The sequence below is a fragment of the Solanum pennellii genome, chromosome 6 (genome assembly GCF_001406875.1).
Source record: "Solanum pennellii chromosome 6, SPENNV200".
Taxonomy (NCBI): domain Eukaryota; kingdom Viridiplantae; phylum Streptophyta; class Magnoliopsida; order Solanales; family Solanaceae; genus Solanum; species Solanum pennellii.
In genome coordinates, this window is record NC_028642.1 from 54,739,583 (window position 1) to 54,810,291 (window position 70,709).

Sequence of the window (70,709 nt, forward strand, 5' to 3'; positions counted from 1 at the left end):
CTCATAAGACTTTGTATATGTTACCTTAATATACAACCCACTATATACCTAACTTTAGTAATTGGTATACAACTAATAGAATATACAATTAAGAAATGTTTCATAATACTTTTTATATATTAACTTAATATACAAACCACTATATACATAACTTTGTAGTTTGTATATAAATTACACTACCTGATGTTCCCGATATTCTTCAAATTTGTCCAGTTCTGATGAGACAGATTCAATCTCTTCTGAATCAATGTTTATGACTTTTCTCTTACTTCCACCTTCAACAATCTTAATGCCGCTAGATTTCCCGTTGTTGATGACTTTATGAATTGCCATTGGGTCATTTTTTTTCATGGATCTCAATTCTTCAATAGATTGTTCAACTTAAACTTGTTTATGTTTTGCCATAGACCCTACATTAAACCAGAATCATGAGTTAACCCAATTGAAACGAAGGTGGATTATCAACAACATTCACATGCAATGACATACCTCTCGTAATCCTCATACATGGACAGAAATCATCTATTCTGATTTTGAAAGACTTGTAAATTAATAAGTAATAAAGATTTTTAAAAAAAAATATGAAAAAACTAACAATCATACTACATATACAATTGTTGTAGAAGGAATCAAGAAAAAAAATATTGAAAGCCATGAATTTGGCAGTTACCTACGAAAAGTGAAAGAACATCTGAGGGAGAAGGTCAAAATTTTCCCAATGGAAATTCAAATCAAAAGGGAAGAGTAATTTTAGGAAAAAATATGGAATGAGAATAGGAGAGATAAATTTGATTTTGAATAAAATTATATAAAAATCTTTGGATGACTATTTTTATTTTGTATACAAATAGATAGTGGGTCCCATTAATTATGACGAAAAAAATTAAAACTGTATTTACTGACCGTAAATAAATTAAACTATACCTTTATTAACTAATTACATAGGGATGTTGTCATCCCATGTAATTTTCCCATAAAAATATATGTATTTGCATGTGTGTAAACAATTTTCTCTCGCTTTATACAAACAAAAACGCAATTTATACATTTCGTTTCTTTTTGTATAAGCGAGAAAGACGAGGGTGACAACCGAGATTAAGGAGAGTGGCGAGCGAGATCTGAGAGAGGGGAACAAAAATATTTGTATTTATACAATTTCTCTCGCTTTATACAAATAGAAACAAATTTTATACACTTGTGTTCGTATAAAAGTGAGAGGAAGCGAGCAAGAGATGGAGCGAGAGAGGAGAGTGGCGAGCGAGAGTTTGAGGGAGAAAGGTGACTGACAAACAGTTTACTATGAGATACAATTAAATCAAAGGGTGGTTATAGCAATTAATTTGATTTATTAATTTGCCATTATATACAATTTTCCCTAACCATGTATGTATATTAATAAAATATATGTATATATTTGTCAGTTCAGTTTGGTTATTTATTCAATTTTTTCGAACAAAATCATAACCAACCCATATACTATCGATTTTTTTTATCAAAATCTAAAACCAAATCACACCTAACCCAAATGAAAATCGATTTGGTTCAATTTTTATCCAAATCGTGAATACCCCTAATTGTAGGTATATGGAAACCCTTTTGCCTATGTTTTATAATGGCAGATACCCAAATTGCCCTTGACACCAAGGATACCCAACATCTATAAAAGGCATCAAAAAAACCCTAATGAAACCCATCTTTTCATTGTTTGCCTCCTTTCTCTCATCTTTTCTATTTGTGGAATCGTTTAGGTTTCTTGTCAGTCATTTTCATGGCTTCTTTTAGAAAAATCACATCTTCTTTTTTTTTTCCATCATTGTATTTGATTTCGAATACTACTTTTATGAATTTAAATCAAAAAGTAGCTATAACTTTTTGTTTTTTTTAATGTTATAAAATTCGTTATTATGTGCAAAATCTTCCATCCGCTTGCCAAAATAATAATGGGCAACAGCGGCCATCTTTTGCGCAAAGTGAAAATAAATGCTCTTATGAAAAGTGAAACACTTGATGGTGTTTTGCTTATGGATCTATAAGAGATTTTAAACTTTGATAATAAGTTTAAGATTCATCCAGCACACATTGGCTATTTTCGAAATTTGGTTATTTGTTTTTTAAATTAATTTGTTATTCGTATGTATAAAATGTCCGAAATCAGAAATAACAAAATACTATTAATTTTTCAAATTATAATCTCAAAATGAGAACAGCAAATTTGTTAGAAAGTATGAATGAGATAATGTTGATCTACTTACAAATTGAATTTGACCATACAACTTGTACCTCAAATTTAATTAGAAAAACCCCAAACTTTACACAAATTCCTTTATAATAATAGGTACAGATTTTTCCAACTTATTAAGTGTAAATTTTTTGGGCATACCTTAAATAGGATCCGAAAATCTTTACCCTTCTTGGGTGGATGAGGTCCAAGCACAAGTTTACTGGGCCACATATATCAAAATGTAGGGGAATTTTGCATATAATCACTAAAAATAATTTAATTATGATTTATATTTATAGTTTGCTAATTACGATTCATAATTACATATTATAGGGAGGAGAGTGGTGAGTGAGATTGAAAGAGGGAGGAGGGAGGAGAGAGGGTAATAATTTGTATAATTTGCGATTGTGTAATTTGTGTCTTTTTGTATAATTGAGTAATACGGGATTATATAAATATGGTAAAATTTGAAATAACGAATTGATACAAACATAAACATATGAATTTTAAACAATTATACAAATTATATTATACAAAATTTAAAAATTACATGTTTATATAAAACTTTTAAAAGTTATACAAAACAAGATTGGATGTATATGGTGATAAAATTGAAAAACCAAAGAAAATCGTAATGTTACAAATACAAACTATCATATACAAGTACAAATCAAATGAAGAATCGTTTAGTTACACATTATATAACTGTGGTAAATTATACAAACTTGACTAAATATATAAATTTTAAATTAATCAATGTAATTAATAATTAATATTAACCGTAAGTGATAATTATAATAAATTATAACTGTAGTAATTAATAAAGTAGTATATAAATTTATTAATCGTGTAATTTTCCTTAAAACTTTTGTGTCAAAGGGAATGAAAGAAAAATAAATTGAAAGTTGTAGCTTATTATTTGGGTAAAGTTACCTTCTCGTGGAATTTCAATGGTACGTTGTAGTGACCAACAACAAGTGATCATTGAAATCAAGGTATATTTTGAGTTTTGACCAATCGCTTAGAAATTTGTCATGACTAATATAGTAGTGTTTAATGACTTATTTGTTTGCACTTAATAGAGGTCTGAATCTTAATCATTCAGATTCAGCTTATTAAATACGTTTGTTTTTTTATGTCTAATTCAAATTCAGCCCATGAAATTCATTTGTTTTATTTTTAGAAAAACATCTTAATGGATCTGAATAGGTCTTAATGAATCAGATGTAGGAGACTTTTAACAACATTCAGACTCATTTGATAAGTTATCAAATAATAAATCATAGATTCTCTGCTTTGGATGTGTCTTTTTATCTCATAACTAAAAATTCTCTTTCTCACTTTTCTCAATACACCATTTTTCTCAACTGATAAGTATTCATAAATCCTTTCAAGTACTTTTTTTAATATTAATAATTTTCTTGTAATTGATGTGTGTCAAAAACATTGGTTGCAATAGCATTTTTGGCGTATTGTTGTTTATCAAGGCTTTTGAATGAAAAAATAGTACTCCAAAATCACGATTATTAAAACTTTATTTATAATCAAAATTTGTATATTTTGTTGAAATGAAATTTTTATAATATTTTAATAATATAATGTTTAATTTCACTTTTACATTAAGATATTGAAAAAAAAAACATTAATTATTTAGCGTTCATATTTAGGGATCATATCTTAATATTCCAATGTGTATTCAGATCAAAACACTCAAATCTTAATGCAAATCTTAATATTTAAATATTTATTCAGATTCAGACTATCTTAATGAAAACAAATAAACCTAAGACTTTATCATATTTACAATGAAATTTGAAAGGACTAATAGAAAAAGAACACTCACTAATTTGTAGTTCTATTTTTATTTGGAAGTAGTGGCGAAATCAATATTTCTACTACTAAGAAATTCAAAGAGATTGAACGTGTATATATATATACTAGTAATTATCTGAGACCTCCTAAGGTTTATTTTTGTTTCCATCAATGCCTTATTAGTAGATCCACTAGAAAAATCTTCAGTTTTCTTCTTTCTAACCATCATTTCACCACCTTTCAAGTTTTGCAAATCAATTTCACATCTTGCTACTTCCACATCCTTCTCTTATATGGTCATTGTTTTATCATCATTTTCAGTAGATTTCTCTTTTTCATCCTGATTATTCATAAAAGGAATTTGATCATTTGAAACTTTGCGATGATTATATTCATCACCTTCAAAAAGTGGATCAAGATCATAAAAGATATCATCGTTCATATCCATCACTTTAAATTGGTTTGATAGATTGAACATCAAGATCTGAGAAGAATATAAAGAGAGAAAAAAAAAGAGTAAGAAAAAAAAAGAACTTTTTTTCGATACAATCTAAGTAAATGAAAATTTTGTTTGATATATAAGTTAAATATATTGAATAGAGATGAGATTGAAAAGAAAAAGAGAGAAAAGATTTTGGGATTTACTATAAAAGTAAAAGAGTTGTTTGTAGAGTTTCTGAATAAAAGCAGACTTAAAAGAAAAATATTCGATAAGAACGAAGTTGGTGATGAAAGTAATATTTTTTTATGGAGTGAGAGAAACAAATAAAAACAAAAAAGCGAGATTTTGTTTTTTATAATCTAAAATTATATACAAAAAAAGAGTAGGAAAAGAGAATAACTTTTTCTAATACAATCTGAGTAAATGAAAAAGTTGTTTGATTTATAAATGTGTTGAATAGAGATGAGATTGAGAAGAAAAGAAGAGAAAAGATTTCGAGACTAATTATAAAAATAAATGAGTTGTTTGTAGAGTTTCTGAATAAAAGTAGATTGAAAAGAAAAAAAATTCGATACGAACGAAGTTGGTGATGAAAGTAATATTTTATATATGGAGTGAGAGCAACAATAAAAACAAAAAAAAAAAGACATTTTTTTTACATTAATCTAAAAATGTGATCGAATTATTTTCGTGGTTATATATCAACTAGTATTTGGACACGCACGTTGCGTGTACCACTTTCTAGTGGGCATAAATATTTTTAAAAATTGCATCAATATATAATAAATATTCACAAATCAATGACATCCAATATCTAAAGTGTAATCTTGAAGATTCTTAAGTGGTATTAAATTGATTTTAATTTTAGTTTATGAGTTAAAATTTGATATGAATTTGTCAAATTTTAATAGTTTTTATATAGATATTATGTTTTGATTAAAAAAATTAAGTTAATTAAATTCATAGATTACAAACTTAATACACTCATATCATCAATTAAACCCTTGTCCTACCACACAATCAATATTACATTTCTAAACAAACTTCATTTGATATGACTCATCGCAATTATAATATATTTTTGTTAGAAAATGAATTCAACATTTTTTTTATATTTTGTGAAATATATTGTTAAAATTGTACTTGAAAAATAAAAAATATGATAAAATAATAGTATGGCATTTGAGTGATGAGTAATATAAATTCTGAATGAGAAAGGGAGGGATAAACTATGGATCAAATAACTAAAATAATCAACTAAAATTAAAGCAAAGAAAGTTAATATAATTTCATGAGTAAAATAACCAAAATATGATCTTGTATTCATTCCTTTTTTTCTTAACATGGGTTGTTATCCTCTTTTCTTTCTTTTGGATGAAAACTCCATTAAAAATAATTAAATTCAAACAAAGAAAGTAAAGGCGCATAGCCAATGAATATCACATCACTAACATACCAAAGCTCATAAATACATTTTTTACTTTTATTGAGTTATGATGATTGTTATCAAAATTCAATCATTAATTAGTTTTATACACAAATAACTCACATGAATTTGCATATGAAAATTCAATAAATTTGACCTACTATTAATAAAATATAATAATAATAATAATAATAGTAAAAAAAAAACAGACAAAGAATTGTGCTAAAAAAAATCATGTCAGAACAAAATGTGACTTACCCCGTTTGTATTGGCACAACTCAAAGTACAGTTCTATGCGATCGACACTGAAGCATCTCATCAATTGATTCTCCCTATAACAAAAAAAGTCATCTCATAAGCTATCGACAAAATTACAAATTTTATTTTTCATCAGATATTAAACTCTTAAACATCAGACAAACATCATAAATTATATTATAAGTAAGAAGTAAGAAATAAAATAAAAAATAACTTAAAATAACATGCATAATGCAGTATTCAAAAGAAAAATGTTTCAATGCTCTCTATCAAACTCATAATAAAATAAAATATAAAAAGCAAGAAGAAATACCTATATGAAATGAAAAGACAAAGATCATAGTGAGTAATGTAAAGAGACATCAGTTTCTTTAGAAGATTATTAATAAATAATTATCTTTTTAATAATATTTAAATCATGTAAAAATATATATTTTAAGTACAATATGATATGATTATTATTTAATATTTTGTTAATTAAATATTTTTATTTAATATAAGGATAAAATAGTAATTCAACATTGTACTTTGATGCTTCCCACTTATAATAATATATGATATAGTATATAAATTTAAATGAGACTCGACAATGCTGACTTGACTTTTATTTATTAAAAATGATAAATGACCACATGGTCTCCACATTCTGATTCTCCACTTAAACCTACACATGCTTAATGCTTGAACAGCTGAGGAGCCAAGTTATTTTTGCATTAGTGTCTCTAATCTTCATTTGCCAAAAAATTAGCAAGTTGATTAGTCTCGCTCCAATATGAATAATTGTTAACTTTCAGTACTTCTCTAAAATCTTCAATAATTAGCAAATTCAATTAATTAACCAAATTACTTCTACCATATTCATCCTTAACTTCGCAAGGAAATTACATTTTTCGGGCTATATATTTGACAATTTGGTTATCAAGGTGATAATAGCGTTGTGATAATTAAAGTTTGTGTACGTTATATTCTCTCTAAACTCCATAAAAATAGAAATAAAATATACGTATACTTTATTTTCTTTAAATTTCATTTGTGAAATTCTATTGGTGAGTTGTTATAGTTTGTGCAGTAACACATACTCCTTCTGTTTCAATTTATATGACATATTTTATGTTTTGACTGAAAATTTACGTATGTAATCTTTAATTTTTTTAAAATGAAATTTATATATTTGTAAACTACGTAAAAATTACTATGAATCACAACAATTGATAATTCAAAATGTTTAAAAAATTTATAAAAAATTTACGATCAAAGATAAATTTATTTAATTTTTAAAATTCGAGGAGGGAATAACTATTTATGTAAGTATATAAGTAAAGGTCGTAGCTCAATTTTTTTTTTGAAGATATAAACCACGCCCATAAAATATGATTGAGAAGATTCAAAAGAAAAACAATAAATTTATAATTTCAAGGCAGTGAGTGGGGAATCTACTTTCGAAAAAGGGAAACTTTAGTGCTCATGATAATAGTATATGAAATCATTCAAAAATAAATAATATATAATTTCTCAGCTTATAATACTGGAATTTTGAGAATTGAAACTTATGGGCAAATATTCACCTTGTAACACACATTTCATTCTTTGTACTAAAAAAACGAGATGAAATAATATATTACTACTTGTATTTTTTTATAAGAAAAAACTATAGAGGAAGTGGGAGGCAACTGTCACAAAACCTCATAAAGGTAATTAAAAAGAGAACCTAATTGCCTATGGCTATTGGCTTCTCTGAAATATACTAAAGTAAATATAGTGCAATACCATGTGCTAAGATAATTTCTAAGCTTATCTAATACTATTTATATTTTATGTGTTTGTTTTTAGGTTATCGAACAAGTGCAAATTTATCCAATGCGCATAGGAAGGATAATAATCGTGAATTTTTTTTAAAAATTTCAACGAAAAATTAATTTCAAATTCATATATTAAACTCGGTTGAAGTCGTAAAAAATTAATCTCAATCTATATATTGAATTTGATTGAACCTGTAACTTATAAAGTACTTATTCAAAAAACAAGTCCATAAATTTAGATTATGATTAATGTTGTGTAACTAATTTAAACTGAGTGAGGTTTTTGACTTAGAAGCGACGCCATGATTAGGGGTTTGGAGGTTCTAAATTTTAAGATAGTATTGGGTATGAACCCACAACACTTGTGTAAAAGACATTTGCATCGTCACTTTATTATCACTGAGTTGTCAATCAATTTTGTCAGAGGTGCACAAATAAATATACATAAATATTTAGTATATTTATTTAAAATCTAGTGAGTCCATCCGAAGCTACAAACCCCCACCTAACTCTGCCAAAACCAACACAAACACAAACACATACACAAATAATTGTTTTTGTATTTGTCTAATTAATCATCATATCATATATTCTAAAAGCATGAATAAAAAAGTTGAAAGATGAATTACGGTTTTACTCCTTCTATAAATTAAATTGTTATAAAATATTTAAATATTTGATTGTATAAATTTAATTAAATATTAATGACTTTCCTAAGATTAATTCCTAATTAAATATCTAAATTATTAATTTTTTATCATCTATAATCTATATGTATATAATAATTATATATATATTTTTAAAAAAAAAATCTCAACCTAAATTTCTTTACTTTTCCTCTTCTTATAACTTTTTTCTTAACCCCTCTCATGAATAATATAATTGATGTGGATAAAGTATTATCCTTTATGATCAATAACGAAATTTAATAATTAAAAGGGTGCAAATCTACAAAATGGAGACACATTGATAATGTCCTCTTGATTATTATTAAAGAATGACTTTAGCTTCACAAATTTAAATTCGTTGATGCTTAATTACATGATAAGAACTTTAGTTGTTCTTTCTACATGGTTTACTAACTTTAATTATTATTATTTTCATATTCTTCATTTATTTATTATTATTTTCTAATTACTTATTCAACTTTTATACTCTTAATATTCATAATTCTCATCTTTTCATATTGATAACCGCCAAATATTTAAACTAAAACTTTAAGATATCTTTTGATATTCCTTCTATTCTATTTATATAAATTCAACTTCTTTATCTCATGAAACCCCTACCAAGACTATTAGGCTATTATTTTTATTCTATAGTAAAAGTAGACGATGAAAACTCTTGAATTTTGATAGGATATGAAAGGAGTCGATAAGAACTCAGAGAGTTATGTACTAATTTTGTACTTATTTTTTTCATCTATATATACATCAATCTTAAAAGAATAATGTCTAAATTGTATTTTTTCTTAAATATTCTTTTTCTTTTTGTCTTTTTGTCTTTTTTTTCTCTCTGTTAGACTTCTTAATTTAGTTTTCTATGAATGTTTCATTGCCGTAAGTCTTTATTCTTATTTTGTAATTGTTATATTTTATTATTCATTACAATTTACATATTTATTTTCATAAAATTTTAATCATTCTAACGTATCTATAAAAATTCACATTAAATACACGTGCTGAGAAACTAGTTCTTTAAAAAGACCAAAAAAGGTTTTGAAAATGGTGAGTGAGTGACCTTGTTTTAACTTTTACTCTTTGGACTTTTCCTTTATTAGTCTCTTTTTTTTTGTATGGATTTGTAGGTAGCTAGAGAAGTTGTTTCCATGGACAAAAAATTGGAATAAATCCTCTTGGCTTCTTCTTGTCTTGCTGCTCATTTCAAAACTAGACAACCACAAAGGGTCAATACAACAATCCAAAATTAATCATCATGATTAGTAGTAGTAATTCTAAGTCATTTTCAATCATTTTTTCATTTGTTGGTTTCTTGTTTCTTGCTTCTACATTTGCTACTGTCATCTCAGATCCAACTGTACAACATTCAAACCAAACTTTTAAACCAAAGCAAGAGTTGATCAAACTTAAGAGATTAAGGACTTATCTCAAGAACATCAATAAGCCAGCAGTTAAGACAATTCAGGCAAGTTATCTTTTTTCTCAAGATTAAAGTTTTAATCTTTTTTCATTAATCAAGATTATGAAAATAATGATACCCCTTTGTTTTCTTTTTTGTGATTGTAGAGTTCAGATGGAGATCTAATAGATTGTGTATTATCTCATCTTCAACCAGCTTTTGATCATCCTCAACTCAAAGGAATGAAGCCATTGGTAGTAGTTTTACATATATATAAAAGTTGTCGAATCCTCTTTGTATAATAGTTTTTTAGCCCTCGTATTTAAATTCCTAGCTCCGCCACTGAACCTGAGAAATACTCGAGGCTTAAAAGAGCAGAACTCATTCACTCTAAATTTTGGATTTTTGACTGAATGTAGGAACCTCCAACTAGGCCTAAATCGAATGAATCAACAGAAATTAGGAGCTATCAGTTGTGGAGAGTTTCAGGAGAATCGTGCCCCGAAGGGACAGTTCCAATAAGAAGAACTACAGAGAAAGATGTTATGAGAGCTAGTACTTTACAAAGATTTGGAAAAAAAATTATAAGAGGAGTAAGGCGCGACACAATGAGCAATGATCATGAGGTTTGTTTGTGTATATGTAGATTTAGTTTAAATTTGAAAGACGAATATTGTACCTGATTTGTTCGATTCATAATTGTAATTTGCAGCATGCAATAGCATTTGTGAATGGTGAAGAATATTATGGTGCAAAGGCTAGTATTAGTGTATGGACACCAAAAGTAACAGACCAATATGAATTCAGTTTGTCACAACTATGGATTATTTCTGGTACTTTTGGTGATGATCTTAATACCATTGAAGCTGGCTGGCAGGTAAATATAGCATCTGCAAATTCATCTAGTTAAAACATTGATGATCGATGAAGTGTATGATTGCTGCTAAGCTAAGCTGTGACATCAAACTAACCATATGGCAGCTAATAATTAGTACAAAGTTTCAGTGTAAACAGAGATTTGGTACATTAAAAATTGCTTAATTGCACATGCCATGTTCATATTGTCAGGTTAGTCCAGAACTATATGGAGATATCTATCCTAGGTTCTTCACATATTGGACGGTGAGACTTGTTTACGTTAAGTTAATCTTTGTGTCGTTGATGCTTTAGACATTCGCAGACTGAAAATATATTCTACTACATTTTTAAAAAAATGCAGAGTGATGCATACCAAACCACTGGATGCTACAATTTACTCTGTTCAGGTTTTGTGCAAACAAATAACAAGATTGCTATGGGGGCTGCAATATCTCCAACATCATCAACTGATGGTAGTCAATTGGATATTGGCATAATGATATGGAAGGTATACTCTATACTTAAGCCCTCCATAAATATCTTTAACCGTCTGTTTATCTTTTATATGAGATGGTCACATACTTCAACATGATATCAGAGTCAGACCTATTCCAGTTCATTGTTTACCGATGTTCTCTCCCCCCCCTACATCATCTTGTCCTGAGTGTGAGGGGGAAGGGGGTCATCGATGTCCGGTGTATACTCTTTGAGATAATATAGTCACACTAACAAACACACAATTTGGTTTTGTGTAGGACCCAAAGCATGGAAATTGGTGGCTAGAATTGGGGTCAGGGCAATTAGTAGGGTATTGGCCATCATTTTTGTTCAGCCATTTGCAAGAACATGCAAGCATGATACAATTTGGAGGAGAAATAGTGAACTCAAGATCATCAATACAAGGATTACACACATTAACACAAATGGGAAGTGGTCATTTTGCAGATGAAGGCTATGGCAAGGCATCTTATTTTAGAAATTTGCAAGTTGTTGATTGGGACAATAATTTGGTCCCATTATCAAATCTTCATCTTTTAGCTGATCACCCAAATTGCTATGACATTAAAGCTGCAAAAAATAATGTTTGGGGTGATTATTTTTACTATGGTGGTCCTGGTAGGAATTCAAATTGTCCATAAAGAAAATATCATCACAACATTTTCTTGATCTTGTAGAATAGGTACATATCATGTATTTTTTCCAATTGAATATATTGTGTTTTGTGTCATATTTTATTACAGAATGAATTGGCTTTGCTCATATAACTAGTTCACTCACAATTAGATATAGCCATGTAATTTTTTGGTAACAAGTTGATAATATACAAAATAAAATGGTTTCTTTAACAAAGCCTGACAGGCTAATCCGAGCTTTCCTAGGATTGATCGCTTCAACCAATAAGATTAATTCTATATTAAATTGCACATTTTTCCTTTTTAAATGAGTTAATTTTTAAATTTTATCTTTGAGCAATGAGACATAAGTTGTTTAGAACTTGAAGTTACATTTTAACATAACTTGTGTAATATTATAGTCGAAAATATAATAATATAATTTTTGCTAAAATATTATTTATTACGAGGGATATAAGTTAGAAATCAAACACAAAATAGGAGTAAAACAGCAAATAACCCCCTATCTACTTGCACTTTTAAGAAGTTCACTTATATTATTGATAAAGTCTCTTAACTTAGTAAACCCCCCCTCCCCCTTTTCTTTTTCTTTTTTATGATAAGATAATAGATCATTTGCACTTCAACATATATTTTGTGTTGATTGTTGATTTTTGTTCATAGAAGTAAATAACTTTTTTTACGTGACATAAATTTATATTTCTCCATCATAATATTTACAAATATGCCTTTACGACTTTAACAAACTTATGTTTCGCTACTCATTTAAAGAACAAATCAAAATCAATTTAGATTTTCATATTATTATATATTTGATGGAGATGAAAATTGCTCAACTTTGGTAAACTTATAGGACCAAAACAGCTAAAGAGTGTATTTAAGGAGTTACTTTGCACATACGTACAAAAGACTAGGGACCTTTTATGTTATTTTCTCGTCAAAATCAACTTTTCGGGGGCTCAATCATTGTCATCCACCATTTTTTCAAGAAAGAAAAAAAAATCGCGGGCTTTGAAAAACTTCATCTCCCACCAAATTCTAAATCTCACAAAAAACTGTGTAAAATTTCTCTGATACACCAAAAAAAAGGGGTTTGAGAAGAGATGCAGAATGGAGCAGCAGCAGCAACTCTACGAGCAAAAATGGAGCAACTTAGGTTAAAATGTAACAGGGATTTACAAATTCAACAACAGAGTATAGATGCAGGCGCTATCTCTTTTTGGAAATCGTTGGATTCAACGAAGACCCAAGCTCAACAAACCCTTCAATTCCAAGGTAAAATTGAAAGGGTTCTGTTTTTTCTAATGATTTTTAGTTGGAGTTTTACTCGCAGCGCATTCTGTATATGATGGAATTTAGTTTGTCAAACTTTTCCATTCACAAACATTCTAAAAAGTATCAGTCTTTGAAGGGTATTTTCTATTTTGGGATTGAATTGAACTCTATTTAAAAAAAGAATCATTTTTTTTTCATGGGGGTCCATTTTTATGGAATCTTATAATTAAGTATTTTTTGTTTTGATGTTTTTTTTTTTGGTCATGGTAGAAAAACTTGGGAAATTGAAAACTGAGCTTAGAGAGGCAGAAGATAATTTAGTAAAAGCACTTGCAGGTATATATCAATCTCTCACAATATATTATTTTACATGCTGTAGACTGTAGTATATTGTTTAGTCTTAATGTCCATTGCTATTTTTCTGTTAATAACTTTATCAAGTCATCACATTTTCAGTCAAGACCCGAAAAGAGGCAAAGAGGATAAAAATAGCTGAACTAATATCTACTACCAATGCTAGAGTGGAAGAGCTTAGAGGGGTCATGGAAGATAAAAGGGTCAGGAAACATGAATATTCCGCCCTAATATCTCAACAAGATGATGGTAAATTTCATCTATGTAAAAGTTATGCTATTCTCATCTGTTAACTTCTTCAAATAACGTTTTCCTTCTCTCATTCCGTTTATAAACATGAGTCATGTTTCGAGCCTTTTAATTAGAAAAATAGGAAGTGGCAATGTTTCGGGAAGTTCAACAACAGCAAACCTAGTGCAGTCCCACTAGTGCTTTTGCACACGTAATTCTTATCAATTTTTGCTGTTTTCGTTAAGTGTTTCATATTGTGTGGTTATTGAGCTGTGCTTTTCTTTTATGTTGGGGTGAAAGCTCTGGAAGCACTTGAAGAAAAGCTTAACCAGAACACTGGACATAGAGAGGCAATAGAGGAGGCTACTGGGTGGTACAATAAGGTGCTTGGTTTACGTATTGAATGTGGCCTAGGTATGTCGAATCTTCTCTGCTAGACACATTTGAGCATACCACGGCAAATCTTTTCTTGCCGAACATGCTTTATAATAAAAACAGATTTCTATACAGATTGTGAACTCTAATACAGATACAATTCTTTAAACATTCACGGCCTACATTCTCTGCAGGAGTAAAATTCATCTTTACCAATATAAATGCCAATAATCCAGATGATGAGTACTCTTTTACTGTTCGTCGTGAGAATGATGCACATACTTGTAAGTTTGGTCTTGATCAACTTTAATATATTGAAGGTAGTTCTGAATGATAATTCTTTCCTTTGTTTGGATTGTTAGTGATTGATTGTGATCCACAGCTGAGTGACGCAAAAGAACTGATTATTGAGTTAAATAAAAGCAATGGAATGTTCAAGTTTGTCAGGACTATGAGAGAGAAGTTTCTAGAAGCTGTAGCACGTGGTATGCTGTGTCTTGCCTGTTTCTGTTTATTTTTCTTTTGAAAATAAAATAAAATCATGGCAATATATTGATAGTTGTACAAGACATTCAAAAGTAATTAGTATAGTTTGCAGACTTACAAGTATGATTGGAGTATTTTCACCTTTCATGCAAATGCAGTTACAGTTTCTGATTTTGGATATGTTTGATAAGCTGCTCTTAAGGGGTTGTTTTATTTGGTTTCTACCAGGATTAACATCACAAGATCAAGATACTTCTTTGGTCTCTATGCCTACGGTGATGTCTTCCATCTCAATTATTAGTAGAGATGAATCTTCACCCCAGAAAGCGGAGCCTCAGTCTGATGAATATAAGAGAGCTTCCAGGAAGCTTGCCCTTGGTAAAAGGGATAGGTCAGCCATTCTCTCTCCTGTATCTGCATCATCTCTTCGCAGATCTCCTCGTTTTAAGGTATCTTTCTGTTAACCCCAAACATATTTTGACAATTCGCTCAAATCAATAATAGTGTTTATTTATCCCTTGATTTCCTTGGAAGATGTTGAATAGATAGAAAATAAGTAGTCCATTTATTGTTGATTCTATTTATAAACACCGTGATATGAAACCACCTAAGGCTAGAAACTAATCTGAAACCAGAGAACACCTATGTTCAGAAAATTGATTTTAAAAAAATAGCCTGTGCATAGCTATATGAATCCTTGCTGAACATGTTACACTTGAAACCTATCTTTGTCCATCATTATACAGAAATAAACAAGATCCAATAATTTGATACATTTTCTGAATGTTTGTTCAAGAAAACATTTTCTGAATGATTACAGTGATAACTAACAACAACATACCCAGTGTAATTCCACAAGTTGAGTCTGAGGAGGGTAGTGTGTACGCATATCTTACCCCTACCTTGGTAGATAGAGAAGTGGTTTCCAAGAGACCCTAGGCTCAAGTAAAAGCAGTTCGAAAAAAGAGATCAATGAGAGAGGAGAAGCCAAGACAATGCTAGAGAAAGCATGATAAATCATGCTAAAAGAAGGAACAACCACTACAACAAAGTAATATGATAGTCGAAGTGCAAGAAACACTAAATAGCAACACAAATGGATTACAGCTATAACAAACATTCTCACTAATTTCACAGCATTAGATGAATGATTACAGAAGTGAATTAACCCCAAATAATTGATTTAGTATGCCTTTTCGGGAATTTTTTTTTTTACCAGAATACACTGCTGCTTAATGAATCATCTCATAGCATTAATAAAGTCAACTAGATTGGATTTGAATACGCATGTCATACAACATGAGACCCTAACGAACAAAATTTTCTTCTTTGGCAGGTCAAGAAATGATAATTATCAGCACTTCTTTTTTCATCTAGATTTGTTGAAGCAACTTCTTGAAGTTGATCAGCCAGCATATATTCTCAATTGGCGAGCACTGACTAGCAAATACTCCCTCTTCAGTTTATGTATATTATTTTCCTTTATAGTTTGTCTGAAAAAATGTGACCTTAATATATTTAGTAAATTTTTAATTCTAACATTACCATGTTACCTTAGGAAAATCCCTTGTAGGAATGACATGACATGTTTAAGACTTGAGACTCACTAGATATTTTTAGTATGTTATATACACCTTTAGTTTACGACCAATTTAGAAGTCCTTTTTATATTCTTATACTTGATTTTTGCTAAAAGTATATCGTTACAGCTTTTGAATTATCAATTCCATCCTCCTTACTGTTATAATGGTCGTGGTCTTTGCAAGAACTTAATGGTTTTTACTTCTTTTCACTTAAATCTTGTTGCATCTGTTATAGAACAGAGACAGCTGACTGCTGCAGTTATTTTTTTCTGTTCTGCCTCTAGTCTTTGTACTTGATTTGTGTCGTATTGGTAGAACACTTCAATAGAAAGATAGTACAAGAGCGGACACTCACATTGATCGATTGCTTAGAATGCAGCAGTGGATGTTACTAACATAACCAAACTTTTCTTTCTGTATTGTGCTTTTCATGCAGTGATACATGATAAAAATTTATTATAATATTGATTCTTTTGGGGTTACAGCTACTTGCAATATTGATCTGAAGACAAAATCAATAGTGTCATGTAGATGTCTGGTAAAGTTGATGAACTTGATGGCATCCATTTTACTGGTATTTGTGTAATCCAAAAGGTATTTATTACATGGAAGCAGAGGTGGTAAAGGGCCACTAATGGTGTTTTTTTGAACCTAGCAAATTACTCAATTGAATTTTCTAAGTGCTAAGAGAAAAGGGAAAGCATGTTATAGTCCATAATAATTGTCTGGGGCCATCGAAAAAGATGAAGGGAATTTTCTGCATTTATTAGTAAGTACTGCAACTGTTCCATTTTACGTGACATTGTTTCCAATCACGTTTTTTATATTCAAAACTTCGTATTGATTCAAATTATGTTGGAACAGAGTGCATATTTACAGATCTCTCTCTCTCTCTTGAAAAAATCTTCGATGAATTAGAGCACGAGTGTGCTTCCATAGTTTATGAGCTTCAATTTCATCATTAGCTAAAGCTGAGCAGTGACATTCATTGCAATCGGCAAAGTATTTCCCATTTACTCCCCTTGTTTGTGGATTCAGTGCAACATAACATGTACTTGCTGCACCCTGTGATGTTGACTTAAGAAGCTTTGATGCCATAAAATAGAGAGAATCTGTGTAAATTTTATGAGGAAAAGTTAGTTTCTTTTAGTTGTCTTTACTTCTTTCAGCCGCAAAATTTAAGTGAAAAGCCAAGAAAAAGCTAAAAGAGACGAAAGAAAATGCATGCCTGTGATAAAGCCCTTATGATCCCTTGTTATTCCTGTCTTCACAATGCCTGGATGTACAGCATTGATAGCTACATTTGCATTTCTTGCCTGTTATGCAGATTCCAACAGATAAATTTTCAGTATCCAAAAACAGATCTATTGGGCAAAACAACTGGAGAATTGACACCAATGGTAAGCTGAGGTAGTGAGCAAGAGGCTGTTTCTGGAAGACCTATGACTCGAGTACAATAATCAGAGTGAGTATGAAAAGAAAAAATGACTGAGCAGAAAATTTAGCAACTAATACGGAAATAGTAACAACAACAATATAAAGCAAGACGCTACTAGAATAAAAAGCTACTACTACTACAGACACCACCAACCCTAAACCCTTTACGAAGCAAGAGAACATTTCCACTACCTATTAACTTTCTACCCTAGTTCACGACCTCCAGGAAAAAAAAAGTAGGCATATATTGTTCACCTTTAGCTGTCTTGACAATTCCTTGGCATGTAAAATGTTGGCCAATTTCGACTGAGCGTATGCTCGAGTACCATTATATCTGTAAGCAAGCAATTCAAAAGAAATTAGATTAGTACTACTTGTTTTCATTTTTTGATATTAGTGTATTATTAATGAGTTAAGGATTGTAATGTACTTACTTTTTAGGATTAAGCATTTGGCTGAAGCAAAACTCATCTCTTTTTACCCAGTTGTGAACTACAGAACTAACATTTACAATCCTTCCTTCAATCCCTGTCTGTTCTGCTGTCTCTACCATCTTATCTAGCAGCATCTCTGTCAATAAAAAATGACCTGTCTAACAACATAACCGTAAGGTCTCGTGTTCAAATTCTAGTGAGACAAAAAACTCGGGGATTTCTTCCCATCTGTGCAAGCTTTAGTTACTAGTGCTGATGGGAGGTAGCATGTATACGTGATTTATGGATTCGTTGAGGTACATGCAAGTTAATCAGGACGTCATGATTGTCAAAACAAATATTGTTATTATAGAACAGGATTTAGTTACCTAAGTAGTTTGTTGCAAATGAGAGCTCAAATTTGTCTTCAGAGAACTCTAACTTCTGTGAGAATTTGCCTGCATTATTTCTGTATGACAAAATTTAAGTCATCAGTGGCAGAGTCAGGATTTTCACGGAGAGTGATTCAAAATATAGAGAAAAAGGAAAAGTACAAACTAAGAAACATACATAAGAATGTGAAGAGGCAATCCTAAAGACAAGAATTGGGCACAAAATCTTTGAATAGAAGCAAATGAACTCAAATCTATCTCTAATAAAATAATGTCAGCCCAAGGACTATGTTTTTTTATGGTTTCCTTTAGTATGGCTGCCTTCTTCAAATCCCTTGCTGGAATAACTAATCTTACACCCCTCTTTGCCAATATCCTTGCTGTTTCTGCTCCAATCCCAGATGTTGCACCTGTAAAATTTTCAATCATCGGAATCCGAAAGGAAAATTAAAACGAATTTAAGTTTTATATACTGTCAGTACTAAAATAAACATTTATACAATTAGGTCATTTATAAGGTGATTAATTACATGTAGTTTATCTTATAACAATGCTATCTGGACCAGTTTGTGTGCAGCTCGACTAATTCGACAGGGTACCAGTGTGTATATAACGTAAATCGAATTAAAAAAAAAGGAAGGAAATGTAAATCATGCTTTGTCTTAACTTTACATGACAAATTGAAGATAGAGCACTAATATAATGTATGGTGAATAAAATTGTAATCTATGAAAGTGTGGACTGTGATTTAAATAAATAGATATTGAACTTTTTGTTATTAAAGATAGCATGATTACTTCTCATTACTGTCCAGATATAAACTATATATTTCTAAATATTAATCTATAAGAGAATAGTACTCAGTTAAGACAAAACCAAATCTTCCTTAATTTTTTTTTAAAGAACCACTAAAGACCCTGTTTTCCTCTTTTCTTGGAGGCAGAGTTATCTTAAAGATATTACCAGCACTGGTGGAGCCAGGAATTTCATGAAGGTTATCCAGAAATTACACACACAAAAAAAAAAGAAATTTGTTGTTGAAAAGGGGAAAATTTATTGCTAGTGAGATATGAATACGTGAACAGTGACTTGTTCAAGGTGTCTGAAACCCATTCAAGGGATCTGAAATCACTGGGCTACAATAACATATTATGTTAAGAGTATTTAAATTATGTTATTTAATCATTGTTTATCATTATACAATATTTTCTTCTGATGAAGGGTGTCCAGCATGTGCCTCCGCCCCTATTCCCAGACACTTCACTTGTGGGACTTATACTGAATATGTTTTTGTATATTTTAATGAAATTACATGTATATCATATAGTAGACTGGGAATTTGGCATACATAAAATGACCTATCATATGAATGGTTCTCGTAAAATGTGTTACAGAGTAAGTAACTGTTTCAGGAGACAACATGATGAGTGAATACACCAATCGTACCCTACATCTGAAAAACACACGAAGAAGCTGAGGGGATTCAACGAGTGTATATGAACAAAAGACTTCCTCTTCCATCTTATGGAACAGAAATTCTTCTGCATAGATAGAATGAAACGAAAACGAACATATGATGCAACAATCTATAACCATACAACGAACATATAGGAATTCCGAAACTAACCAGTGATAATAGCAGTAAGCTGAGAAGAGAAAGAAACAGAACAAACTTGAGTGACTTGTTCTGCAGTTGTTTTAGAACCATAACCACTTGCACCAGCAATGCCTGCTAAATACTTGAGAGTAGCCTTCATAAGGTCACAACTTAGAAATTTGAACTGCAATATTGCACTTATTGTTGAAAAACATGTATATATAAATGCCTTGTAATTAACCTTGTGAAAATCCATGCAACAAAATATATAGTAGTATATACAGAACAGAATCCCTATAATATTGTCAGAATATTTCAACTTAAGGGATAAAAAAGTTATGGTGTTTTTATTTGACTATTAGATGATTATTATGTCATATAGTATGGCACACGCACACAATTATGTGATTTTTTAAAACTTTCTTGCTTTGAATAATTGTTGTCTGCCCTTATTAGTCTTACCTTACTTTTTTACTTTTTTTCAACCATGTTGGGCAAAGATTAAATTTTTTTTATTGTTTTTAGGGTACAAACATTAACTGTTGTGTTTCCACCAAATGTAGTATTCTTTTTCTTTTGTTAAAAGGGTATTTTTTTTAGTGTAATATACCATCAAGATTACTCAACTCTCCTTAAATTATGAGATTGTGTTGAAGTAACTAAGATAACTTACCTGTTCTAATATATAATATAATATTGTGATATAATTCGTTAATGACTTTTGACAGGGAGTAGGCTGGTGCCAGTAGGGTATGTAAACGAGGACAAATCACATGATTTTATACTGGTCAGTTTTGAGCTGTTGATTGACGATTGCTCCATCTCTTAGAAAAGGATACGGGGGGCCTGTCTTATAATAAAGCGGGTACTCTCTTCTCTTATGTGCGCTATATTATTTTGTCCTACTCATTAAGGAATGATCCGGAATTAAGCCAACCATCAAGCTCAAAAGCTAAAATTATTGAGTTTGATTGAATTGATACGTTGTTTCTAACTCTGCCCATGACTATTAGGTGATCTTATGAGCTAGCTTTTGAATTTAAATCATGCCAAGGTCCATTAATATGGTGAAGAGAAGAGTAGTATTAAATAGTATTAAATTTTATTTAAGATAATGAAATTATATTTTTAGTTAATATTTTCTCTAAGGGCTTACAAAATACAAATATGACAAATAAAATTGATCGGAAGTAAAATTTCTTTGACATTTTTTGCTTTGTCGAACCTTCGGTGGTCACAGCATGGGAAAAAAGTTGACATGTTTGTTAAAGGGAACAAATTTCAAGAAAATGTCACACAATTTTGTGAACTTCATGTATTACTATTCATTGATTAGTACAAATCCAATTAATTTGTGAAAGTGTCTGTCTATAGAAATCTTTTTCATTAGTTTTTTGGAATTATCTTGTGAATTAAGAATAAAGTAAATATGATTAATTTCCCTAATTACATTCTAATTTAACTACACAAATATTTGTTATCAAGTAGATTCAAAATGCATCTCACACGTGAACATCTAGATAAATTTGATGAACCAGGAAATATTATGAATAATAATTACATTTTGTGTGTCTGGATAAGTAAGAAAAAAAATCCAAATTATGATGATGAGAAATAGTACAAGACAAAAGAACATGGATTTTTTTTAAAAAAAAAATAAATTCTGGGACAAAAGTGCAAAGCGTGCCATTGACATATCTTTTTTTGGTCTTTAAGAGGCCCATTTATTTTCTATTTGGAAAATAGATTTTTTACTTAATTTCATCTTTTATTACTGTTACATCCTCCTATTGTATAGTATTATCCTGTATTGTTTCAATAAATATAATATTTAAATAAATTGTATCGTTCTCCATTGTTATATATATAAAAAAAAAGTAGTATACAAAATAAGACTATTATAAAAAATTACATAATAATAGATGAAATAAAATGATGACAAATGCTAGAGAATTGAGTGTCTATAAGAGAACATTGAGGTTGACTCCTTCAAAATGGAGTTGTGAACTGGCTATGCACTTTGGTCCCATGAGGACCCTAATTTGTAAACAACTCTCATTAACTTGCTTCAAGTTTTGGAGACATTGATCTTTGTAATTTTCACATGTGATCTTTCCCCATCTTCTTTGTCCTTCTTACCCTTTTCATTTTTTACCACGTATTATTTGAAATTCACTTCATAAAAAAAATTTGATTCTCAAAGCTCGAACTCAAAATCTCTGATTAAGAACACTATAGAAATCTCATCCGTCCATCACATTCCTTAACCATTTAAGGGTAAATTTCACACGAGTAACTCAACTTATGTTTTGTTGCACGAAAGTCACTAAGCGAATATCACATGAAATTACTTAACTATTTTGTAATAAGAAGTCACTCAATTTTATCTACATTTCGCATAAAGGCACGTAAATCATTAAATCAGATCATCTATATATATTCCATAACCAAAAAGTACTCGAATAATTTGTGACTTCTATAATATTTACATAAAATTGAGTAACTTTTATGTAATAAAGTGAAAGTTGAATGAATGCTCATAGATTTTTACTTGATCCCTAGGTAGTCTTGTTCTCTTTCACTTAATGGTATGTTCATATAAAGGGTTATGGTACGATTACTTACCAAAGTGTTTATACATCCTTATCATAAAAGCTAATTAAGTAATTATTATTTGGAGTTATACTAATCTTAATATTCAGTATTCAAGTAAACATATCAAAGTAAACAACTCTTGTAAAAGGATTTTAAGGTAATAATGAAAGTAATGAACAAAGTAAATTATGAGCAAAAATAAGGAAATTATTCACAAAATTCTTGAGTAAGCTATAGACTTAATAATTTCTTTAATTGGTGGAGGAAAAGACAAGTCATGTAAGATCAATTGTAAAGTTAGTGGAAATTATTCACACTAAATTTCAAAGTTTAATCATTTCTTTTTACAATCTTCTTTAAACACTTTTAATACTAATCGATATTATATGCTGTATACTTTTTATCATTTTTTTTCCTTTTGGTGATTTGACAATGAAACACACTCGACAATGCTTTAAAAGATGATTAAGCTTAACAAATTTCAAAAAGAAAAAAAAAAGAATTTTGAAGTCACTAACAATTAGGTGCTTCACTCATTAATCCGACAAAGTGCATCAAGTTGATGATAGTCGTGGTCTAGTCGTGGTCTAATGACCAATCTGCCCACCCGTAGCCCCTAGAGCCGGTGCCCGCTCTAAATGGAATGAATCTCTTAGTTACGCTACACTCCAACCTGAGTCCCCATAGCGTTTTTCTTGTATTGGTTGCTCCATATAAACAGTCAGAGTCAATAAACCATTAAGAAAGGCATTGTTAATGTCAGACCAATGAATATGCCATTCATAAGATAAGGTAATAAGGGAAAACACCAGTCTAACAGTTGTAGGATGAACCAGTTGATTGAATGTCTCACCATAGTCCACACCATAAGAGTATGTATAACCTTGGCTACCAAACGAGCCTTACATCGATCAAGAGAGTCATCAATTTTCTACTTAACCTGACAACAGTGCTATCAAAAGCGAAAAGCCCAAAATAGCTCTAAGGTCCATTGAAATTTTAAGTACAAAGCGCAAATAAAGCTCAAATTTATTTCAAATGGTGCATCTAGCAAGTCTTATTATTAATGGATCAGCTTTGTTCTCGTTCTTTTAGTTACTCCGACAGTTTTGCTTTTGCTGCTTTATGTTTTATGCTCTTAAAAAGGAGTCCTAAGTGATTTAAGGGTCTCAACTGAATACAATCACATGAAAACAGATTGACTGCTGAGGCAACTGGATAATGTTCTGCAAGAGGTATCTTTTGTACATTTCTATGTTCATTCTAACCTGACCAAGTAGCTAAATATTGCCAAGATTTTATCCTAGTCCTTTTCCTTTTGCCTTTTGAAACTTACCAAAAAGGAAATATTGTAGCTTTGTTATGTAAGCTAGCAGATTAGAAGCTCATAATAGTTGATGAAGGGAAGTAGAAAATAAAGGAGGAAATAAATCGGCTAGAATTATAGTCTCCAGAAGGTAGTTGTGTTTTTCAACTAAAAACAAGATTAGCAGTATTCTATATACTGTCTTTTACTTTAGATTGAAAATAGACTTAATGCTCTAAATTAAGATCTATGAGCGCATTTCTCAGGTCTAAATGAAGAAATGTGAATATGATCTTATTTGTGCAAGTTCAGGTGTGAAGCATGAAAAGATAGATAGGAATAACAGAAACAGACCTCAGGCTTGTGAACCTTGAAAAACGGATGGTGGTTATCAGGTGCAACATTCCTCTGTGATATTCAGCCAATAGACAAAAAACCATCTCTCAGTTAGGCCATTCACGGAATTACCTGACAGAATGCTACATGGATCCTTGTGGTGGATCTCTTCACTTTAGCAATGAAAACACATCAGCTCTCTCCTTTCTGGCTGCCAAGTAGTCAAAACATAATAGGAAAATACCCAACTTCCAAACCCAGGATATAGCCATTTGCCTCATGTATTGCCAACTTTATCTCCTACAGACTGGTGAACCACAAGTGATGCAGGAATCAGGTTGCCTGAATAGTACAAAATGTTATAGCAGAAACAGGTACTTGATAAACCAATGAACAGTTGAAATATGCATTAAAAGGTTGGACTGTTGGTGTTGTAAAATATCAAGTGCATTATCTTGATCAAATATTCTTTTCAAAAATCAAAATTCAGGGCATATTATACAAATTCTCCTATTTTATATAGCAGATATTGATGAGTTAGCGGTCAACAATGGTGGAAAGATCATATATGCTGTTAACTGTTCGAAGCTTATCTATGTTGATTCCTTATCTCTACAGAAATATGTAAAAGGGGAAGAAGAAAAACGAAGGTAATATCTATGCTGAATGTGAATCCATACAACTGCCTTTAGGCATAATGCAAACAGGTGAATCCTAGTGTAAGAAAGCATATTACAATGACTAGCTTCTATTCATTAAAACAAATATAATGCCTTCAATGGGTAGAAGAAAAGGCAGAAAAATATAGGATATGAGGCAAGTAACCATCAGCATTTCAGATCACATTCTTAAAGCTAAAAATGAATTGCATAATATTGAAGAAATTAGTTGGTGAAACAATTTAAAGTAAGATAAAACAGCACTTAGTCTCAGTAGATTGTCTATAAGTAGTAATTACCAAAAAGTAAAAGCTATGTCACTCTCTTCAACTGTCGTCTTCAGGCATTACGTGGTTTATGTCAACTTCACAAGTGTGTTCCTCATCACAACCTAGATAAGAATCACACATGAAATAGAGTTTATACTTCCTCGTTCCAGCTTCAGCAGGGGCGGTGAAATCAAGCTTGATCCTTGACTCCCTCTGAAGATTAACCCTCTTAATAGCTACTAGTTGGTTGCTTTTAGTATCACCAACAACAAGCCACCATACTTCTTCCTTGTCTTTAGGGTATCTAGGCGCAAGCACAGGTCCAATCTCAGATCTTCGCTCAAGACTTACGTGTAAATTCACATTGTCTCCTGCTCTCACATTATCACCGTTCAGCACATCGTATGTCAAATCAATGTATGGATACTGCTTGCAGAAACGATCAATATCCACAAGCTGTGACTCTGATATTTGCAAGAGCTCATACCTCTCATCATCTTTCATCTCCACTAGATCAAACACACTCTCTACACTCTTTCCTGGATTCTCTTGGCACTTCTTAGCCAATTCCTTTGTGACGTGTGGAAGTTGAAGAAGCTCAGAATAGTGCCCCCACATTCCTTGAGTGATCATCTGGCTCGCTTCCATTGCTAGAAGTGCTAGATTCAGCCATCCATTACTGGATATTACATCAACCATTGCTTGAAGCAACCTACAAGCAGAAAGAAGTACCTCTTGCTGATCAGAAGCAAGATTCCCACCTACCATTTGCCTAGAGAAGTGGGCTTGTAACAGAGCATTAGCCTTGACATGAGGGTCTGTGTATTTGGGATTCCCAAAAGAGAAGTGCTGATGATTAACTAACCTTCTTATCAACTCCTCTTCACCGGGTCTTATTGGAAGCTGTTCATACTCTGTTGCTGAAGCCAAAATTTCAAGCAAGCCCTTCAACTTCGTTGTGGAGGTCAAAGAAGAGGTAAAACGTTCTATTGTCGTGTAACTGATGTAATAATATGATGCAATCAATCCATGATTCAGGGGTGAAAGCAAAACGTCATCTACCACAGCAACACACTTGCTTAACTCCAAGTCACTGATAGTATTCTCCACCAGCTCTGAGAGGTGATCCGAAATATGCCTGTGACTAACACCCTGCAGATTATAGTAGTTTGGATTCTGAGTGAGCCTTCTGTACATAAATGTCCATGTAAGGTAATCTACTGCATCCTGCTTGTTCTGAATAACTCCAACAACAATCTCTGTGTTGAAATTATCATGGAGATAGTGCTGTAAATGGCTCTCAACTGGGAATGCTTCATACAAGAAATTCTTGTAGTAGTCCTTGCGTGGTGCATGGCAGAGGATGACACACTTCCCCGAGCTATCTACAAGAGGTCGACTGGCATGACCCATCATCTGCAATAAATCACTCACTGGATAGTCACTGTGCACATTTTCCCTACCATCATGGTACTGCGTTCCCATAACCACCACCAGCTTGGCAGAGAGGCGCACTCCCCAACACATTTTACTGCTCATTACACATACTTGAATCCATCCAGTTTCAAAGAGTGTCTTCACTATAGCCTGATCTGTGCCAGACAAGCTTTCATGCAAGTAGCCCACACCATACCTTAGTGTTTCTTTTAGCACAGGCTCGTTGATTCTCTCCATAAAAGACTCCAGCTCTGTTTCAGATTTCATCAAAAACACAGGTGTGCCTTTGTTGTCCATGCTTGAGTAAGTCATCAGATCCACCGCAGCAAGGCGTGCAAGCTTCCTTGTGGGGACGTACACTATTGCTGGTTTTCCTTTCATTGCATGTTGTACTATTGCAGTATACGTGAGTTTTGTCATGGCTTGCATCCTAGCCTCAAAGTTAGCAATGTCAACACCCTGAATATGTATGTCAAGTGGCACAGGCCTGACACAAGGAGCAAAGTTGAAAAGTCCATGAGATGTAGCCCCAATCCATTGCCCCAAATCCTTGGCATTCGCCAGGGAAGTTGACAAAGCAACAATACGAACCTTGTTCTCTACCTGGCTTGAGATATATCGCATCCGAGAGACAATCACCTCTAGCACTTCACCGCCTTGGCCACCAATCAGGTGCAGTTCATCAACAATGAAAAGACTCACTTGCCTAACATACTTGCGCTGTTTCCAACGGCGGGATAAAGCATCCCATTTCTCAGGTGTGCTAATGATTAACTGACCCTTCTCTAACAGTTTCAAATCAGTCGCGGTTTCCCCAGTTAATTCAACCACTCTCATTCCAAGAGAATCCCCAAATTTCTTCTTCCAATCACTGTATCGCTCCTTAGCAAGAGCCTCAAGGGGAGCTATATACACTGCACGGAAAATACTATCAGGTCCTTTCTGATGATTTCTTAATATGGGAAGTTCAGCACAAATGGTCTTCCCACTAGCAGTTGGAGCTGCAACCAAGACGTTGTCCTCTGAGTTGTACAAGACTGTAAAAACCTGAGTTTGAACTGGATTAAAATGCTTTAAATCTTGATAAAGCGCTTCATATGCTGGATTCCTCAATGCAGTAACTGGTAGAGGTTGCAGGTCTAGCAACTCGGTGGGAGGAGGATACTTCTCTGGTAAAATCAGGTGCCGGAAAGGAACTGGTAAAACAGTTTGGGACCCTAGCCATCTATCAGACACAACATGGATGAAGTATTGAGGAGGCAATGGTTCATAAATTGGGACAGTGAAGTTCAAAGTATGGTCCTCATTAATATACTGCTTCTTCAGCATGAAATATTCATGATGAAGAATTCTCTCCCTGTCTTTATCTTCTACAATAACCCAGAAGGGTTCTACATAACCATGGACCTTATCCTCCCACTGGAAATCTGGTTTCATAGTCAATTCTACCCTCAGGATAGAGCGAGTAATTGGTTGAACATGTGCTGCAAGGTTCAGCTTTGGGAATTGATGAATGAATTTGTGAAGTGTTCTTCCCTGCTTCGGGAAATGAATAAGCTCCCCTAACTCTTGTGATGAAAGATCATAATACCGCTCCCAAGCCAAATCTTTCTTTTCCAATCTCATCAAGATTTCATTTGGAATGCCATGGAATTGGCGAAGTGGTGTCTGCACACTCCACATCCTCTTACTTATCATCTTGCACCATTTCAAAGCCTTATCAGCTAATAGAGCCCATCCTCTTTTCAGAACTATCTCAAAAAGGGCTCGCATCAGACGTGCAGCACTTTGAGTTATATAGACCATGTCCGATGACAAAGACAGCCCCTCAAGCTTCAGCTGTGAAATATATGCCTGCAATAGAACATTGATCTTGGCACTTGGCTCCTCAAGACTCTCTTTTATAGGAACGGGAACACGATCCAGAAGCTTTGCCAATTCCATTTTCTCATCCTGCCTTACTGTTACACATTTGAACTCCTCACTGAGAGAGAAGATTCTACAAAGCTCCATGTCACCAATTGTTGATTTCAAGTGCTCATTGAATGTGGAAATTGTCCCATGACTTATGTAGTAACAGCTAGCAATGCGACCCAAGTCAGTCACCTGGAAATATCCACTCTTCCTATCATACTTAATCAGGTTGTTTTTGTCCAGTAATGCAGCTGCAGAATGAACCAAGTCAGCACACCTTTCCTCAAAAGCATCTTCAATTTTGACACCAGCAGCAGCAAGACCATAAAGACTGGGATTTCGTACCATTCGAACATAGAGGTAAGTATAGAGGATCCACTTGCATGCCTCTTTGGCATTCTGCACAGTCCCAAGGACAATCTCTGCGTTCAACTGATCAGGCAACTTAGATATGAACTGACTTTCAATAGGAAGTTGCTGATTCATTAGAGAAAGATAATATTTCAGTGAACTGTGTCCAGTTATGATGATTCCTTCTCCATAAGTGTCATATTGAGGCCTTCCAGCACGGCCAAGCATCTGCATAACATCAAGGGGACTCAGTTCGGTCCAGGCTCCTTTCTCAGGGTTGTATATCTGAGTTCCTTTTATAATGACAGTATGTGCAGGTAAATTGACACCCCAAGCTAAGGTTGCTGTTGACACCAGAACTTGCACATGTCCCTTAGCAAAGAGGTCCTCCACAAGTTGACGATCGGTCCTAACCAACCCCGCATGATGAATTGCGAAACCATATGATAAAAGATTCTTGAGATCATTGTTTTTGACAAGATCTGCATGAGACTGAAGAATTTCTCGATTTAAACTGTCCTCCTTTAAAAACTTACCTAATGTGTCATTAGCAAGTGCAGTATTTCGTATTGCACGAGCTGTCCTTGTTGTTTCCTTCCTTGAGTGGACAAAAATAAGCACTTGCTGCTTTCCTGCCACACTGGTTACCTTCTCATAGCAAACATCATTCATCAGCTGGAATCTCTGCAACGGCTTCTTAACAGTAATTCCAACATACTGTTGAGCCAACGGGACAGGCCTGTAACTATTGTCAAAATAGAAGAGGCCTTTGTTCAGATCAACTCTCAAAAACTCTGCCACATCCTCAAAATTTGGAAGTGTCGCTGACAACCCAACCAGCCGGATATGCTCTTTCGTGGTCTCAATTTGTCTGATAGTTCTTGCGATTAAACTTTCCAAAACAGGACCTCTGTTGTCATGCAGGAGATGTATCTCATCAATTATAAGAAGTTAAACAAGCTGTGTAGATGTCCGATCACCCGACTTTCTGGTTATGATATCCCATTTCTCCGGAGTTGTCACAATAAGTTGAGTTTCTTCAATCTGTTGACGAGTTAGTGACTGATCTCCACTCAATTCTTTCACAGTGACACCGTAGAGCTCCAAACGCCTGGAGAGATTGCCAACTACTTCAGCAACAAGGGCTTTCATTGGTGCCACATAGACAATCTTATAATTGTTATGATTGAAAGATCCATCTTCCTTACGGTTCAATCCAATTTGATGAAGTATAGTGAGCATAGCTACATTAGTCTTGCCAGCTCCTGTGGGAGCACACAGTAAGATGTTCTCAGGAGTAAAAAGGGCGGTTTCATATACTTTACTCTGCACCCTGTTCAATTGGATCATTCCAGTGAAAGCTGGTTGTGCCCACTGTGGAAGGGAAGAGATGTTCACAAGCTTTTCTCCGGGAGCTAATGGCTTTGGCTTCAATGCTGGCACATGAACTTCCTCATAACCCTTCATATGATTCCTATATGATCCTGCTGGGAGCTCACAGTTTTTATTTGTCATCAACAAACCACCCTGATGGAACGCAAGGCTGTCAAGATTGAGCAATGAACGCTGGCCCATCGACCAACCATTATCAAGATCTTCACCATCTGCACCAGATGCATCCTTAAGTCGCCTAGCTTCTTCCCTAAAGCTTTTCTCCAAATTCTTCTGTCTCTCTTTCGCAGTTTCCCTAGTAGTAGCATGCAACTGTTGTAATATTGCAGCATGATCTGGCCCCAACCCCAACATGTCTTGTTCGATTTTCTTCCTCTTTTCCTGGTCTTCAGCCCTTGCGAGACGAGTACACCACACTACCTTTAGCCGGTTTCTCAGAAGATACTTGATTAGACTAAACTTGTCATATTGCAGATGCACCAGCAACTTTGTTTCCACGTCACGATCATCACCACTTTCAGCAAGAATTTTAAAAACCTCTTCAGCAAGCTTTTGACTCTGTTGCGGATCAATCTGCTGCTGCTCATAAGCTTGAGAAATCTTTCTTTGAAGCCAATAAGCATCTATATACTGAACATTCAAAGCCATGCCCAGATCAGCTTCCTGCAATATTTCATCATCAATGCCGCCGCTGCCCATCTGCATATTACCAGCAACATTACCTTCCAGCTGCACATACTCATCCTCTTCTCCATCATCTAGCACCACATCAAGATCACTTTCTTCTACGTCTTCTTCGTTCTCCTCAAAATCAACTGCTACACCAACATCATCATCATAAAGCACTTCATCATCACGATGACCATCACATTGATAATCAGTAATAAATCTTGCAATTGACACAAACTTATCAAATACCTTATTCGATACGGATATGTTATTTGTAGTTTTGATGATTTGACAAACTTAGGGACCTTGTAAAGGTACCGGGTTTATTACTTAAGTATTGCAGGTTCTTACTTGAGTATTGCAGGGTTCTTGTCTGAAGTATTGCAGATGAAACAAACCCAGGGACCTAGTAGAGGTACCAGGCTCTCATAGTGATGAGCCAGTCGACTGCCAGCTGGAGATAGTACAGAAAGTAGGTGCACACTTCCCGATGGCGTCAGAAAGTGTGACCTTTCCAACCAATGGCAAAGAAGTTTAGGAAAGGGACTTGTCTATACAAAGACACTTTCCTAAACACTTTTTGGTGAGTTTTTTGCAACTTGATAAAAACTTTTCAAGAACTCTTGCAAAGGCTACACAAAGCAAAGGCAGAATTATTCCAAGGACAACAGCAACATCTGGGGCTTTTCGTCTAGTTGTTTAGGAATTTATTCTCTTGTTCTTAAATTGTAAACCACTCCTAAATCTATAAAGGAATTGGTGTGTTGTGTTAGAAGTCTAAGTTGTCCAGGCGGGATAGCTTAGTGGGCAGATTGTTTTTCTACTTAGGCTTGTTGAGCAATAAAGGACTATTGCTTAACGGTAAGATTGATAACTCTTTCTTACGTTTGGTGGAATCGTGTTTCGCTTTTGCTTTTGAAGATTAGTGAAAACGATTGAAAATCCTGTGAGACAGGTCGTGGTTTCACTCCCTTAAGCAAGGAGGGTTCCACGTAAAATCATTGCGTTGATTTTACTGCATTTAACTTTCTGGTATTTCTCTGAAGTGAAGTAAGGGACCTGGTCCATTACTTGTTAAGTGAAGGCAAATATTCTATCAAGTGGCATCAGAGCAGGCACTCCCTATTCGGTTAACACCAAGGAAGGGATATTTGTTCTAGAATGGCTGCTCCTCTTAATCTCGAAGAAGGGCAGTCGACACTCAGACCTCCTCGCTTCAATGGACATTTCTACAGTTGGTGGAAAGTTAGAATGCGTGACTACCTCATGGCTGAAGATAGCGAGTTATGGGATATTATATTAGATGGACCATTTGTTCCCATGATGGAAGAAAAAGATGGAGAAAAGACCATTACTGTTCCAAAGCCCAGGCAGAAATATGATGATGCTGACAGGAAAAAGATTGAAAAGGGTTTCAGAGCTAAAACTCTTCTGGTCTGTGGGATAGGACCTGATGAGTACAACAGAGTGTCAGCCTGTGAGTCTGCTAAAGAGATTTGGGATAGCTTGTTGACGGCTCATGAAGGAACTGAACAAGTCAAAGAATCCAAGATTGACATACTCACTTCACGATATGAAAACTTCAAAATGAAGGAAGGTGAAACAATACATGAGATGTTCACCAAGTTCTCTTCCATTACAAATGAGCTGAAAAGTCTGGGTGAACCCATAAGCATGACCAAACAAGTCAGAAAAGTGCTTCGAATTCTTCCAAAGTCTTGGGAGAGCAAAGTTGATGCCATTACAGAAGCCAAGGACTTGAAAGTGCTGACCATGGATGCGTTGATTGGAAATCTTAAAACACATGAGATGAATCGAAGCAATGATTTGTCAAAAAAGGAAGTCAAGAAGGACAAGTCTCTGATGTTAAAGTATAAATCAGAAGAAGATTCAAGTGATGATGATGATATGGCATATCTCATCAGTAGATTCCAAAAGGTTGTGAGAAAAAACAAAATGTATAAAAAGGGAACTAATGGGACTCGAAATACTGCTCAAGGTGATACTTGCTACAAGTGTGGAAAATCTGGGCACTTCATCAGAGAGTGTCCTTTGCTCAAGACTGAAAACAAGGAACATCAAAAGCACAGGGGTGACAAAGAAAACAGAAGGGACCTGGTACTTGGAAACAGAGATCGTAAAGCTGCTGCTGATATGGTTGTAAAAAGGGCTCTTGCTGCATGGGGGGATTCTTCAAGTGATTCAGAAGATCCTGATGAGTCAAAAGATGTGTCTATGGTTGCTGTGCATGAGGAGGAAACTGTCTTCAATGAAATGTTTGCTCTCATGGCACACACAGAAAATGAAGAAGAGAACAATCAGGTAACTCTTCTTGACATGAAAATTGACTTGGACAAATATTCTCTTAAGAAATTAAGAACCTTGTCAAAAGTCATGTTAGATTCTGTGATAGAGCTAACATCTGAAAGAGATGCCATTAATGCTGAACTTGAAATTCTTTCTGAAAACAAAGTTCAACTTGAAGAGACAATGGCAAAAATGGTGTCTCTAGAGTTAAATAATTCTGAACTTAAGTATCAGTTGAGTCAGCTTACTGAAAAGGCTGAAAAACTAAATGGAGAGCCAAATAGCTTGCAAGCTGAAATTGAGGAAAAATTGAAAAACTCTGAGACAAATCTCAGATTGTCACTTGAAAAGAATAACAAATTAGAACAGGATGTTGTTAAACTTAAGGAGGAACTTGAAAATTCTCTTAAGTGGACCAAATCATCAAAGTTATTGTCAAATGTGACAACTCAGAGCAATTTCAATAAGAAAGGGCTAGGAAGTTTGAACATCACTCCTCCTTATAATCCTCACAGTAAGTATGTGTTTGTATCTGACAATTTGTTATGTCTTCACTGTGGTAAGAATGGACATCTGAAGGGTGAGTGTTCTAGCTGGAGAAACTCCTGTGAAAGGCTCTCTAATTATGCTGAAAGGCAAAATGTACCAGAAGAGAGACCTGGTCCTTCAAAGCATGTATCAACTCACAGATTTTCAAAGAAAAAATCTGTCCCTGCTCCTATGTCCTTTGTTAGAAAGCTACAAAATCTACCATATTGGACTAAATACAATCTAATCACTCCTTTGTCTCCCTACTGGGAACTCAAGCTGAAATGGGTTCCCAAGCTTAACAAGTAATTCTTGTTGCAAGTGAGTGAGAGGAGCAGCAGTCAATGTTGGTATATGGACAGTGGATGCTCTAAACATATGACTGGTGACATCAAAAATTTCCTCTCACTCAAGACACTTCAGGGAGGAGGTGTCTCTTTTGGTGATGGAAAGAAGGGGTACATTTTGGGTGTAGATTTTTGTGCTGAACAATGGAAAGGATGATCTGAAAAATTTGATCCTAGAAGTGATGAAGAAGTGTTAAATCCAGGTTGGTGGTGCAAGGATCAATTTGAGAGAAATCGGTTAAAGTTGGGCATGTTGATCTCCAAGTGATGTTCTTAGCTAACAGTTGAACTTCCTTGATGGCTAAAATTGCAGTGCAGGTATCCTATGTGTAAACATTTAAATATCTGAACAAGATCCTTTTTGTACCTTTTGTAGGTATACTCTCAGCAAGGACCTGCTTAGCAAGGGAAGAAACTAGAACAACTGAGGAATGAAGTTTAACTGTGCTATGGTACCTGGTGCCTGTTCAGGTTAGCATTTATACATTAAATTGAAACTGAAAAATATGACCGTTGATAATGCCACGTGTCAGTCATCGGTTACTCTGACCGTTTGTTCCATCGTTTCTTTTCAAAACGACACATCCAATCAAGGACCTGGCACCTTTTCACTCCTTCTAAAAGGCCATTTACTCCTTTTTGAAACCCTCATCTGTCTATTAACTTCTTCCTGTTCACGAAGGGTTTTAGTAAAAGCTTAAAAGGCAAATTTTGTTTCCTTCTTCTTCACTTCACTGCTCATAGAAACCATCTCCTCTTGTAAAAAAAAAATAAAAATATGCGAGTGCATTGAAGGAAGAGGCTATCCAAAGAGCAAGATGGCTCAACTTATTGAAGATCAGGATCAGCTAAAGCACGAGGTTGAGGAGCTTACTGTGCGTTTGAGTGGTAAAGAGGCTGAGATTGCTATACTCAAAGCAGAACTGTTTACTGCACAGAGTGAGGGACCTGGTTCTTCAGTGGTACAAGCTCTGGAGAGAGAGAATGCTGAGTTGAAGACGAAGATAACTGCCCTGCATGAAAAGGCTATCAAAGATAATGATGCTGTCAATGCACGACTCACTCTTGTCATCCAGTCCCTGTCTCATCCTCCCCCCTCTTCCTAGCCTGTTGAACAATTCCCCCCTGTGTCAATTTTTTTTGTGGCTTATCACTGTGTTGATGGATATTCAGTTTGTTTTTAATGTGTTAATGTTATGATGGCATAATGGTTAACTTATTCCTTTGCTGTTCTGATTATCTTCCTTTGTGCATGCTTTTCCCTTACTGATTGATTGCTCTTTAAGCTTTGATCTTGTTCAGTATTTCTGTTGACATCATTGGTTTACTGCATATCTTTTTTATGATGCCAAAAGGGGGAAGTGAAACTGTAAGTAGCTAAATGTTTATTCATGTGAGGAATACAGTGAGGGGGAATATACAGTGAGGGGGAATATACAGTGAGGGGGAACAATTCTGGAGAAGATCTCAGATTATGGTTTGTCATCATCAAAAAGGGGGAAAATGTTATTTGTAGTTTTGATGATTTGACAAACTTAGGGACCTTGTAAAGGTACCGGGTTTATTACTTAAGTATTGCAGGTTCTTACTTGAGTATTGCAGGGTTCTTGTCTGAAGTATTGCAGATGAAACAAACCCAGGGACCTAGTAGAGGTACCAGGCTCTCATGATGATGAGCCAGTCGACTGCCAGCTGGAGATAGTACAGAAAGTAGGTGCACACTTCCCGATGGCGTCAGAAAGTGTGACCTTTCCAACCAATGGCAAAGAAGTTTAGGAAAGGGACTTGTCTATACAAAGACACTTTCCTAAACACTTTTTGGTGAGTTTTTGCAACTTGATAAAAACTTTTCAAGAACTCTTGCAAAGGCTACACAAAGCAAAGGCAGAATTATTCCAAGGACAACAGCAACATCTGGAGCTTTTCGTCTAGTTGTTTAGGAATTTATTCTCTTGTTCTTAAATTGTAAACCACTCCTAAATCTATAAAGGAATTGGTGTGTTGTGTTAGAAGTCTAAGTTGTCCAGGTGGGATAGCTTAGTGGGTAGATTGTTTTTCTACTTAGGCTTGTTGAGCAATAGAGGACTATTGCTTAACGGTAAGATTGATAACTCTTTCTTACGTTTGGTGTAATCGTGTTTCGCTTTTGCTTTTGAAGATTAGTGAAAACGATTGAAAATCCTGTGAGACAGGTCGTGGTTTTACTCCCTTAAGCAAGGAGGTTTCCACGTAAAATCATTGTGTTGATTTTACTGCATTTAACTTTCTGGTATTTCTGGTATTTTTCTGAAGTGAAGTAAGGGACCTGGTCCATTACTTGTTAAGTTGAGGCACATATTCTATCAGGATACATTCAACACCTTCTCAATCTCCATCTTTTTCTTATCAGAATTACTGGAAAAACCGTCGTTTAGCACAGCCAAAATCTCATCAGCCGCCGCACTCACAATGTTGAGAAGCTGTCCACATAATTGATTCTGAATCAAACTGAGCAAAGACTCATAAGCAGCTCTAGTTTCCTTAGTTTTCGGCTGGTAAACTCCTCCTTCCTCTGCCCAATTAAGAACAGAACTTTCTTCTCCCTGAATCCTCCGTCTCTTCTTGTTCTGTATAGTGGTCTCAGAGACAACAAATCGTTCCCGCTTCTTCTTCTGAATTTTCTCCGGCGGCGTACTCCGGTAAACACGATCTCCAAACTTTTTGGGATCAATTCTCCCAAACAGAGACTCAGCTTCACCGGAAGGTTCATGCAGCCCGGAATAACTTGTTGGAACACGATCGGAATCTGACATATTCAATCCGAACTCGGAAAATCAAAAGTTACCGGCGAAGATTTTGTTAGAGAGAATATAAAGCAATTGAGTTTTATCTAATTAGTTGTTTTAGATAATTTTGACAATAATTCTATTTAAATATGAATTAAACTAATTATGAATTAAGATTACCAAAAGCTAAAACAGTTTACTATTAATAATTAAAGTGAATGTCAATTAATTCTAAAGTACTTGGAAAAGAAGTTAATTAATTGTTTGGAGACCAAGTTAGCTAGGAACCAACCTACAAATTACTTTGGGATTAAATCTAATTTAAATATCAAAATATTTACGTGGAGACGTAGTTCCCTTGTTGAGGAGGCTTTCCTGTACATTTATATGACAAAAAAATTGTGGTAAAATCTTTTTTGAATTCCTTGTTGAATAATATTATTGTGTATTATTTTATAACAAAAAGGATTTCTACCAAAGAAATAGGAGTCTGCTATATTTTCATTAGGATTATAACGTTTGAACTTGAATATATTTTCAAATAATTAAAATGATTGTTTTTTAACATGTGAATGTGCATCATTTATTAATATATAAACATGATAAATTATACAATTCAAAATTAAAAAGTGACTAAATATTACAAAAATATAAATTTAATAAAATAAAATGGTTGTTTGACAAATATATATATATATATATATGTTTGCTAATGATGATGGAGATGATTTGTAGTGGTATTGATTGACGATATATTCATAGTAGTTAACGGCGATTTTAGTATTTTTGCCAGAAAAAATACATCGAAGATGAACCTGTTCCCTATTGGCTATTAGTGAGAATGACTATTTTTAGAATCAAAATCATTTGAGAATGACTATGATCCCTTATTGTTGTCGAGAAACTTGTTTTGAGAAATGATTTAAAAGTTATGGTTTAAACATCATACTGTACAACAATATATTTGTGAAACAATGAAAATTTCAAGGCTAGAAAATCCTCAGTAGCCGTAACTTTCAGAACCTGCAAATTGAAAATAAAGTCCACATGCAATAAAAGTAGAGTAATTTTGGTCTCAGTTGCCAAAGAAAGCTTGCATTGAGAGCCTATGTAGGAGATTTCTGTGGACAGAAGATGTAGATACTTCATAGAAGACCTTGATTTCATACCTAAATCTGCAGGAGGATTCAATATATCAGACATACAAGCTTGAAACAAAGCTGCAATTTGTAAGCTTCTTCGGAACGCAAGCAAAAAGAAAAAAAAGGATGTGGAATTCAATCAGGAATATCTATCTATACTATTAACTACTCAAAATTCTATCTATTTTGATTCCATAGCTCTACAGAATTATGAAAGGGGGGAGCGAGAGAGGGGGAAATCACAACATATATACTTAAATGTAGCACTGGAAAAATTGAAGTTGTGATTGACATACATTTGTTTTCCCTAGCCTTGGACAACTTTATCGATAAAGTATATTCAACCCCCTTACTCAAAGAAATAGTCACCATTTTGGCTGTTAGTTAACAAACCTACGCTTGTCAGTTTCATTTTATCAAGCCACCAAAAATTCTGTAAGAGCAGCTTGGATAGGCTTTTCCATGACCAAATTTAGACATGTATGTTCCTAACTTCTATTTCTCTTCTATCTGGGGTTGTATAGTAACAGTGAGGTTGGGAGAACCCTATCTTGTCCCTGAGTCCTCTACAACACAAAATTGTGATCACATCTCACACAGATGAGACAACCAAATCTCATCAAAGATGAGTTGTTCAAGATGTTTATCCCAGTCTAAGTGATTTGACAATTACAGAATGCAACTATTGACAAAAAGAGAGCTACTCTGGAAATAGAGAATACCGATATAAACATAAGAATGAGAAGAATGTGCATCACTTAAGACCTAAAGAAACTTATAGCAACATGATGGGGATATTTATCTTCAGGTATCAAGAATTACCCAGAGAAACTTCCTATCACCTTGATTTTGAACTTCTCCTTGAAACTTTCATCACTTGAGTCCAACTTTAGCTATTGGAGCAAAAAGATCATACGAATTTCTCCAGAAGATGAAAGAGATGTTTCTCCTATCACCTTGATTTCAAACTTCTCCTTGAAACTTGTATCCAGTTGAGTGGAACTTAACCGCTTGTTGGGGCAAAAAGATCACAAGCAATTCTTTGGGAGGCGAAAGTGATGATCAACAGATCTTCCCTGGATAAGCCTGTGATGACAATTAATTACAGTTCACCCTGTTAGGGTGTTGGGATCCCAAGCTTGATGAGAGCAAATGGCTAGGTGGTGGTGACATATCATGGATGATACTGGCTGATCCTATTTTTTGGGAATGGATACCTTGCATGACCAATACCAATTTTCCAAACATTTCCCTATGAACTGGTGCTATCATGTCACAACGAGTCAAAACATCAAGTGAACTAACAACTCCTCTTTTAACTAGTGTAGAAAGAGCTGTTGACACCCCTCTGGAGACTATCTCCTTCCTCTCAATATCATAGTTGTCAACCACAATTAGTAGGAACTCGAGAAGAGTACGGGTAACTTCAATATAATTGGGTATAGAGTTCACCATCAAAAGAATTGCAGGCTCAACGTTCATTACATTATCAGTGGTTTCATCATAGAAAAGCCAATCATAAAACAATGCGAGCTTCAAGTTTGCTTGGACATAACTCTTCCTGCACGACGTCAATAGCCAACCAATCACAGCCCATCTGGGTAAGATATCTGGTTGCATAATTTCACTGGATGGATGAACTGAACAGCATATAAACCTAACAATGTCGGTTAAAATGACTTCACTCCCAGGTACTCCAAGGAACTTCTTAGCGAACCAAACCTGGTACCTCTTTTGGTTACCCAACTTGACATGTGTAAGCAAAAACTTCAATTTAGTTTCCATTTCAGGAGTTACTCGAAGCAAAAAGTATGAACTTGGAGTTTTTGTGTGGTAAATTTGTGAAAGATCTTTAAATCCATCCACCCCAAACTGTCTTGGATTCAATAACAAGTCTCTCCATATGGCTTTAAACTCAGGTATATGAACCAAGTCTTGCAAAAGTCTAATTAAGTCCCTCCCTATCTTCATACACAAAAGAAATTGTTCCCTCAAAAGTCGAACACAGAATACAACCTCCATTCTCTTCAATCCATCAATCATTGGATTACTTGGAACTCCATAATGATCGGCCAATAATCGAAGGAACACATACAACCCCTTATTCAAAATCAATGGTTCTTCCTCTAATAAACAATCCCAATTGGCTAAAAACAGTGCAACCATCTCCAAACACAACCACAAATTTCCCTCACTAAAATCCCCACCTACAATTTGCCTTAAAAGAGCCACCATCAATTTATCAAATCCTATAGCCAATACATTCAACATCTCTTTAGTAACCCATATAAGCTGAATTTTCACAGAGTCAACCAATTTTACATACAATTCATCAACAATCTTGACAAGCATACAAGTAAACAAATCATACCCATCAATAACAATTGCATGTAGATGCTTAATATGAACTTCAGCCAAATTGGGTTGGGATAAAATGCCAAAGATTAAAGCTTTATTCAGGTTTGAGTATTCCTCTTTTGTTAGCACTTCTAAGGTAAATGGTGGGTTTAGTTGGGGTTTAAGAAGCTCAAAAGCTTCTCTAAAAGACACTTCAATTGGATTTTCAGCTTCATGGATTCCTCTTTCAGTAAGCTTTAAGGCCATTTGTAGTGAATGAATCACAATAGATGCAAGATTAAACACCAAAAACAGCTACATAAGCGTACCTTACACAATTATTTTCAGAAACAAACTTAGGACCTTGCTGATCGAGTTGTTCGGTGCTTCGCCGGGAAATCACCACCGGCGGGGAGGTAACGGCGGTTGTTTAGGTACTGCAAATTGCCGTCGCCTAAGCAAGCCCACATCAAAATATATTATTTTGGTCACTTTTAGTTATTTCTTCCCCATTTTATTTTACTGGACTACTAAAAATAGATTAGTATTATTTTAATTTGTTTATTTATTTTAATTAAATAAAAGAGATTTTTTTTTTGTTTTTTCTTCATATTCCCCTTATTTGAAATAGTGATAATTAAATTTTAAATTTTAAAATATCCCACTTAAAATTAATTTAATAAACTTTACTTCCGATAAAATCTCTATCAATTGTGTAAGTCAGCAATGACGCTTGGAACTGAATACTAAATTATTTGTAAAGATGCTAGAGTGAAGAAAAAATGATTAAAATAGAGTTTGTATTTTTGGAGGCGATATAAATAGAAAATAAAAAAAATTAAAATGAAATAAGACTCATGTGCTTATATATAGAAATTTATAATAATTCACGGAGGGTTGAGAAAAGAAGCTCTTTTGCGTCGTTATCTTTGATTTCGATTTTAAATTTTAATTTGATGAATCGATTCACTAATACATCTTCCAATTATTTTTTAGAAAAAAATCAAATCTATACTTTCCGAAAAAGCCCGTCCGAACATAGTTTCACGAAAAGCCACCAACAAAAAAGTTTATCTTCAATTGAAACCCAATATTTGGCTATAAATATTCACCATTCCTCCTCTTTTTTTCCACTATGAAAATTTTAAAATTATCTCTTTGGTTTCTGCAATACTTTGTATAATTGCAAAGTAAGTTTTACATATAATTTGATTATTTTTTAAGTTTGTTATACATTAGAATTTGAAATATTACGTGTTATATTAATATGATTTATTCAATTTATCTCAAAAAATAATAATTATATGACTCTCCAATACTGAGGAGAAGATTAAGTTTTTTAAAGTAATGGAACGCTGAGAAGGACCATACGTTTAATAGGCTAGCCAGGCTAAATCATCCATAATTGAAGCCTCAAGAGAGGTCAAACCCTAGAGTAATAGATTTATTGTCACTTACATGATCACTTTTTCTTTTTAGTTTTTCAGTCGGTGTTTGAAGCGTATATTGAAGCTCTGACTAAATTTAAATCGCGCTCTATATGGCCTATTCGGAGGTGACACTCCCAACAAAATTTTCTTTATACGTAGGGCTCGAATCCTAGATCTTTGATTAAAAGTGTCAACTTCCACCAATGCACCACAACCAATATTGCTACTTAATTCTATTTCTGGGCTGACATAAAATAAAATTCCAGCTTTTATTCGCATAAATCTACTCCAATCATTAAACAAAAGAAAATAATTTGGTAATCACCTCACTTAATTGCATAAATTTAGGTCCTTATTTGCATGTAATTATTAGGACTAGTGAACATTATTGGTTAAAAATGAACTAGCATAACTCACCTCTCACATATCATCAACTGGTCCATTTGTCCTTGTAGAAAATTAATGGAAAATACATTTTTAAAAAAATCTTTTATATGCTCAAATGAACAAGTAAAATAAAACATTTATTTTTTTATAGAAAAATCATATAAAATAAAACATATAGAGTAATTTACTTAAAATATCACATTTGATTTGAAAAAATCAAATCTTCATCATTGCTTAACATTAAATAAACGTGTTTGTTCATCGATGTTTAAAGACTAATTAGTCTTATATCGAGTCAGTTCTCATGTGGTAAATATCTATTTATATATCATTTTTTTTAGATTTTACGTCCCATAATTTTTTTAATCGATAAATTAGCATAAATTAATTTATTTTAATTGATTAAAGTGACTAATAAACATGAATTAATCATTTAACATACTTACAAGACCTATACTTCTCAAGGGATTATAAAAAGAATAATATTATTTCTGTATTGATTTTGTGAATTAAAAAATATTTAAAAATATATATTTTTACTAAAAATGACATTTAAATAGGAATGGAGGCGTAATTAATTAAAACAATGATAGTAATTAGTGCTGAATCCAACTAATTAAATCAAGAATTGACTCAGTAAGTGGGTATTTTAGTTTGAGTCACGTTTCAACTTCTCACCTCGTTCTCCTTTATCAGTGGAATCAAAGTCAAACCAATTGCAGAATATTAATACTAAAGATTCTATCTTTATATAATTTGTTTTTATTTTTAGTTTAACATAAATTTTTTATATTCTCTTAATTGTTAACTAAATGAACATTAAATTTTGATGATATTTTTCTAATCTATTCAATGTATCTTAAATTTTAATGAAATTTTTATATTCTTCAAGTCCGTTTCAAATTTACACAAAGTAGAAAATTTAAAAAAGTTTTAATCTCCAGAAATCTCAAATACAAAAAATATATATATTTAAATTTTTTAAGTTTGTTATCTCATGTATTCAGAATAATAAACTAAAAACAATTAAGATGAAGAGAAATAAAATTATTAGTGTCGTATATCCTTAAGAAACTTAATCTCTCTAATGTATTGGAGGTTGTAGATTATTTCCTCTCAAAATAAAATGAATAAATTATTAAAGAAGTAATAATATGCCAAATTACAAATAAGAGTTTATTATTTTTTTTAAAGAAAATGTATACAAAAAAATGCACTTTTAAAACCTAATAAGTACGTAGTGATTCACACTTTTAAAACCCAACAGATATATTCGGACTTGGATACGATGATTATAAAAGTAAAAAGAAATCCACTTTGAACCATTATAAATACCACCCCTTGAACCATCTTTGATATCACACAGAACAGAGCATAAAGAAAGAGAAAATTACTCTGTTTCAAGTCTCACTTCACTATATATATATTATATATTCTGTTTGTACAAAATCACATTACAGATGGGCTTCAGCCTTATGAGGAACCAGAAGATTATGCCAACAATAAAACACTTGCTTATCATTTCTATAGCTATCAATGCAGGCCTGCTGTTGAAATTACTGCATCATGAACATGAATGGGCTGGAATCCCCGGCCCGGACACCAATCGGAACAATGATGTCAGCCTGGTTAAGGATGTGCTTCGTAAGGCTAAGCCTGCAACTGATCAGTACATCAATTTGGACCAGTAAGTTCCAAGACTCCATCTTTTTCTCCGTTCCTTTTTAGTCTGTTTTCAAAAGAATGCTTTTTTTCTTTTTCTTTTCATAATTAGAGTGTGTGGGCCTGATTGAACTTTGTATGTTCTAAATATCATGTTGAACCGTGTGACCATATGCAACCGTACAAATATATAAGGTTTATTTTATATTACATATTTCAAAACTGGGATGGATGGAGTAATATTTTTTTTTAACAAAATAATAATTGCTGTCAAGCAAAGCAAAGACAAATTTTTTTTGGCAATCTCTGTATTCTTGCCAGTGATGGAGGATCATCAGTAGTGAGGCAGGGATGGGAGGACATGTTTTGCTGGCATAACAGAAGGGTGTCAGTATTTGTTTTATTTTTTGTTTATTTTATCCTAGTGGTGGGGTTGGGGTGGGGGTGGGGGATAGGGGGTGGATTCTATCTGTAAGGAGTGCTGGGGGCTTGGAAATGACAATGAGCCATAAAAGATGCAATCTTTGATGATGAGAATGAACTGGGCTTCTGCCTCCAGTAGGTTGGTGGTGGGAGTCTATGTTGCTCGGACTCTAAAGAATGTTGTCGGGTGTGTATTGGATCCTGCAGAAGTAAAACATTTCTTGAGAATCCGATACGGTTGGGTTAGGATGGGCATGCTGGTGTGGGGGGCATGATAAGGGATTACAACTCTGATTGTATAACTTGTGCTGAGTGTTTTACACTTCACAACTATGCTATGATTGTTTAACATTGGAAACTGCTTCACTAATTACTTTGCTTCAATATTTTTCTACTATAGATGGTGGTCCTTGATTCTCTCATTAACCAGACATAATCATTCTTGTGTTTTGCACTTGCTGGATGACCCTCAAACAATTCAAAATACCACTTTGTTATACAGTTATTAGTATTAGTTCTATACTGTTGGAAATTACTTTTAGACTAGTTAATATAATTTAGATCCTTGTGGGTCTACATACATAATCCTATTGTCCTTTGAGAATATCTAAAAGACTAAAGTTTGGGACCCTTAAGATTTGGAAGTGCGCTTACCCATCCTTTATACAACTAGGGAAAGGTGCATGCACTACTTTATCCTGAACTTTTTGGAGCCATTTTTATGTTACTACCTAGTACTAGTTATCCTTTATGCAGCACTTCTTCCGCGCGGCTAGTGGGGCAGATAACTTCGTATTTTGCCCTGTAGATTCATCTTAAATCTCCTATCCTTCCTTTGATGGAAAAGACTCATAACTCTGCCTCACCTAACCACCTAATCTGTATTGAATGATGTTGCAACATGGACTATTGTCTAGATTGGATCACTTTTAGTTAATTGTACATTGTGTTGAATTGTTGAAAACTTTATGTCAATGTGATTGCTGAAATGACGAATTTGGTTTATGTTGTTTTTTGTTGCGGACAATATAAGGTAGGTACTGTATTCATAAGTGAAGCGATTTTTGGTCCATTTTAGAAAGGAAAATGCTTTTTTAATTAATATGAAATAACAGTACGAAGAAGCTTTAATGTCTTGTAAAATCTCTGCAGTGGTGATCCTACCATGTACGAGGTCTACTGGAAGCAAATGGGAGACAAAACAACACTTGTTTTATCAGGTTGGCAATCCATTAGTTATTTTTCGGATACTAAGAACCATTGCTGGTTTCTGGAGCCAGGCTTTGCAAATGCAGTAACTAGACTGCACAATCTAGTTGGTAATGCACAGACTAGAAACTATCACATTGTAGTTGGAACGGGATCTACACAACTGTTTCAGGCTGCGCTATACGCTCTCTCTCCATCCAATGCACCAGAGCCAATGAGTATTGTATCTGCTGCCCCATTTTACTCTGTAAGTAATGCAGATTATGATTATTGGGTTTCTTAAGTGAATCTCATCACATGTAATTCATTGCATACTGGCTTTGCATACAGCTGACAGGGACGGATCTAGAGGTCTGGTTACATGTTAAGGAATCTTCTAAATAACTATACTTTTTTTATTATGAACTCATTTATAATTACAGATTAACTTAAGGTCGTTGTGAACCCATAAAATTTAAATCTTGAATCCGTCTCTGATAACTGATTAGCCAAATAACAAAAATTTAGTCTGGTTGTGCTTTAATAATAGCAGGACAGCCAGCATTTGGCAAAGTTCTAAATAGATTTGTAAATACTATAATCTATACCAAGTCAACCCTAGTTTTCACCAATATGAATATATTATATTTCAGATTTGCAGAGGTTCATGTTTCTGCTCTAAATTTCTCCACTTTCACTATAGTTTTCTGCAGAAGCAACTGTACAGAACATATTTTTTAAAATTTTCAGATTGCTTTGTCTGCTCATTTACTCCTTCAACCAGTCAAACAAATCTTTTAAATTTTGAAGTTTCTTGTATTTAATATTTCTCCTACAAGTTGTCATAATCTTTGCTGTCACTATTCCCTTTGCTTCCATTATCTTTAATTACAATCATATGCTTCAGCAAGATTTTTCTTGTTTCAAGTAAAATCGGCATCTGCCTCCTCTTTTATTTTCTGTTCCTTATTTCATACATGTCTATGATCACCTGTTCGCGTTGCAAGCTTAGGAAGCAACCAGACAGGTATCTTTTCATGTAAGGGGCCGAATCTTACCTGGATACACAACTCTATCATTCAATCGACTTAACTAACAATATGTACTCTAGTCCTTCCATTTGAAGCATATATCATGTTAATTAAGATGAATTCTTTAAGGAACCTTAGTATTGTAGCTAACAATTCAAACTTTTCAATTCTTGCAGTCATATCCACTGATCGTTGACTGCTTAAAATCTGGTCTCTACAAGTGGAGAGGTGATGCCTCTAAGTTTAACAAAGATGATCCCTATATTGAGCTTGTGACTTCTCCAAATAATCCTGACGGATCAATCAGGCAAGCTATAGTCAATGGAAGTGGAGGAATACTGGTGCATGACCTAGCTTACTATTGGCCCCAGTATACTCCGATTTCATTTCAGGCAGACAATGACATTATGTTGTTCACAGTTTCCAAATGCACTGGACATGCTGGGATACGTATAGGGTATGTAACCGATTCCTATTTTATATGACACTATCTCTTTTTGTATGCTTCAGCTTGTATACCTTCTACTTTATCCTTGAGGACATGATCTTATAGCTTATAAAAAATGCCATGACATGTTTAAGACCACAAGTTCTACATGTGTCAAAAGTCTTTCTTTCTTTCATGAACTCCATACCTAGTCAAACACTTACGGAGGAAGTAATATTTAAGAACTTAAGTGAGTCCATTCCATCTAAACTACTTTCACAATACTCTAGAATTTTCATTTCGCGAGTAAGAATTTCAGCAGAAACCAAATAAACAGACAAATTTCATGTAGTTTTTTGAGTTGATGCACATTTTGTTTTTTACTCTTCCTCTTTGGATTATTATATATCAGTGCCCCACAATAAAGACATTCTCGTGTTCTGTTGCATTAATTAACTATGACTAAACTGGTACTTGGTTAACGACATGGTTGCATATTTTGATGGAAATATACTCATCAAAACTGTAGATGGGCTCTAGTGAAAGATAAAGAAGTTGCCAAGAAGATGACTAAATTTATAGAGATCAGCAGCATTGGTGTCTCTAAAGATTCACAGCTCCGAGCTGCTAAAATCCTTGATGTTATTGCTGACACCTACGAGCACACAGAGAAATTTGACAAGTCTACACTCTTCTTCCATTATGTCTACAATGAAATGGCAAAGCGATGGAGACAATTGAGATCAGCAGTCAGCAAAGGCCAAACTTTTAGTTTACCTGACTTTCCTGTCGAAAAATGTAACTTCAGTGGTCAGAGATTTGGAACACAGCCTGGTAATTTTATTTTACTTATTGAGATTTATCTATTTTTTCGACAGTTTTTTTATTCAACTATGAAGCAAAACAACTTTTCTTTTCCTCTTTTCAGCTTTTGCATGGCTAAAATGCGAGAAGTCCATAGATGACTGTGAAAAATTCCTGAAGAAGCACAAGATTTTTACCAGGAGTGGGACACATTTTGGTTCAAGCGAGAACTACGTGAGGATCAGTTTGATAAGCCATAAGGAAGAGTATGATGAATTTATTCGAAGGTTGTATCTGCTCAGTTCTATGGACAATCCATGAATAGAGTTTAAGTCTTTTTTGTAGACAGAGATATTCTGTAAGACTAAATGGTGCAGAAGGATGTATACAAAAATGTATATATTTGTTTTTGTGAACTTATTGACTCTATGCAAATACATCCTCATTATCGAGATAAGATTCGTGTGCTGTTCTTGCTACATCTTAAACCATTTTGAGGAGAAAGAACAGTGAAAGAGACCTTAAGAGCAGATATCACTAAAACTACATAGCTGCAGCCTGCATTGCTCAATGTGGATTGTTGGAGGTATATATTTACTTTTTCCGAGATGAAAGTATACGAAGAAACACAAAAGTGGAATATTACCAAAAATAGCGTAGATTTCAGCAGTACACATGGTGCAGTGCCACAAAGATAGTCCTGCTCATATAAGCCTTAGTTCATATTCACCAGCCATTGTTATGTACCTCACCCATGGAAGAGCTTGATATCCACTTTTTTCAATGATTTTGAGATAACGAACCTGCTCAAACTCAAAACGTTGACATGGAGTACTTCATATAAGAGTTGAAACCGGAAGTGCAATGGAACATTTTGTCCACAAGGTTAAGATAAATTTACCTGAATTCCTGAGACTGTAAAATATGGTATCTCAAACTTAACGCGAATTGGAGCTTTTCTATCAGGAGGTGTATCTTCAGATATTACACTTGGAAGTCTAAACTCTGCCCTCAGCATATAATCCTGTGCATTAGTTAAATTGTGACTGATAAAACCAGTAAACAGTCAAATGGATACATTACACGCATCATTTTGCTGAATCTCTACCTTGTTACCCGGAAATGACTTGATTTTCCATACCACTGCATCTCTCTCAGGAGCATATGTAGCATAACCCATCGATGTTCGTATGATGGGACTCATTGCATCAGATGGTACAGGCAACTCGATTTCAACATTCGTAGCAGTGCTGCCATATACATTAGCCAGTTCAGTTGAAATATTTCCTTGAGAAAACTTACAACTAGTCTGATATCTGATCACAATAGATAAGAATACTACCTTCGCTCTTTAAATTGGCTTCTGGCCTTGACAGACATCTCAACGCGGCTTCTTGAATGCCTTTCAACTTGAGCTTCCACCCAAATCAGTGGCTTCACCTGAATCCATTAATAGTAAAGTTATGAACTTTTTAGTCCGCCTCAAGTAATGAAGAAGAATGATATAGTCAGCACACTTTACATTGCAATGAGAATATAGTAACAGAGATAATGAAATTGACCTGAGTACTGAGTCTATAAGTCATCAGATCAAATGATCCATCAGGAGGTATAAATGATATTGTGCGATCATTTTCAAACCTAGCCAGACGCACACACCTGAGTTTACACGTTAAATGGTTTAGACAGAAGAAGTTTATTATCTGAAAGTACAGTAAGTTCGGGTCAAGGATGGTATACGCGATTCATTTACTGAATTTTACAGCATATTGAGGAAGCAGTCACTTGATTAACAGACTAGCTTTCTGACATATTTACTAGAAATGCTTACTGGTGAAACTTGATATCATCCAAATCAATGGATTTGCCTTTGGTAGGTCGACCTTGAGCCTCCAATAGTACTTTGTCGTTAAGCCCGAGCTTGCACTCAGGCATGCCACTGCAAGAGATAAAAACATGTTCCATCATAGCAAAACAAGATCATTGCAATGAGTAGAGCCCCTCACGGTGATCAACGAGGAAACGTAGGAATGAAATAAGATCAACTATGGGAAAACTCTAGTGTATGTTCATCTAAACAGAACAGACTACTCAACAAATTATCTGTTGAAGATGATAACAGACGACCAAGTACCTCAAATAAGCTCTCATCTTCAACGCCCCATTAACTTCAGAACGTATCAATTGTCCGTTGCTATTGACAAGGAGATTAACATGTTCAACCACATCCAAATAAACCTGATTGAAGACAAAGAAAGCGCGATTATTAAACCAGAAGCAAAAACTAACAGCAAAAGTAGAAAGAGTAAAGCTGAAAACCTCAAGGCCATACTTCATTATTCTTATAATATACACCCTCACTACGCCATGAAACTGCATTTGTCACAGCCATTGGTGGGTGCTGGTTGACTTCCATTCTATATGCATCCGTCTTGATAAACTCACTAAGAATCTTAGCTTCCGTATATTGAGGATAACCAAAGTCCATCATTTCATCAAGCAATTCATACTGACATAATGTCATTTTGAGAATCCATAAGTTACTACTTCCCATAATCAAAAAAGACTAAAACGCGTTCCTTATACTCACCACAACAACAAAGTTATCTCGTAGAGACTCCTCTTCTAGTTCTTCAAAATAATGCTTAAAAACCTTCAAAAAAAGTTAGACAGTAACTTCATATCAATCACTGTTAAAAGTAATTTAAGTTAAATGGACTAACTTACATCAACTACACGATGTAGAAAGAAAAGGAGGCTAGCAGCATTTGAATTCTGCTTTGATGCTGCCATCAGGTAAATGTTCTTGTGCTGTATAAACATGTAGTTCACGCCATTTTCGTGGCATATTGGTCCATCAGATTCTAAATCATCCTATTGAACACAATTAATAGCCTATGAATAAGCAATCGTCAAGATTGAGGATCAATAACCATAAAAAGTTGTTCAAATAGGAATTTTAAGTCCAACTCAGACACAATGTATTACATCATCAAAATGGTTATAATAACAATTGGAACGATACAAAGAAGAACAACATACCTCTTTTTCAAGGTGCTTAGTAAAGAATTTTTCGACTTGTTGAGCTGAAACATCGCCTCTATAGTCACGACTTATGAGGCATCTCCCTTTCATATCAAGAAGAAACAGCGCGGAGATGGCACCCGCCATTGATCTCCACCTGATTAGAACACAAATCAAAGAGAAAAAAAAAACAGAGATACTACGTAATAAATTGAACACAAAATAATCATGCAAATGTTATATGAACAAAAAAAAACAGAGTTAATTTACGTATAGAATAATTTTTAATTTCCCTATATGTCTAAAATGAAAAAGCTTAGAGATCTGGTAATTCAGTTTCATTTGTGTAACGTTTTGAGATGGAACCGGATGATAAAGCACGTGTTTTTATACGACTATCACTATAAGAAATTTTTATATTATTGAGATCCATCACCTTTACCTGTTGTTGTACGTAAGTAAATAAATATTATTTGGAAAAATATGAAAGTGATTTTTAGTCTATATGATCAATGAAGTTTTAATATATCATACATTTTTAACAGGCTAACACTTTTTTTCTTCGTTTTAAATTTATATGGAAATATTGAATTTGTTATAAAAAATTTAGAAAAAAATATTATATACCAACTACAAATGAGATAAGAAAAAACAATATTTAACTCTAATATAACTTATATATTCTAATTCGGATTAATGTAATTGGTGGCAAACTGTTCTTTTATGGCACGACGTATGTCTTTTTAAAAGTTATTTAATGCAAATTTTATATATATATATTTTCAAATTCATTAATTATCCAAATTTTAATGTTTTTTTTCTGCTACGTCAAGATGAGTAAAAGTGGTGTTGCCATATTATATAGTAATAGTAATAACGATTCTCTGCAAAAAGTATTAAAAAGTGTAGTCTGTTAGTGATCCAAGAATATGTCATAAAATTCGATTTATAAATGACATCATTCACTATTCCTACACAGTTTCATACGTAAAAGGTAAAACTGTCATTTGTAAACAAATAATTCTTCAACACTATACCTATAAATAGTGATTTTAACAGAATAACAATGATCGAAAAGCGTAAAATTATATGGTAATTGATGATGATAGTGTATCTAATCGTGATAGACATTTCAATATTAATAAATGGAGAGGCAAGTTATGATGACTGACATCTAAATGATAAAATAAAATTCGATATATATATATAATAATATAAATAAATTTAATCGTCAAGATCAACATTTAAAAATTGAATAATCCACCACTAATTTTAATTTAATAAACATCACGCCCTTTATACAGTATATATAAAAAGCACTCACTTAGGCAAATGTTAACGTTATTTTATATTTTATATCATATCATATATATGCACCACTATTATTTTCACTATCTTTTTGGTCTTCTCTCTTCCACTTTTAATTTATTCCCCTCCACTTTTGGTTTTAACTTTTATATTTTTTTAAAAAAAAGGGCTTAGAAAAATCACTCCTAGTTATAAAAGAATTTACTCTTAAAAGAGTAAATAACTAGCAATATATATATTACATAAAATGTTTTTATAATCAATACATGTAACTTAGATAGTTCATTAATTTTTGTGTTCCTTATAAGCCTAGATAGATATGGTTGACCTCTCCTTATGAGTAGGAAAAGAATAATTGTTCTCAAGCCTGTCAAGAGCAGCTTTTAAGTCTCCATTATTCTGTGTATGACTAGTATTAAATTTTTTAAAAAATTGATCATATATATTATTATTATATCTATATATCTAGATAATGGTCACCATTAACAACCAAGAAAAGAGTAACAATATTAGTACACTTTTATTTATCTATTATGTTATAAATAATAGGTATTCATGTTTACATGTTTAGTTTAGAAAATCAAGTGTTAATTTCCTATTTTTTAATTATCATCGTTAACGACCAAGAAAAGATTAATATTATAGTAATCTCTCAGTTTACTTTTATTTATCTGTTATATTATAAATATTGATGTTCATTTTTACTTGTCTATCGTTTAAAAAATGAAGAGATAATTTAATATTTTATGCCTATTTTGAGTTCAGTTTCCAACTAGCGAGATAACATATAAGGATGACATATATAGTAAAATTATTATTTTATTTATTATTAAAAAATTTGTTAAATTAAACATGAACAAGCAAAATGGATCGAAGGAGTATAATATTGGATTTAAAAGAGTCCATTGAAGAATGAGTTGACCATGCGCATTAATTATGACCTACTAATAGAGGTGGTATAGAGTATAAAGATCAGTTATCATATCATAATCCTAAAATATATTGCTTTTAGACTACTAATAGCACCCTTTAATCAACATAACAAAATACATTTTTTACTAATTAGTTTCCCCAATATGATACTCCAAAAATAACAATAATAAAGAAGTGAACACATATACCCTAATAGATCCTTGGTGGGTAAGGTTTTCTTTTCCAGTAAACTTATATTATTGACTGTGTTCAGCGATCTTTTACTTAAAAAATATTTTTTTTACGAATAAGTACAAGTAAAGGGGGCTAGGTTTTACCTTATCAATCCTAATAAATTGGAAAGGAAAACATCTACACCAAAAGTGATTTTCAGTGGTAGTTAAAATAACGATAATAGCTTAATTGTCGCTAAATATAAATTTTTAGCTCCAATTAGAACTTATTATAAATGTCCCTAAAACCTATATATGACGACATTGAATTCAATGACAATTAACTAATGCCGATAAAACTTTTAGCACTCTTTGTTAATGCGTATATTTATTATTGCTATAAGCTATTTTTGGGTATACACGCGAGATAATTGTTTCAATTCACCACATTTTCAATATTTAATGTGTCACACTTATAACTTGATGAATTTGTGATCTAAAAATAAATTTGAACTATAGTTTTTCCTTAGATATATATCTAAGAAATTCAACAATTTATATATACAAAATCAAAAAAAAAAAAAGATCTTTTACCTTATATGAACTCCCTTTGATCTCTTTTATCTCCCATTGTTTGTCAACAATAACCTAGACATTTGCCAAGAGCAATAATACATATATTTTTTTCTATTTAAGCAAAGAGGAAATGAAAGGGTAGAAGGTAAAATTAAATGGGGGAAACAAGGTCATAGTCATCTTTTGATATTATTATTATTATTATTAATAATAATATTCGAAAGAGAGTCATAGTCATCTTTTTTATCATAATGTTTTATGTACCTCCCTACCATTTATTATTATTATATTGTCTTTTTGTCTTTTGCCCTTCATTCCTTCTCCATCACTAAATTATGCTCTTTGCCTTCTTACCCTTTCTCTCTATCATCAACAACTACTTTTTCTATATTGGATTTTGCTAAGTTTCCCTTCATTGCAATTAGGGTTTTTCCCTTTTGAGTTGGCTTCAATTCATCAATATCAATACTAGTGGTAAACAACTTTCTTTTTGTTATGTTACTACTTTTGTTATAACAAATTTTCTCAGAAAAAAAAAAGGTACTTCCCTTTTTTCATTCTTCTTATCATAGAATTAAACCTAGTTCACACAAATAGGTAAAGTACTCACAAATGTTTTAATTCAATTTATATTTGGTCTATGTTATATTTTTATTTTGATTGCTAGAATATATACTCTTTTTTTTCTCTCATAAGGTTTAGATAAAGTTCATTAAATACTTTACTATATACATGTCATATATAGTTCTTGATCTAGGGTTCACTTTTTTTTGTATTTACATATACAAAATGTATCCGGAACTACTACATTTTTCAGATCTTACAATATGCTCACTTTACTTCTCATTACTTATAACTCAATTCAAACAAATCTAACTAGAGTTTGATTATATGTATTGATTTTTGGTCACTCGACTAATAATTATAATTCTAGATTTTAGTTATGTTTTTTGTTGAAAATTATAATCAATAATGTGACTTTCTGACTTAATAACTGTTAGATGAGTGACAATTTCATAAATCAACCTGATCATTCTAGTGTTTGTGCAAAAGTTGCAGGATGGTATAGATAAGACAAATTCTTGATACTTGTAAAATTGAAGAAAGCATGCAAAGTCCCTTCTTAGCCATTAAAAAGGAAAATAAGTCAGAACAAAAAAGAAGATTAAGAATTATTTTTTCATCAGAAATATTTAGAATTTAATCTTGAAAAATCATCGTTTTATATATTATCAAACATACTTTTACCTATGTGATTATATTTCATAAAATAATTAATTTACTCAAGGTATTTTCTCCTCCTTTTTTTTTGTGATTTAATTACCATAATAATTAAAAGATATTTTCTTCTCATTTCTTTTCTAAATCATTTTTATTATCCAACATGCTTTTATCTAAGTGATTTCATAAAATAATTGATTTACTCAAGGTATTTTCTCCTCCTTTTTTTTGTGATTTAATTACCAGAATAATTAAAAGATATTTTCTCCTCATTTCTTTTCTAAATCATTGTTTTTATTATCCAACATGCTTTTATCAAAGTGATTTCATAAAATAATTGATTTACTCAAGGTATTTTCTCCTCTTCTTCTTTTTTTGTGGTTTAATTACCATAATAATTAAAAGATATATTCTTTTCTACATCATTTTTATTATCCAACATGCTTTTATCTTAGGTCATTTCATAAAACAATTAATTTTCTCAAGGTTGTGATCTACTCTTTTGATTCAAATTTAAAAGATATTTTCTCCTTATGATTTCTTTTCTAAATCTTAAATGTGTAATACAAGAATTTATTTATTTTTGTTACACAAAGAATTTCAAGAAAATATATATACATGAGTTGTAGAAAAATTCATGACATAAAAAATTCATCTATATTAAAAGAAGAAGAGATAAAATGAAACTAATTTACTTGTTTATTTGCAGCTTATATATATATATGGCATCATCAAGCTGCTACAATTCCCCTTGTGCTGCTTGCAAATTCCTCAGAAGAAAATGTCTTCCTGGTTGTATATTTGCCCCTCATTTCCCCCCTGAGGAGCCACACAAATTTGCAAATGTTCACAAAATATTTGGTGCTAGTAATGTTACAAAGCTTTTGAACGAAGTCCTCCCTCATCAGAGGGAGGACGCGGTCAACACTCTGGCCTACGAAGCTGAGGCCAGAGTGAGAGACCCCGTTTATGGTTGTGTTAGTGCAATAACATTCCTCCAACGCCAAGTCGAGCGCCTTGAGAAGGAGCTCGACTCGGCTAAAGCGGATTTAATGCGCTATGCTTCAAATGATATGTCACAACCATTAATTGGAACTCATCATCATGAAGGAGAAAATATTGGATCAACACTTCATAATATGGCAATGAGTAGAAGAATGGGGTATGATCATCATGGAGGAGGAAATTATTTTCCATGGAATGATCAAAACAACTCAGGAGGAAATATTTGAACACCTACAAATTGTGTTGTGTGCTATTTATAAGTATAATATGTGTCTACTAGTGTGTGCTATATGGTATTCTAGCTAGTTCACATGCAAATTACTAGCTAGACCATAAATTTGGTTGTGTTTTTTTATTATTATTATTATAGACTTTTTAGTAGTTTTGAGCTACTAAAAAAAAAGTCATTGTCTAAGTATTTTATGGCTATATATTGTGTCATATTCAGAGAGTAGTAAAAAAAATGTCTGAGTGATTGTGAAGTGTCCTATTTTGTGGGATTTGTTTATGGTTTTACTATAATAAATAAATAAATTATTTGATCTGTTCATTGTAAAAGGACATTCTATACCTTACTAGCTAGGTAATTAGTCATCTCTTTATTAGATTTTTTTATATATAGTTATATACTTTCTTTTTTATGTTATAGGTTTCAGCTTTAGTTATATATATATATATATATGGACCACTTTTTTTTTAATCTAATAATGTGAAAATTAAAGCTGCTAAGCTAGCTAGTTTCAAAGGGAAGTCTAAAGAAGTGAAATATATGCCTTAGTGATTAATTCTCATCAAATGTATTACTTATATATACATTCTTTGTCTAATATAATAACCATGAACCAATGCAAATTGATGAATAGGGGGAAGAGAACAACTCTAGCTCTAAGTCAAATACACTTAAAAAGCAGCAATTATTTAACAACAATAGTTTAAATGTGATTAAATATATATTTTTAGAGGCAATATAATTATTCCTTTAGTTTATAATTGTTTATCAAGGTAAGGTCATGCACAAGGTGTAATTTGATTAATATAACTCTACTACACCAGGAATATCAAAAGTCTACATAACTTTTCAATGAACAAAATGGAGTAGTTATTAAGGGCAAAATTGAAAAAAAAAACTAATTATTTCTTGATTGTTTAAATTGACAATTAATCTTGGATATATAACTTTAGTATACCTGTCAAACATTTGTGAACGGAAGGAGTAGCATTTTTTGTAAATGTTTGTAAAGTCTACAAAGCGATATTAATCCAATTATGACAATTAACTAATGTCCATAAAAGATTTCGTACTTTTATTTATATGTATATTATTATCGTTAAAAATTATTTTTGTCGGAGTAATATATGTATGTTTTGTGAATCAGTAGGGTAAATTTCACTTTGTCAACCTCAGGAAAGTCAGATTTTTGCTTTCACACATTGCTTATAATTAAGTTCATTTTTCAACATTTTTAGAGCTTTTAAATCACTATTTGGCCCCAATAATACAAACTTAATTTCCTAATGCTTCCTGGATACATATATTATATAACGTATTCTACTCTCATGTAAGATTTTTGTCACAATCGAATTTAGAATTTATGTAACATGTAAAGAGAAAAATATATACTAAGTGAAAATTGATTCCTAATCTTCTACTCTTTTAAGTGAACAACTCAACATTTATTTTGCTTTCTAATAGTGTTAGTGTTGGTATTATATACATAAAATATCTAGTTTTATGCGGATTCATATGCCCCATTTTTAGGCTATAAATTCGCCATGGGCACGTATATGTTGAATTATTATGTGCATGTTGGTGCCTAAAGTTTCTTAGATAACACTAATTGATATTCCTAACATCTCCTCTCCCACCACCCCTTTTTTATGGGTCAAGTTTGTAGAAATTCTTTTTGATAATAGATGACGATAAGAAGCCAAACTTAAATCTATGCTTATTGCAATATCATATTAAAATTGTGATATTATATTAAAGTGTATAATTATCATATGAGAGATAATGCACAAGTACCCCCTCAATCTATGCTCGAAATCTCAGAGACACACTTATACTATACTAAGGTCCTATTACCCCTTGGACTTATACCTCTTTTCGGGCTACGTGGCACTATGGGTCCAACGCTGGTTGACTTTTTTCTTCAAGCTAGTGCCACGAAGGCCGAAAAGGGGTATAAAATTATCTATAAAATAAATTCATGGGTAATGGGACCTTAGTATAGTATAAGTGTTTCTCTAGGATTTCGGACATAGATTAAGGGGGTACTTGTGCATTTTCCCTATTATCAAATTCAAAAGTTTAAACGTTGAAGAAAACAAATATTTATTTACTTTATCTCGTGCATCTTCAACGAAAAAGGATATAAAATTACCTATAAAATAAATTTAGAGGGTAATAGAACCTTAGTATAGTATAAGTGTATTTCTAGAATTTCAGACATAAGTTAAGAGAGTACTCGTATATTTTTCCTATTATCTGATTCAAAAGTTCAAACGTCGAAGAAAACAAATATTTATTTACTTTATCTCGTGCATCTTCAACGAAAAGCATGATAGTAATAATTAATAGTACAAATTTGGTGTGTGTATATATATACATACACATGCATGTTCTCTTGATAAAAATCCGTGTTGCTGCTGTACTTGTATATATCAGTATAAAGATATATTATTTTTTGTTTTAATTTATTTATTTTATTTTTGAAAAAAATTATTTTTTATGAAATTTTTTACTTTCAACTTTTTTACATGACATGCTTAAGATAATAAAATTAAAGATCATTTTAATACATTTTGGCGTATCTATAATTTATAATCCTAGGATTCAAACTGTGGTAAATCAAAATAGAACAAACAAATTGAGATAAATTGAATAATATTATATAGGAGTACTCACTATCTTAGGTTATATAAATTATTTTCTTTTTAGTCAGTTCCAAAAATAATGACATATTTCTATATTTAGTAATCCTTCCATCATAAATCAGTTGATCATCTTACTACAGTTGTCTCATACTCCCTCCGTCCACTTTTAATTGTAATGATTTCTATTTTTAGAGTCAAACTATAAGAACTTTGACTAATATTTTAGATGTATTTTTTCATCATACTGGTATGCGAATAATTGCAATAGTACTTTTCATATAGTTTTTGAATATATAAATTTTTGGTTTCAAATATCGAATTAATGTAATCTAATTTAACTTTAAAAATTAATCGAATTCACTTTCGAAAAGCGCAACATGACAAATAAAAGTGGACGGTAGGAGTATTAATTACTCCCTCCGTCCATAATTGTTTGTCATGTTAAGGTCATGCACAAGAAAAATTTAATACAATGTGTAAGTTGACTAATATAACCCTATCAAGAATATCAAAAGTCTACCTAACTTTCCAATTGAACTACATTATCATTAAGGGCAAATTTGAAAAAAAAGTGACTAATCGTTTCTTGATTATTTAAATTGACAATTAATCTTGGACATCTATTTTTAGTATACATGCCAAACGATTGTGAACGGCGAGAGTATCTATCTTATTAAATCAAGAAGTTATTAAATGTATTACAGTTGTTTGTAAAACTTCCGAGTAGTTTTTTAAGAAGTAAACTAATAAAATTATCTTCCTATTTATAATTTCTTAATATGCTTGTAAAAATGAAAAATAATGAACTAATATGAGACAGAGGAAATAATAATTTAATTATAAAATATTTACTTATAGTTACACAAACATTTATGACGTATTTTATATTATAATTTTTTTTTAAAAAAATAATTATTTTTTATCAAGTCAAACTATATTATATAAATCGATACGGATAATATTTTCTCCCCATCGAGCTGTTGTTGTCGGAGATGAGAAGCTACTCTTTTTCTTTGTATTATCAGAACTAAAATCAGGGGTAGTTGAATCAACTCTGTCAGGTTCAACATCATCAAAAGAATCACCTTTGGATTTTCAGTACTCGTATAATTATTTGCACTCGTGTGTTCTATTTATTTTTTTTTAAAAAAAAAACTTCTTTTTCCACTTCAAAAAAAAAATATTAAATAAATTCATGACTTAATATATTACTCCATATATTCATTCATATATATATTGATTTGATTTTAGACAAAAATAAATAAATTAGATTGAAATATGATAAGTAATATATATAAAAGTAGCATTGGTACTATGAGTCTAAGTCAAATTGATCCTCCAATTTTCAAACAAAAGTGTCTGTGAAGTGTGGTCCTGCAAAGCTATAATTTTAGACAAAAATATTTAAAGTTTGATCTTTGTTATAAGGTCATATTCTCAGTCAAATATGTCTGAAATTGGTAAAACTAAAGTCACATTTTTTTCAGTAAAAAGAGAGTCCAAAATTGACATTAGCAAGTCATATATGTATAAAGCCTTGCAAAGGCCATGTCTTTCAGTAAAAAGTGTTTAATGTTTGATCGTGACAAGTCATTGTGTATCTTAAGTTTTGCCGAGGTTAAAATTTTAGTAAAGTAAATTTGAAGTTGATTTTATCGACCTTCACAAGTCCAATACAGTTCAGACAAAAATTTCTAAAGTACTACGTCTAAAGTAATTTCCGAAGCAATTAACTTACAAAAATTAAATTAAATAATTGACGTCAAGCGAACTATAATTTTGCTAGAACATAAGACACGTACGTATACCTAAACTTCAAGTCAATTTTTTGCATCTAACTTGAAAGGAAATTATGTAACAAGGCAATGAAAAATAATAATAGTTTAAATAAAAAATCATTTTATGTTGTTATCATAGCAAATTTTCTCCCTTGCCTCTCCTCCTCCTCTCTCTCGCCTCCCTCCTCCCTCCTGCCAATAAGAGGGAATCCATACAACGGTATTATGTAGCAATTGTATTTCATCAAATATAGGTTAGTTATACTCAAAATTTTTTATATTTTGTATCAATAGTATTGCATTCATATGAATACAATACACATTCATTCTTTCTATCAAATGTATTATGTATATCCAATCAAAAAGAGGATGAATATAATTGTATATGTTGCATTTCAAATACAATTGACACAAAACACAAAACAATTATTCATTACAAAATAAATACAAAAATGCAATCCTCTCTCCACCCTCTCTCGATCTCGCTCGCCTATTTTCTCCTAATATATTCATTTTGATACAAACGCGTAGCAAAATCAAAGTGTAACTATGAATTGTAATAGTGAAATTATATCTAAAGAATCCTATTTAACGCTTAATATTTGCTATTTTTTAAAAGTTTCCCCCCTTTTTAACTTAACCAGGGCACATACACTTACACATATAACTCGTTCTTTGAATTTTAATAATCTAACACATGATTCAACCCTTGTGTGGGGAATCCACATATAGAGGATGGATGGAACATCAAAAACATCCAACAGAATAGAAACAAAAGAATTAGTCACTTCTATACTCAAATTTTCTGATCGATCGATTTAATAAATAATCCATAAAGATACAAAGAAACATATATCATAATTTTTGGTAGGGGGGACCAACTTAAATGTTCACTGTAAATTTGAAATCTGTCATATTTAATTACTATATACTATATAATATTCACCTGCCCTATTGCTTCTTTTCCACGTCTAACTTTATGTAAGACAACAGAAACAAAGAATGATTGATCGATGTGTGCTATCATATATTATTTTATGTACAATGTTCACATTATTTCTTTCCAAATACTACTTGCATTTTGTCTTTCATTCATACACTGAAATATTGGGGCCAACAGCGTACAAATCTATCGTTTCGATATCGTCATTTAAGTTGTAATCGAAGTTGATATATTATTCTTTTTCGGAAAATATACTAATTTTGGAGTTAGTACTTTGGACATACGAGGCTGAAGTTGTAAAAAACAAAATTGCAATATGAAGTTTGGCAAAAAAAAAATTAACATGTTTGTTTGAAGAGTGATTTTATCAAGTTAAACATCGAATATTTTTATCTGAAGTTTGACCTAGCTAATTGCTAAGGACGATTTTAATTGTACTTTGTAAGTTTTTTTTAATACGAAATTTAGATGAGGAATTTTGGCTACTCGACATATGATTTGATACTCAATTTCACCTCATGAACTCAAATTTAAAATATAGATGTATTATAAAGAACAAATCTTAATAATCTCATTTGTGGATACAACTACAAATTTAACTTATTTGACAATAATATAATGGTATTTATCATTCTTTTCAAAATTTTCCAAACACTCACTTTAATTTAAACTTAGAGGAAGAACAATTTTATTTGAAGTTTATATATATGTTTATATATATATATATATATATATATATAATATCTTAATAGGTGAAATTATTTGAAAAAGTCACTTAAATAATTCTACATACTTAAGTGCTCTATAGGTTGGTCGTGAGTTATACTCTTTGGAAAAATAATGAGTATACAAGTTAAATGGGATTGACAATACAACTAATCATACATACGACTCTTTTAGATTTGGATGGGTTAATTATACATACGTTAATGCATATTGACTCGTTAAATACAATCCATCTACAAATTATGTTGATCTGCTCTAAATATATAGTTCGAATTGAGTATTGACTTATAAAAATCATGTTAAAGTATTTTTCATTTTTCTCATTTGATATATTTTGTACAACTATATATAAGCTATAACAAAGAGAGAGAAAATTATTAGGTAATTAAATAAATTATAACAAATCAATAAAGAAAAAACCCTGGCTAGCTATAGATAAAGTCAGATAGTTATAGTGCACTTAATATGAATGAAGTTGAATAAAAGGTTTGTAAGATTGATGTGATGGACATAGAAATAAGGCAACCAACTAGAGTTCTCAAAATTTCAATAATATTTTTACATAAAAAAAATTCAAAATATAACGAAATTAAAATTTGGCAAGAGTAATAGCACACAAGCTAACTACTTTTTAATTTTGTAATTGAAAAAGAGTAATTGTTGTTATAGAGTTTTAAATTCAACAGATAATAAGAGGTGTGACTATTCCATAACAATATCGTTGACTTTCGGTTGTAAAATTTGAAACCTCATGACAGTGATTTTAGTTTTCAACCTAAATCGAAAATTTCGAAACGTATTTTAATCGTATGATAAATTTGATTTGACTATTTCAATTAAGTGGTTAAACATGATAATTGAAACAAATCAAAATTAAACAAATTTTAATTAGTTGACAGTTGTGAGAAAAAAGAAGAATTGCTAAATGTATATTTCAGGTCCACAATCTTTCACTTATATGATAGTGATGCACATGTGAGAGCTACAAAAACTAGCTTCTAGATCTCCTCATAAAAATTCAAACAAAAGCCAAAACCAAATCATACTTGTAACCCTCGTACAAATGTACAGTTTAAATACATCTTATCGAAAATTATTTTTAATAACAATTAATTAATAGTAATCGCTTGATTGCAATTAATTTTATTTTTTTGTCACTATAGTTTATACCAACATTGAGTGCAATGTCAATAAAAAAAATTAACTCTTTTTATTAATATACTCATTTTGGTATAGTGATAGAATGAATCTGATTAGTTCCTTGCACTTTTATTTTGCGTTTCATACCACGTATACTAATGGTATAGTACTTCTCTTTTTTAATTTCACTACTAAATTATTATTTTTTTGGACCTAAGTATAAAATTAGAATTTGGGTTCACCGATTTGTGACTCGTGAGATAAAAATAAGTCTCATGCGATTATCTACATGGATCGTGGTATATTAATAAGAGTGTTTTATTTTTAATTAGAAATTTCGAATTTAAGACCTGAATATGAAGAAAATTTTATTAAAATTTATTTCAAATGAACTCTGCAGTACATAATTAGAATTTACTTAAACTCTATTATAAACTTCAAATATCAAAATAAATAAATAAAATCTAACGTCATTAATATCAGTTTAAGTTAAAGTAGAAGTAACAAAAGTTTAATCTATTAATTTTATTTAAAGTTGTCCAGAAGTTAATTCAGAGAGACAGAGACTAAGGAGCCGCCTAAATTCCTTTTTTCCAAAAAAAATAATAATTTGGTGTCAGACACCTACTAGCTTTGGAACCTCTCTTCGCATTACGTAAAATTAGTTCGAGTCGTTTGGTAGTATTTATTAAAAAATTGAAATTGTTTAATTGAAAATAAATTATTTTTTAATTAATTATTTAGAAATTAGTTATTTGAAGATGACTTATCATATTATTACGGTATAAATAATGGAATAAGTTATTTCAAACATAGTAATCAAATAACATAATAAAAATCCTTTAGATTAATTTTATCCAGCACTATTTACTTTTATCCGTCATACCAAACGAACACTAATGTATTTATTACTGATGACTTACTACTCATTAGTTATTATACACTATATTTAGTGATAATACATGAACTATTAATAATGGACAGAGATAAAAAAAAAAAAAAATTCCTAGTAATACACCAAATTAAATATTGGATAGAAATATTCTATATATCATAATTAATTCAAGTATAACTTATATCAATATTATTGATATATCAAGTATAACTTATCTCAACATTATTAATGTATCAATAAGAATATATTTTCATACACTCAATTAAATAATCACTTAAAAATAAATTATTTTTTACTTAATATAATTTTTAATGTTTAAATTCAAAACTTCCGATTAATTATGATACCAACTTGACGCTTGTTACCTTCCCCAACCTCTTTACAGCTCAAAGTAGTAGAAAAAGAGAAAAGTGGGAACATGAAAAAAGTATACATCCAAAGATGACTACTATCTTGAGTGACACAGTTCACAGCCTAGTTATCTATATATGACTATCTATATTTATTCACTTTCTCCATCTTAGTGTAAAAATTTGAAGTCACAAAGTGATGATCAAATTTCTTTTCTTGGACCTTTCACTTGATAAGCCTATTATTAGGTTACCTATACTCCTAACTCATGCCTGCATGTTCCCTCTAGCACTAGAGAGGCTCTGATTCCTATACACACAAGAATCTCCCTATACCCACAAATAATCATGCAAAGGATAGCCTTTTCAAATTATTTTCACTCATTCATAATTAAATAATGTGTACGAAGACGGTTTCTCTACTTCCATAAGGTAGAAGCAAGGTCTACGTACTTTCTACTCTTCTCAAACTCTGCTTGAGAAATTTTACTGGAATTGTTGGTATTGTTGTTGTTGCATCGCAAGAATTGGCTATTTACTATAAAAAAAGGCTACAATGTAATTGAAATGTCTAAATATTGGTGCTTAATGAAATAACTTACTTACACTCACCTTGTTAATTGATAATTGTGTGTATGAAACTAAAGACACGTTTCATGTGTTTATTGATTTTGTGTAAACACCGGATAGGCGGATTCAAATACTTCTCTAGCTTTACAAATATTGACAGAGTCCCGTTATGGGCCATAGTTGTGAATGATGCCTTCCCATGGGCCCCCAAGCCCATTAAAGAGGGGAAAAGGCCTACTTTGGGCTGAACCAATCCAAGTCACTAAACTGAAGGCATGATAATATGCACCTTAATGAAAAATATATTTTCTTCTCAAATTAGAATTTAGTTGTGATTTTTATTGTTTTATGAATTCTTGAGCTGTACTGTACCAAAGTTCATACTTATCAATAAGTGCTATATTTGATTCCTTCCATTCTAGCATGCTTGTTGGCAATGATCATGGTATTGATAGAATTGCACTTCTATCTTTTTTCAAGTGTTCTACTTTTGATTATCAAGTTTGATTGCTTCGCTCTCATATCGTCTCATTTTTTTATATTGTCACTTGAATTCGTCATCAGGTCTTTGATTGACTCACGCCCCTTGTATTGTTTTGTTCTTTCTTATCGTCATTTGGACGCTATCATCAAGATTTACTGCCTCTCACTTGAATGTCATCATCAAGTAAGATTGACTCACCCATCGTATCATTTCATTCTTGTTATCGTCAATTGACTCATCGTTTCATTCTTGTTATCGTCACTTGAAAATCATTATCAAGTCTAAGTATCATTTCATTCTTTCTATCGCCATACTCTATCTCCCCCTTTAGCAATGAAGGTAGGAGGAAGGAAAGCTCACCTATTAATTACCATGTCCTATTGTAAGATGAACAAAATTACTCACAAGAGCAACCCTAGCTTTCTTGCAAGGTTTAGTAAAGAAGAAAAATGCACTCAAATAAGAAACATACAAATCATAGTTCTAAAAGAAAAGATGAACTTATAAAAAAAAATGATTGACCAATGTAAGAACTTTCATTAATTTTTCTACAAAATAAAAAAATTGCTAAAACTTAAATTTTTTTTGTCATCATCAACCATACTTGTTCCACATATCAACATAAAATCTCAAAGGCTTAGGCAAAGAAATCCTCCATTTCTCTAGATCAGGTAATCCACCAACAATGGCAACACTACTATCTTCTTGCTTTCTATTTCCAAGATTCAATACAAATACTTCACCTTCGAAAACCTTATTCATTGCCATTAATGTCTCTTCCATTATCACTTTCCCATCTTTTCTACTATCTTCTGGTTCTACACACCTCCCTCCAACATTCACCATTATCTTTCCTCCTTTTTTCAGTTTCCCTTTCAATTTCTCCCATGTTTGTGGGTTCTGAAGCTCAGGTATCAAACACCCTTTACTAAACAAATCAACTATTAGCCCAGAATACCCATCTTTCACACTGGCATTCAGCGCATTGCTGATATAGATGAAAAGACGATCTGGGTATTGTTTTTCAACTTTCGAAAGCCCTAAATATTCTCTTCCGACGGATATTACAGATGGGTCTAGCTCGTATCCATGGATAACACCTTGTGGGTATAATTCAAGAATCAATTTCGCAGCTGACCCGGCTCCGAACCCGAGAATTCCTAATGGCCCAGGTGGTAGAATTGGGGGAAGAGTTGCTAGAACGTCGTAATAGGCGTTGGTGATTGATTTGAAGAGGAATGATATGCTGTGGATGTTACCAGGTGCGTCGAGAAGAAGAAGCCGGGAACCAGCTAATGGGTGGTCGGCTCTTCTAGAAACTTCTAGAACCCGGATGTAGTTGTGCCTGGACTTGAATTTGACTAGGGTTTTGATATGTTCCATGGGGATTCCATCATCTTGTTGTTGTTGTTGTTGTTTTGTGGGAGTGATGTATTTGTGATTTGAAGCTTGGATTGGGTGGAATTTGAGAGATATGGGGTTTTGAGGCTTGTGGCGGATTTTGAAGATTGTTGGTAGGGAAGAAGGAAGGAGATGACAGTGAAATGAGGGTTGGATTTGGATGGAGCTTTTGAAGTTTTGTGCTGCCATGGTCATCTCCCCTTAAATGTTGAAGTGTTTGCACAACGAGAACATGAGGAGAGGCAGGTTATAGCACAAGTAGATTTTACATTTTGGAATTTTGGCGATCGGTTTCCATTACAAATTGAATAGAAGAAAATAATGTTTTGAAAAGATAAAATATATGCAACTTTACTCGTATCTAACCACCACTTTATAAACCTCAGTTTTAAACCTTCAAAACACACCTAATTGCAAAGTACCACATAAGCAAGCCCCAATGCCCCCACCCCAACCAGAGCAACATCATCGCTAATCACCTGGAATTAGTAGCAAAGAACCTCGTTGCCTACATAATTAACATACTAATAGCGACTAAACGATAAGTAATTGGAAGCCTAATCAGCGATCAGCGCCCTCCATTTAAGGAACCAAAAAGATGAACAATAATCTTGTTCAAAGAAGAAATGAAACAACCACTGTCTCAAAAGTACCATGGATAAATCCACAGAACTGCACAGATAACTCTTGCAGAACACTGATAATATTTGTATGTAATAAGCAGTATCCATAAGAACAAAGTCTACTTTGTGGTGCACCGGTCCATTTACGAGAGACAGCATTGTGCTCTCACTCATCAATCACTAGCCTATATCCAACTAACTACAATCTACTATGACAACTCATTTTTCTAGTTCCATTTTCAGCAAAAGAGACATCAAAACAATTGCTCATGAGAGGCGAAAGGTCAAATAGCAAGGCTTGTTACTTCCGACCCAAAAATAGTATCACTCATTGCATTTTGAGACGATGTAGAAGAGCTTTGAACTAGGGATGATCATCAACCATGTCATCTGCATTGGCTTGGTCGTCCACATCCCTGCATCACAAGCCATAGCACTTTAATCTAAATATTCTACTAGGCTGGTCCCACAACAGTCATTTGCACATTACAAGGTGCAAACCAGTAAGATTTAAAAGTAACGACTTCCCAAAATGTAAAGACACAATCAGATATGCAGGTGTGCGTAGAAAACACACACATATATTTGGAACTTCACAAAGGTACTCAATGCAACTTGAGCCCATACCTCATGTCAGATGATTCTACTGGAGTAAGATTACTATCTGAACTTCGCTGTCTAGGTTTCTCGTCTTCATCGGCATCAGACTCATAACCATCACCATTCCATATCCGTGGTTTAGGCCTTCGATCCATATTTTCCTCTTTCTGCAATCAGTAGTTCTAGTATAAGATGGGTCTATACACTTGGGAACCGTTTGGTTGGATTAACTATCCTGGATTAGTAATCCTGTAATAACTTATCCACCATGTATATGGGATAACTTATCCCATCACTATGCTATAAATGGTGGGATAAGTTATCCCAAACATGTCGACCAAACGGGACATCAAAATTTTATCCCAGGACTATTTATTCTTATCCCTCCCACCAAACAATTTAATGATCAAGGTGCCACTAACCTCCTCTGGAACTTCTGTTGTAGAAGGAGTGGTCTGAAATGGCACACTAGGTGCATGAGGCAACTGAGAGATTTGCTCAAGCAAAATGTTCCTGCAGCCACCAAGTAATTATGTCAGGTAATGTTAAAAGAATTGCCTTACTCTATAAAGAAAAAAGGTAAGAGGTAAACAACTGTTTGAGTTCAGCAGTTGAGTGAAGAAGAATCTGAGAAACTTATGGATAAGAGAGAAAATTGTATGTCTCAGCATAATATTTCAAAAAAAATGTTTAAAGAGTAAAATAGTTGCCCATCATTAACAAAAAATAAACACAATCAACCGATACTCTTGCTGTCATACTAGTATAATCTAGTTACAGACAGAACAACAGAATTTGTCTCATATACACCCACTGAGGCATCAATTTTCTTTTTTGATAACCGGGGAAGGGCAGCCGCTACCCTTTGGGTGCACAAAGGATAAAACCTCGCTCCTATGCAATATCTCGCAAACAACATAGGAGAGGTAATCCGCGAGCTCAACCCAGAAGACGTTACCCCTGCTTTCGCTGGCAAGGGGTTTCGGACTTGAGACCTCCAATATGGAAGTCCCAAGTCCAAACCACTAGGCCACCCTAAGGGTCCACTGAGGCATCAATTTGATGGAACAGTATCAGGAATAATCTACTATCAACTCTATCTTCTCCAGATAAGGGACAATCTGATGGCGAAAGCCCTCAAACTACAGGAAGTAGTACAATAGTTAAATTACCTCATCTTCTCCAGATCCCTAGGTGAATTCAGATTCTCCATGGGAATTGGTTCAACATGCAGAGTATAATCTGGGCCAAAATATTCATAATACTCGTTGTAAGGCAACTTGTTTTCAGGTTCTACCCCAACTGCAACTGCTGTCTGTAACAAAGAAAAACAGTTGATACTTAGCACATATTATAAACAAATAGTAGTAATAGTAGAGAATCTGAAATGAAGGCGCAAAGAAACAAGAGAGAGAGAGAGAGAGAGAGAGAGAGAGAGAGACCTCATAGCACCAGCACCTAGCGACATTTCTTATAGTATAACCTCCACCACCCAATACCATCAGAGGGACATTGAAGGATCTGAGGTACCTAAGGCAAGCGGCATGGCCCTTGACAGACAAGTTAAAGCAACCCAACCTGTCTCCAGCCAGTGAATCAGCCCCACATTGAAGAACAACAGCCTCAGGTTGGTAGACCTCCATGACTTTTTGTATTGTGGGACGAAATAGTCTACCAAAACTATCGTCATCCATCCCATCATGCAATGGGACATTTAGGGCATAGTACTTCCCCTGATTTGCACCAATGTCTTTGATGTGCCCCGTACCAGGAAAGAAATCCCCAAACTTATGAAAAGATACTGTCATGACTCTATCTGTGGTGAAAAAAGCCTCCTCAACACCATCACCATGGTGAATATCAATGTCAATGTACAATACACGCTGCACAGAAACACTCAGCATTTCAGAGGAACAATAATTCAGAACAACCTCTAATCAAGGCAAAACAAAAAGTAAATCAAAAGAAAAGATCCTGCAAAGCTATAGTTTATAATTGTATGCAACAGCGTTCAGCCGTTCACGCTACAATTATTCAGATCCTATTATTAATATACTTGATCAGTAAAAAATAACAAGTGATCAAGATCAACTAAGTTCCACTTCCTAGAAATCATACATAGTTGTACTTAACCTAGTAAGTAGTAAGTAGTAGTAAAACAAGAGGAGTTCATAAGAATTATTGTGCACATAAAGTTGGAAATAGATTGCAACTTGAGTTTGAACATGT

General features: G+C 32.8%; 10 protein-coding genes and 1 long non-coding RNA gene across 13 annotated transcripts in view; 5 read left to right on the plus strand and 6 right to left on the minus strand.

Moving 5' to 3' along the window:
* Nucleotides 1-9,763: 9,763 nt before the first annotated feature.
* Nucleotides 9,764-12,130, plus strand: LOC107021717. The gene is made up of 7 exons (XM_015222421.2): nt 9,764-10,103; nt 10,205-10,291; nt 10,457-10,663; nt 10,750-10,914; nt 11,106-11,159; nt 11,257-11,403; nt 11,651-12,130. The coding sequence occupies exons 1-7, from the start codon at nt 9,894-9,896 to the stop codon at nt 12,032-12,034; spliced, it is 1,254 nt and encodes a 417-aa protein (XP_015077907.1). The 5' UTR covers nt 9,764-9,893; the 3' UTR covers nt 12,035-12,130.
* Nucleotides 12,131-13,002: 872 nt separating this feature from the next.
* On the plus strand, nt 13,003-16,400 carry LOC107021590 (kinetochore protein SPC25 homolog). The gene is made up of 8 exons (XM_015222284.2): nt 13,003-13,303; nt 13,574-13,639; nt 13,760-13,906; nt 14,189-14,302; nt 14,458-14,547; nt 14,626-14,748; nt 14,978-15,198; nt 16,086-16,400. Exons 1-8 carry the CDS (start codon nt 13,132-13,134, stop codon nt 16,095-16,097), a joined length of 945 nt encoding a protein of 314 aa, XP_015077770.1. The 5' UTR covers nt 13,003-13,131; the 3' UTR covers nt 16,098-16,400.
* LOC107021705 (short-chain dehydrogenase TIC 32, chloroplastic-like) lies at nt 16,263-20,493 on the minus strand. The gene is made up of 7 exons (XM_015222410.2): nt 20,202-20,493; nt 18,753-18,984; nt 18,572-18,651; nt 18,204-18,357; nt 18,025-18,103; nt 17,561-17,648; nt 16,263-17,444 (listed from the first exon to the last, which is right to left on the minus strand). Exons 1-7 carry the CDS (start codon nt 20,425-20,427, stop codon nt 17,206-17,208), a joined length of 1,098 nt encoding a protein of 365 aa, XP_015077896.1. The 5' UTR covers nt 20,428-20,493; the 3' UTR covers nt 16,263-17,205.
* Nucleotides 20,494-23,158: 2,665 nt separating this feature from the next.
* On the plus strand, nt 23,159-24,910 carry LOC114077674. Its single transcript, XR_003579030.1, has 2 exons — nt 23,159-24,001; nt 24,385-24,910. It is a non-coding gene; the product is annotated as an uncharacterized LOC114077674 (long non-coding RNA).
* On the minus strand, nt 24,239-37,199 carry LOC107022460 (DExH-box ATP-dependent RNA helicase DExH12-like). The gene is given in 3 exon segments (XM_027918104.1): nt 24,239-24,750; nt 25,367-31,363; nt 36,633-37,199. Coding segments are annotated over 2 exon segments (6,411 nt in total). The 5' UTR covers nt 37,074-37,199; the 3' UTR covers nt 24,239-24,750; nt 25,367-25,393.
* Nucleotides 37,200-37,912: 713 nt separating this feature from the next.
* LOC107021634 (integrator complex subunit 3-like) lies at nt 37,913-41,021 on the minus strand. Of its 2 annotated transcripts, none has more exons than XM_015222331.2 (2): nt 39,031-41,021; nt 37,913-38,221 (listed from the first exon to the last, which is right to left on the minus strand). In XM_015222331.2, exon 1 carries the CDS (start codon nt 40,790-40,792, stop codon nt 39,287-39,289), a length of 1,506 nt encoding a protein of 501 aa, XP_015077817.1. In that variant the 5' UTR covers nt 40,793-41,021; the 3' UTR covers nt 37,913-38,221; nt 39,031-39,286. The 2 variants fall into 2 exon arrangements, with proteins under 2 accessions (XP_015077817.1, XP_015077816.1); XM_015222330.2 differs by having other exon boundaries at nt 39,011-41,021.
* Nucleotides 41,022-43,691: 2,670 nt separating this feature from the next.
* On the plus strand, nt 43,692-48,334 carry LOC107021555 (tryptophan aminotransferase-related protein 2-like). 2 transcript variants are annotated; one of them, XM_015222241.2, is made up of 5 exons: nt 43,692-44,029; nt 45,580-45,883; nt 46,823-47,103; nt 47,603-47,907; nt 48,002-48,334. In XM_015222241.2, the coding sequence occupies exons 1-5, from the start codon at nt 43,803-43,805 to the stop codon at nt 48,196-48,198; spliced, it is 1,314 nt and encodes a 437-aa protein (XP_015077727.1). In that variant the 5' UTR covers nt 43,692-43,802; the 3' UTR covers nt 48,199-48,334. The 2 variants fall into 2 exon arrangements, with proteins under 2 accessions (XP_015077727.1, XP_015077728.1); XM_015222242.2 differs by lacking the exon at nt 43,692-44,029 and adding an exon at nt 44,502-45,460.
* On the minus strand, nt 47,758-51,191 carry LOC107021556 (AP-1 complex subunit mu-2-like). Its single transcript, XM_015222243.2, has 12 exons — nt 50,920-51,191; nt 50,605-50,751; nt 50,468-50,530; nt 50,210-50,386; nt 50,012-50,115; nt 49,709-49,816; nt 49,440-49,536; nt 49,220-49,317; nt 48,986-49,127; nt 48,779-48,901; nt 48,524-48,680; nt 47,758-47,859 (listed from the first exon to the last, which is right to left on the minus strand). Exons 1-11 carry the CDS (start codon nt 51,046-51,048, stop codon nt 48,582-48,584), a joined length of 1,287 nt encoding a protein of 428 aa, XP_015077729.1. The 5' UTR covers nt 51,049-51,191; the 3' UTR covers nt 47,758-47,859; nt 48,524-48,581.
* Nucleotides 51,192-54,185: 2,994 nt separating this feature from the next.
* On the plus strand, nt 54,186-56,614 carry LOC107022795 (protein LATERAL ORGAN BOUNDARIES-like). The gene is made up of 2 exons (XM_015223384.2): nt 54,186-54,344; nt 55,801-56,614. The coding sequence occupies exon 2, from the start codon at nt 55,814-55,816 to the stop codon at nt 56,321-56,323; it is 510 nt and encodes a 169-aa protein (XP_015078870.1). The 5' UTR covers nt 54,186-54,344; nt 55,801-55,813; the 3' UTR covers nt 56,324-56,614.
* Nucleotides 56,615-66,373: 9,759 nt separating this feature from the next.
* LOC107021419 lies at nt 66,374-67,619 on the minus strand. Its single transcript, XM_015222076.2, has one exon. The coding sequence runs from the start codon at nt 67,450-67,452 to the stop codon at nt 66,451-66,453; it is 1,002 nt and encodes a 333-aa protein (XP_015077562.1). The 5' UTR covers nt 67,453-67,619; the 3' UTR covers nt 66,374-66,450.
* Nucleotides 67,620-67,868: 249 nt separating this feature from the next.
* Nucleotides 67,869-70,709, minus strand: part of LOC107020997 (histone deacetylase 6) — a 4,564-nt gene continuing 1,723 nt past the window's right edge. The window contains exons 2-6 of the mRNA XM_015221559.2: nt 69,923-70,363; nt 69,653-69,795; nt 68,903-68,993; nt 68,508-68,647; nt 67,869-68,296 (exon numbers count right to left, since the gene is read on the minus strand). Of these exons, the coding sequence (XP_015077045.1) occupies nt 68,245-68,296; nt 68,508-68,647; nt 68,903-68,993; nt 69,653-69,795; nt 69,923-70,363 (867 nt within the window). The 3' untranslated portion in view covers nt 67,869-68,244. The remainder of the gene's footprint in view (nt 68,297-68,507; nt 68,648-68,902; nt 68,994-69,652; nt 69,796-69,922; nt 70,364-70,709) is intronic.

Excerpts from the sequence above, each read along its gene's own strand:
- LOC107021717 (XM_015222421.2), top strand. The coding sequence starts at position 9,894 with ATGATTAGTAGTAGTAATTCTAAGTCATTTTCAATCATTTTTTCATTT. Across the intron at positions 10,292-10,456 it reads TCAAAGGAATGAAGCCATTG|GAACCTCCAACTAGGCCTAA; the intron begins GTAGTAGTTTTA and ends GACTGAATGTAG. Across the intron at positions 11,160-11,256 it reads GGTTCTTCACATATTGGACG|AGTGATGCATACCAAACCAC; the intron begins GTGAGACTTGTT and ends AAAAAAATGCAG.
- LOC107021590 (XM_015222284.2), top strand. The coding sequence starts at position 13,132 with ATGCAGAATGGAGCAGCAGCAGCAACTCTACGAGCAAAAATGGAGCAA. Across the intron at positions 14,303-14,457 it reads ACGTATTGAATGTGGCCTAG|GAGTAAAATTCATCTTTACC; the intron begins GTATGTCGAATC and ends CATTCTCTGCAG. Across the intron at positions 14,548-14,625 it reads TGAGAATGATGCACATACTT|TGATTGATTGTGATCCACAG; the intron begins GTAAGTTTGGTC and ends TTGGATTGTTAG.
- LOC107022795 (XM_015223384.2), top strand. The coding sequence starts at position 55,814 with ATGGCATCATCAAGCTGCTACAATTCCCCTTGTGCTGCTTGCAAATTC.
- LOC107021555 (XM_015222241.2), top strand. The coding sequence starts at position 43,803 with ATGGGCTTCAGCCTTATGAGGAACCAGAAGATTATGCCAACAATAAAA. Across the intron at positions 44,030-45,579 it reads CAGTACATCAATTTGGACCA|TGGTGATCCTACCATGTACG; the intron begins GTAAGTTCCAAG and ends AAATCTCTGCAG. Across the intron at positions 45,884-46,822 it reads CTGCTGCCCCATTTTACTCT|TCATATCCACTGATCGTTGA; the intron begins GTAAGTAATGCA and ends CAATTCTTGCAG.
- LOC107021419 (XM_015222076.2), bottom strand. The coding sequence starts at position 67,452 with ATGACCATGGCAGCACAAAACTTCAAAAGCTCCATCCAAATCCAACCC.
- LOC107021705 (XM_015222410.2), bottom strand. The coding sequence starts at position 20,427 with ATGGATTTTCACAAGGTTAATTACAAGGCATTTATATATACATGTTTT. Across the intron at positions 18,652-18,752 it reads TTGCCTCTTCACATTCTTAT|AAATAATGCAGGCAAATTCT; the intron begins GTATGTTTCTTA and ends TTTGTCATACAG. Across the intron at positions 17,649-18,024 it reads AATTGTCAAGACAGCTAAAG|GCAAGAAATGCAAATGTAGC; the intron begins GTGAACAATATA and ends TCTGCATAACAG.
- LOC107021556 (XM_015222243.2), bottom strand. The coding sequence starts at position 51,048 with ATGGCGGGTGCCATCTCCGCGCTGTTTCTTCTTGATATGAAAGGGAGA. Across the intron at positions 50,752-50,919 it reads CTAAGCACCTTGAAAAAGAG|GATGATTTAGAATCTGATGG; the intron begins GTATGTTGTTCT and ends TGTGTTCAATAG. Across the intron at positions 50,531-50,604 it reads TTCTACATCGTGTAGTTGAT|GTTTTTAAGCATTATTTTGA; the intron begins GTAAGTTAGTCC and ends CTTTTTTTGAAG.
- LOC107021634 (XM_015222331.2), bottom strand. The coding sequence starts at position 40,792 with ATGGCCTTAAAGCTTACTGAAAGAGGAATCCATGAAGCTGAAAATCCA.